Source organism: Haemaphysalis longicornis, unplaced genomic scaffold (assembly GCF_048455015.1).
Source record: "Haemaphysalis longicornis isolate Haplotype H1 unplaced genomic scaffold, Haemaphysalis longicornis Haplotype H1 scaffold_5, whole genome shotgun sequence".
Classification (NCBI taxonomy): domain Eukaryota; kingdom Metazoa; phylum Arthropoda; class Arachnida; order Ixodida; family Ixodidae; genus Haemaphysalis; species Haemaphysalis longicornis.
In genome coordinates, this window is record NW_027526385.1 from 155,311,469 (window position 1) to 155,379,628 (window position 68,160).

Here is a 68,160-nt window from a genome sequence, read left to right on the forward strand (position 1 = left end):
ACCTCCATTCAGTGTCGATCACTTTCAATCGCATGAACCATGAATTGGATGTCTGTGTTTGCGCGTGCATGTGTGTTATGTGTGAGTGATTATAAATAGAGCTATCGTCACACGCGGTGTTTTTGCATAGTAATGTGATAAGGTGAACGCGCATCGTTTTTATGGCGTTCGAGATAAGGTTGCGAGCTACTCCGAAATACCTTGTTGGCATTTACCCTGCACTTTCACAGCCCATACCGATGCCGTATTTTGTTTGTTTGATTGTGCGACTAAAAGGCATGCATATGATGTCCCAAACAGAAAGTGCAACCTCTTCCAAAACTTATCATCATGACGACTTGAGACTTCAGCTTGAATGAAAGAACACAGGACGTTAGAGTAAAACACAGACACAACGCCTACTATCAGTTGAGTGTACTACCAAAAAAGGGCACATATATACATGACACATTGCCATCTTTGCACACCTGCAATGAGTTTACTTTGCACATATATACATGAAGCAATGTTTTATGTATATATGGGCCCTTTTTGGGCCCTTCTATTCCTGGTCATTCGGGAATAGAAGGAAATATAATATCTGATGCAGCCGCCAGCGCTGGCCACTCTCTGCGTAACACGACACAGCGTCCTTTCTCTCGAGAGGATGGTTGTGCCCTTATCCATCGAACTGGTTGGAGAGAGCAAATGTTGAAGTGGCAGCACCCTCGCAGCGCATATCCACCTCTACATGGAATTGACCCTTTCTGTAAATTCTGTGTTCCACCCGACCTAAGCAAAGCGTCTGAAGGTGTACTGCATCGTTTTCGTCTCAACGTGGCTTACACCCGAAGCTTCAAGTTGGGAGGATGGGAGGATTCACCACTGTGCCCCACGTGCGCTGTGCTCGAGACTACCGAGCACTTGTTGTGTATATGCCCGCGATTTTCCGCAGCGCGAGTTATAGCAGCGAGCTGCCTGTCTCGTGTTCGACCTGGAGCAAGCCTTCAGTTGTGCCACTTTATTGGACCCTGGGACAACAACAATGACTCATATTTAGGGACAAAAATTCTTCTGCGTTTTTTGCGAGATTCAGGACTAGACAAAACTCTGTAATTCTTCCATTATGCGCATGGCTACGTCTGTACGCGCTTGCGTCGTCACGTACGCTTTGACTCCTTTTAGATGCGGAGCATCTTATAGTCTGGGCATGTCCCGCGTCGGCGTCCGCACTCACAGTGCGCATGCGCAACTCTCCTCCTTCCCTCTTTCCCACAGCTGCGCGATACTCCCACCACTTCTTCTCTCGTACCAGCTGCGTGCACTTCGCATTCGCTTCTCCCGCGTTCTCGCTTCTGTTATCGGGGCGCATGCTCGGCGCTTGCGCATCTCTCCTCCTCTCGTCTCCTCTCCTTCAACCTTGAATGTAAATCGGGTAGTGCGCTGCGCGCGTTCAGTTCAGCGCTTGCTGCGGTTGACTCTACTTCACTCCGTTCTTCCGATGAAGTGTGATGGAAGCAACAGTCCCGTCAGTTCGTGGGTTGGCGCGAGCAAGCGTCAGCACCTCCGCTTCTACTCAGCGTTCCCTTCGGGAAGATGCGACTAATTTTTTTTCTTGTTAGGCGCTCTGCGCTTCCTGGGCTCCATTCGCTCAATTTTTTTTCTTTTACTTAACATTATTTCGTGTTTTTTTCTTGCACTTCATTGCGTGTCATTTTTATTTAACTTTTGTTTTCTCTCTATTGCTTTTTTCCCGATCTCTCACATTCACTTCACTGCATTGTAATCATCCCCATCTGGCGTAGCAAGCACTGCAGCTAGCAGAGCTGACCTCTCCAGCCCACATTAAAGAGTTCTCTCTCTCTCTCTCTCTCTCTCTCTCTCTCTCTCTCTCTCTCTCTCTCTCTCCCTCTCTCAGCAGCAAGGGTGTTCATGTGCGGTTTCAATGGATTTTATACCATGTTGGCGTCAAGCGCAATGAGACCGCTGATCAGATGGCACGGAATGCGCTGCACTTTGCATCGGCTGTTAAAATTTCCGCCAACCACTTGAATGAATTCAGGCAAACAGTCGTCGAACATTTCAAGTCCTTATGAAATCCCTATCACCAGCCTTGCGTCACAAGGGGAATTACTAGATCGGAGGCAACATTGCTATACCGCATCCGAACGGGCTCAGCGAAGACTACTGCATGGCTATTCAAGGTGAGCCTCGTGCGATCGCCTCTGCGTTCGTCGTGTGCAGTGACAGGGGATGTACACCACTACGTAATGTGTTGTCCAGAGCATGATGTCGAGCGGACTGCAATGCTCTCAGCGATTCGAAAGCTGGCAGCCCCACACAGCACTGTGGACCATATCGCCTCTCCAAGGGGACATTAGATGCTCTGCAGAGACGTGTCGCGCCTTCTACTAAGCTTCTTTCAGGAGACGGAACTGGGAAACTCGTGGTGAAAGGACACTACCATTGACTAATTAGGAGGAGCTTGGGCGGAGCAATTGCTGGCATATCCAGCCAGGCTAACCTCGCCTGATCCCACACAAGTACCACCACCACCATAAGTTCCGAACTGTTTTCCTTTTCTTCTTCCTCTTATTCGTTGTTACTACGTACATCTTTCTTTCATTTCTACTTGTTACTACGCACATCCCCTTTCTTTTCCTTTTTACCCTCACTGTGTCCCCCCCCCCCGTTTGAAGTTGCAACCCCCACCGTTTGTGGGGACAACCTCTCCAGCGTTCATCAGAACTCTTTCTCTCTCTCTCATTGGGAACGTCTGTGACCAGCCGAGGAGCATGTTGGTATTACTTTTTTGAATATTATATTTCTGAGATTAACGTTAAAGGAGTACTGACACGAAATTTTTGTGTTACGCTTTTTTCTCTGCTATGCGTGCCTACCAGCCCACTAATCACAGAATGACACATTAGACGGTCGAGCGCAGCGCTAACATTCATTTACAGCGTCGCTTATTCGCGTCAGTTTCGGTTTCGACAAAACGAATGCCGAGCGGCCGCCATGACAGGGGGTATCACGTGACGTAACCATTCTTGCCGCACTGCAGTCGCTCTGGACGCGCGTGCGCGAGCGCACGCGCGCTACCAGACCGGCCGAGGTCTCCACCATCCCCACGCTCTCGGGCAGCATGAGTTAAGTCCCGAAACCATGACGTGTACACACCGTGTAGCAGCGCGCGCCAACCACAGCCAGCGCTTCGGTTTCTTCACGGGAGCCCCGACGTCGGCAGTTTGGGGCAAGTAGCAGATGATGTCATGTCGGCCCGCTCTGGGCTTTCTCGTGCGGGTGGGGATTACAATGGATTTAAAACAGTGTGTCCAGCCGAAAAAAATACCGGTTCGGTTACGTTTCTGGTTCAGGCAAAATCATTTTGTTCCGGTTCAGTTCCAGTTCGACAAAATCACGTACCGAACCGGTTCGCGGACCGGTTCGGGAGCTTGAACCAGTTCGCGAACCGGTTCGATTAGTTGAATTGTCATTGAAATTAGAAAAGAACATTTAGTAGTTCAAAACGACAGTAAAATCAAATTACAAACAAAAATTCAAAATGCTGCTGTTCCCCAAAGGCAGTGGCGCAATTGCAAAGCAAACTTTAAACAATTACGAGATATTAGAAAAAAACAGATGAAGTGGCGACAATTTGCCACCTACACTTTATGTTGTCCAGCGACTATTCATGAAGCCATCGCCAAGAGATATGACGGTGGGATATATTTTCTGCCCTTTCCGCCCTTCCCTTTGTTGTTGAAATCGCAATCGTCGCTATGGAATCGCCCATCACGCTAACTAGTGTCACTAGATAAGATACAGATCACCGCCACTGAGGCACGCAAGCGAGCAACGGTTGCCATTTTGGTTTTTTTCAGTGTTGCCAGTTTGCCGCTTCCGCGGCCTCACCGCTAACTTTGACGAGGTAATTTCTTTCTAAACAACACTGCCGAAGACGCAGCAACAAGGCATCTTTGGACGCACTTCGGCTGCTGAAATACTGCGAAGCGGGTTATCTGTTATTAGCGTTCAAAACGATGCAAGTAGCGCGCAGCCGCAGAGCAGGGAGGTCAGGCTGAGACTACCACAGTTGACCGACAGAAAACGCATAAACAACAAAATTGCGCCCACCTCCCCGCGAGGGGAACCCTGTGGAGATGCGACGCATCGCGGGGTTCACTTGGTGTTTCCGTTGGTTGATTCTCTAATTGCGTGAAACATGTGAGGAACGCGTGTGATTATGTTTTATGATTATGATTATTGTTATGTTTTATTGGCCAATCTTGGTCAATCTCTCTAAGTGGTATGCTTGAGGCTTCGCTGTCGCAACGACCTTTTCTCCATCATTGTTGCTGTAAGTGGGAGCTTCTTTTATTTTATTGCAAGTGTTAATCATTGCCCCATCATGCGTTGTATCAGTAGCTTCTTGACGTAGTTTGAATGAGTATAGGTTATTAGGCGCGTTCGTAGCATTTGATTCTGTCTCGGTTTTGTGGCGCAGTGGGAAGAGCACCATGTACCTCGCGTTCCACCCACAGGGTCGTGGGATCGAAACCGGGCGCCGCTAGCTATTATTTTTTTTATGGTGTAGGGGGAGGGGTGTGGGCGGACAACGCCGTGTGGAGGGACAAGGCGAGTGAATGAGATTCAGTCGCATCTAAAATGGCGGTGCCCATGAACGGTAGGAGTCTAAACGAATGTCACGTGATGCGAATTGATCAATGAATACGCCGGCGGCACGGAACAATAGGAGAAAAGAGTGCCAATACTCTTTAACCTTATCTAGTGGCACTAACGCTAACCTTGAAGCCTTAAATTTAGGCCTGCGTACTGGCGCGTTCAAATACCAGCGCTTGATACCAATGGCGCACATTTTTTATATTTGTAACAAAACAGAAAAAAACCTACAACGGGCGTGTAAATACTACCAATGAATTAGAATATTTAGTCACCTTGAGCAATTTGTTAGCTGTCACTTTATCGAATGTGTTAGTCGCACTTTTGTTAAAAGTAAGTTTTAGTTAACGCTCAGTCACTGCAATATTGCTCTGACCACTGCAATTCCCTTTGCGATAGCTATACCGGATGTGTGCATTACAATAAGTGTGTCATCGTACCGCCTGCCCCCCGTCCGTCATTAGGTGTGCTACATTGCGGAAATCTTATAACAGATTATGCTGTTACAAAATGAAAGCAAAATTTGACGCGCGGTGCACAGATGGGAGTTTTTTGGGTAGACGCTCTTTAATTCGTCCACAGCAGTACTCCCCTCCGGAACGAGTAGCAGTAGAAGTAATGTAGCGAGTTGGGCAGTCGGTACAAGTGAACCTTCGAAAAAAAGCAGATCTGAAGGCGACAAAACTGCAGAAAAAGCAGAAAAGATGATCGCTGGGCGAATGGGACAGTGTGAGGTACCGGCCTGCCTTTCTGCACGTGTCATCTGCTTTATTACTGTTTCTGCTTCCAAGACAAGGTCAATGTCTGCAGTTTCTTGCCAAGGGATTAGGTCCGCACCTGAACAGTTTTCCCTGAAATATCTGTTGTTATTTGTATCTGTAAAAAAAGGAACTTGTCCACTGTACCGTCCTCAAAAACTGACCCCGGAACTCACTTCCTTCGCATTGATGACACGTTCGGTTGTGAAAGGGAGGGCAAAGTATTGGCAATATCCACGTATTGGTGCTTTTTTTTACTTATACAGTTTTACTTACTTTTTGCGCAATATTTTAGAACAACGTGATTCGCCTTTTCTTTTTTGTTGTTTTCCGCGTAAACACATCTTTAAACAAAACTGGCGCATTTGATGACCCGGGCTTTATCTCTGCTCCGAGGCGCAGCTTATGTTGCAGGCCGGCAGACTTATTTTAACCAGCTGGTGATATTAAATGTGGATCAAAATCTAGATACACGGACATTCTCGATTTCCATCTACTTCTGAAAAATGGTCGTGGGAAGGGAGATCGAGGCCACTTGTGGTCAGCAGCAAACGGCTTAGCCACTGAGCAGCTCATGCGGTCACACTTGTCAAGTATTAGCAATTTGCAGGTGTCGGACCTTTTAAACAAATTACTAAATGCAAAAAGTTTGCACACATCGGATGTGGGCTTTCGCTGTTGCGCAGTGGAGCACTCCTGCAGCCTGACTGCTCCTATAAAGTCGCAGCTAGGGAAGGGCGAAGTCGTTTTATATCCCCTGCAAGCTGCCGAGAATGACATTTCGTTCGGTCAGCTTGCACTACCCTCGCGCTTCCAGCAGCAACAGATCATTGCTACATTGGCGCTCATTCATTTCCCCTGTTGCTACATAGAACGTGGTAGTGTTCAATTGTCTGGAGGGGAAAGTGCGCTGGCGGGTTAAGCTGATGGCACGTGAAAGATAAAAAGGCCTGAATTGCATTTACAGTGCAATATCAACAACGGAGGGTCGAACTGTTTCGGCATGAACCTTTAACCGTTATTTCTTTTTTGGGTTCAGTTCCGGTTCGGGTTCAGCGTGCTCAAAAAATAACAGTTCGGGCTCGGGTTCAGTTCCGGCGAAAATACTGGTTCAGTTAGGTTCCGGTTCGACACCCTGATTTAAAATATGTTACGCCGAATGGTTGCTGTTGAAAATTGGTAGGAGATATCTCCTGATAAAAAGTAAGCATTTTACATAGTTATCTAAGTATTGAAATATCGTGCTAGTACTCCTTTAATAATTTTTTTTCTTTTTTTTTCTCAAACCAACGCAGCTGACTAATCGGTCAATTAACCGAATAAAGCCTGCCGAAGCTGACACCATGCACATCAGAAAATACCGATTGTTTTTTTCTTTCAAAGCAATGCACCAAGGTCATGCGGCTTTGACCAATACGATAATTCATTTTACAGTTCAGATGAAGCTAAACAAAAACAAACACCGGAAGTTTATGTAGGGTGCCCTCTGAATACTGAAGTCTTCGTTAATGTTTTGATACGAAATTTCTTTCCTTACTTTCCCTCAGCTTTTTATGTTCTCCCTTCTTTTGCATCCTGGATTCCGCCCCTCTTGAAATTAAATTCTGCGAACGCTTTTGGTCTCATTTATCTATCTACTGTCGTACTACGTCACGACCGGAATAAAAAGAAACCGGAAGTCGCATTGCGTTTCCAAATACATCAGACGGTGTCGCTGAAATAGTACAGTACCCAACATACATCTTGGGACTACTATACTCTGATAGTTGTATTAAGCCCTAAACATTCTACAAAAATGGAATGTTTAGGTATATTAAATGTAAGCGCAGCGACCAACAGGATCTATACAATTACCCGCCGCGGTGGCTCAGTGGCTAAGGCGTTGCGCTGCTGAGCACGAGGTCGCGGGTTCGATTCCCGGCCGCGGCGGCCGCTTTTCTGATGGAGGCGAAAAGCAAAAACGCCCGTGTGTACGAGATTTCGGCGCACGATAAAGATCCCCAGGTGGTCAAAATTAATCCGGAGCCCTCCACTACGGCGCGCCTCATCGCCTGCGTTGCGTCGGCGCGTTAACCTCTACAATCAATCCAATCAGGATCTATAGAATTCGCATCAGAAAACGAAAAAAAAGGTGATGGAGGTGCTGGGTATCGATCCCAGTACCTCTCGCATGCTAAGCGAGCGCTCTACCATCTGAGCTACACCCCCACGGTAAGAAGACGTCGTAGAATCCCGTTAGGTGCGTACAACGCCGCAAAGGAAACTAGAGCACACGAGGGCGCCGAAGAAACCGGCTCTCACCGCGGACTCACCGCTGTGAATTCTAATGCTGGCGCAGGGCTTGCAAAAAGCATCAACGGAGAATGTTGCGGAATGTGGCGCTTAAAACATGGTGTTGTTTCTGGGCTACCTATTTAAAACGAAAATTTCAGTCGTATGTCCACCTGCAAGTCGACTGAGCCACCTGATGAAAAGTAAAAAAAAAAAAAAAAACGCTTCAACAAGGAGTATATATAGGTGATACCTTTGCAGACTATAAAAGTCTGTGGCATGCGGCCGCTCATGTGTGCAATGTTCAACAATATAAAACACTGGACACATTGAGCAAACCTTTGGAACATTATTTACAGGCTGAATTTTAAAAATTAAAATGGGCTGATGACTGTCATTACCCGCGGTCAATAAAAATGAGTGCGTTAAAGTGGCGTAGAAACGAAGAGAGATTAACTAAATACAAAATCAAATCAAAATCAAATCAAAATCAAATCAGTTTATTCCAACACAAAATGCTGAGAACCGTGAAAAAAAAAACCCTCAGAAAGGGCTTTACAGGGTCCATGGCCCCTATACAAAGCAGATGCAACTGGAACAGACATATTAAATTTACAATCGTGCAACACCTGCATGGTTGATTAGCAGTCATGGTACATCATAAAATTCACACATTCACACATCATAAAATTCCCACACATAGTACATCATAAAATCCACATACATAAAACGGATGATACATGAACAGTCTTATATACATGGTACATTGTTCAAATGAAATAGCAACTGTTAACGTAGCATTTGTTCACTGTAATTCGTTCGGTTCTTTGGTATTTGCCAACGGTTAAATCGGCGAATATTTCGTGGGTGGAGTTTAAGCTTCAGTGGGAAATACTGCATAGTACATTGTTATTTCTTTATACATTGGTTTGGTAGCGTTTGAGCAGCAAGGATTTATAGAAATGGGTCACTGGTAATAACTTCTGATCTTCAAAAAAGGAGGCTGTGTGACTATCGTATGCAGCGTTCATGATGACGCGAAGTGCCTTTTTTTGTACTTTGCAAAGTTTAGCAATATTCGCCCGAGTTGTGGTGCCCCATACCAAGTGACAATACTGCAAATGCGATAAAAACATGGCCCGATAGAGTAAGAGCTTCACACTTTTGGGCAGGGAAAGCCTAAGTTTAGAAAAACACCAGTAATGCGACAAAGGTTTGATAACAAGTGGTCAACATGAGCATTCCACGACATGTGTTGCTAAAACACTACTCCAAGACACATCACCGTAGGTACAAAAAATGAAATGTCGTCCTGAGCCAAGGTGAGGCCCCTAGACAAGCGGTACAGCGCAGGTTCTCAACTCGGAACACGGACATTGGTCAATTTAAAGCTGTAAGTTGAGCAATGTCCGTGTAAGCGACTGTGCGCGACTGGTCTAGACCAGTCGCGCAGAAGACGCTGTAGTTATCGACTGAACTGGGCAAAAAACCACCGCAGTTTTATATTCGAACCTACCCGCAGCAACGGCCACGGACACGCTTGCCATCGACCACGCCACCATAAGCCACCAATGAGAGCCCTACTTGATTATCATAACGGACTCGCTTCCAGCCTTCCGCTATAAAAGCCGGACTCGTACCTCCCCGAGCCGTCTAGATGTGTCTCATGTATATATATGATCTGTCAGACGACGTCGCGAACGGCACGAAAAGAAATCAAAAGTCGCATCTGCGTTTCCACATCCGCCAGGCTGTGTCGCTGGAATAATACAGTACCCAACAAACATCTTGGAGCCACTATCTGTCAACCAGTGACTCAAACACGGATAGTTGTATTGAGACCTAACATTCGGCAGAAATGGAATGTTTGGACATGTGAAATGTAAGATACTCGTATCTAATGCGCATCGAATAACAGGAGCAATACAATTCGTATCCGCAATTTCGAACGCTCACACAATCCGAGTGTAGCAGAATACGGAATCATCGCCTCCTGCATTTTAGGTGCGAAGCCCTTTAAGGACTGGGGCTGTCCTCGTCTCCTGTCGTCGTCGTCGTTTCATGAAGTCACGGTACTAAAACACCGGTACACTTGTCTTCCAACGCCTCGCGCTAGAACGCTTCGTCCTTCAAAGACACGAGACTTTTAAAGCAAAGCTGCATACCTCTACCCCCCAACGGTTTCATCTCCGAGGGCAAAAACGCCAAGGCGCCAAGAATACACTTATACACTCCATACTTCGCCCCTCCCCAGGTTTTATGTTAGTAGAGATGGCCCGGATACTTAAACGCAGAAAGTTGGGTCTGCCTATGTGTCTGTCTATCTGTAACTCGATTCCGCCACCCGGCCAAAGCGAAACAGAAACTGCGAGAAAGCGCAGCTAAATCTAAACGTCAAAGTCCGGTGTCAATGTTCATACTTGCCAACATTGCCGCACAAGAACAAGATATTGCACAAACATATGGCAGAAAATCAATACATAAGTTATATTTTCAGTGTTCCTTTATTAAAATAATAACGGATGCTCGGTTTTTGCGATATCTGCATCAACTGCAGAAAAACATTTACTCCGTCGCTTGCTGTTGTCCGCGCTACTAAAGCTTATGACGGCATTTTGAGAAATCAAATGGCAACAGTAACGAAATGCTCCACGATAGGTTTAACGTTCCGCTTGGAATGCTCGTGGAGTAGGGCAACGTGGTTCTATAAACGTTGGAGTAGGGTGCCTTGGTTCCCGCGCGTCTCCACCGCACGACACCGCTGGCGTCGAGGCACGCGACCTGGAGCAGTGGAACGCGGTAAATTTAAAATGACTAGAGCAAGCAACCTCTAGGTATTATCTTGGCAGGAACGAGACGGGAGAGGAACAGCATCAGAGGGGAGCGGGAAAGAGAAAAGAAGCATTTACTCGGCAGGGGCGTCTGTCGACTATCGTATTTAGTCGACATGTGCACCGAAAGGAGCAGATACGCGGCCATTTTTTTCAATGCCAAACGCATCGTCCCGATCACAACGGGAGTGAAGGGGATGCCTGCTTCGAGCACATGCCGTAAGCTGAGGCCACAAGCGCCGCGGTGGAGCACGATATTCCTACGTCGCCGCTCACTTTCTACCAAGCGTCACCCCAAGATAAACCGGTCACGTGACTAAAGCACTGGGAAGGCTAGCAAATCTGGGCGAGCAGCAGGAGTAGCAGGAAAGGGCTCGGTTGGCCGCTTGGCGCTGATGCATTCAGCATTAAAAAAAACAGTATGCGATACTAAATTCACACTTTCATCAGCACTATTTGGAACAAAAAAGTCAAGACTAAACTAAAAAATAAAAAGATGGAGGTGCTGGGTATCGATCCCAGTACCTCTCGCATGCTAAGCGAGCGCTCTACCATCTGAGCTACACCCCCACGGTAACACAGCGTTGTAGGATCCCGTTAGGTGCGTGCAGCGCCACGACGGAAACCAGAGCACGCGAGAGTGCCGAAGAAACCGGCTCCCACCGCGGACTCATCGCTCTGCATTCTAATGCTGGTGCAGGGCTTGCAAAGAAGCTGCAGAGAATTTCGCGAAATGAAATGCTTTAAACACGGTAGTGTTTCTTGGAATGCCTAAAACACGGAAAGTTTAGTTTTCTGTCTGTCTGCCACTCGACTGAGCCGCCAGGCCAAAAGTTTAAATGAATTCTTGAAAAACTATATAAGAGCGATACCCTTCCAGACTGCAAAAGCTTGTCGCATGCAACGTTCGTGTCTAGATTGTTCAGCAAAATAAAAGACTGGAAATATTGAGCAAAACTGAAGTACATTGCTCAGAGTAGCAGCACCTTTTAAATTAAATCTGGCTTATGACTGGAATTTGTGGGAGCGAATTAAAATGAACGTGCTAAAAGCGGTGTCGAAGAGGAGAAGACAGGGTGAGGCTCCCCGACAAATGGTACGCGCAGACCCTCACACTCGGTGCATGGACATCGCACAATCTAAATACCAGTCGCGCAAATAACCTCGTAGTCTTCCACTAAACTGGGCAAATAGCAACGAAGGCATCGTATAAGAACCTACCCGTAGCAGTGGCCGCCGAAACACTTGCCATCGCCCACGCGACCACAACTGAGCAGCAACAGCCCCACTTGACTACCATAACGGACTCCCTACAAGCCTGCTATCCAGGGGCGGATCCAGGTTTTTAAATGCGAATGCATTTATTAGCCGGGGGTTGTCTTGCTCCGTTGGCCGGCGTGCGGCTGCATTCCTCCAGCGCGAGCGCACGTGAGCGCGCGCCTCGTAGTTCTGCCTTCGTCGTCGTCGTCGTCGTAATTGCGAATGCATTTCTTAGTCGGGGGTTCACACAATGCAACGTGAGCATTACGCCTCTCCCTGGCGGTGACGTCACTGCAGTTGCTTCCACGTCATCATCATCGGTTGGAGAAGAAGAAGAAGACAAGTCTGCGAAGCGAAGAGCGCGTAATGCCGAACGCGTTACGCGCTCGGGAACATCAAGAAGGAGTCTAATCGTTTGAACGCGCTTCGGGTTCTTTGGAACGAGTTTGGAAGAGGAGGTGATGAGAACGGTGACGCCATCATCGCGGTCTGTGACGACAACCCTCATCTGGCACCGTTCAGGTCGTACCTGGTGTGTGCCTCGTGCCGCGAGTCTCTGGTCAACGGGCGCGTTCCTTCGATGAGCGTGAGTTTCGGCTACCGGTACCCTCCTCGTCCGGCGCACCTTCCCATTACTGCTTGCCGACTGGTGCCTTGATAGCGATGGAAGACGCCATTACTCGCAACACACACATCGGTGCACCCAATGCATTCGCATTTCTGCACGATTCCCTTCGGAGAGGTGCGAGGGAATTTTTTCTGAGGGGGCGGTCAGCTTCTATCAGTGATGATGATCATGAGGAGGAGGGAAAGGAAGACTAGGAGTAGTAGCCCTGTTTATTCAGCGATATTTCAGAAAAGCAAAAATTTACTAAAAAGAAAAATTCACCAACTAGACCTTTTCAATGGCTCGTGTGGTCGTCTCCTTTGGGGTATAAATTCAAAAATTAAGGAAGCGGTCAGGACATCCGGCCCCCCTCTGGATCCGCCGATGCTGACATCTATAACAAGTCGGCCTTTCACTCCCCCCGTGCCCTGACTTCACGGGACTCTCCGTACAGCTCCAGCCTCCCGAATTACCCAAACACAAAAAAAGATATACCTTACACCTCACCACGCTTTTGCCAACCATCGAGCGTACGTCTACCCGCGACTGCGAACAGGGACATTCTAGAATTAAGCCATCCTGTCGCGCATCGCTCCAACCTTCTTCCCCTACAACTGCCCACAGTGCGAGACCTCGATTTCTGCTTTCCACCTGGGGTACTACACTGTGGCCACCACCCTCACCCACTCCCCTCCACATCCTGAGCAGTGGGGGACGGCGCTGGCCAGCTCGGCGCCGGAGAGCCAACTCGCTCTGGGTCAACGTGCGGGGATGTAGCGCAGGCCCGCGGCCTCATGAACCCAGGAGGCTGACCCCAATACCCCCCCTCCCCCTTCCACACAAACACACACACACTCACGTAGACACACACTTGCGCGCTCCTGAGAGCGGCGGAGAGATACATATGTTGCCTTCTCGTTGTGCCGACAGCCCTCTTGTCCATACCAGTCATCATCATCAAGCTGGTTATGTCCATTACAGGGTGAAGGCCTCTTTTATACAGGGGGAGAAAGAGAGCAAACGTGTTTTTACGAAAAGCAAAGGACATGAGTCGTCAGGCCAAGACCCTTTGAGCTCTCCCATCTTCAACCACCAGCAGGCGCTGATCATTGAAGTCGGAGTTAGCCAGGGCTCTGTCTTGAAGCTCGTAAGAAGGCGACGGATGGCGCGAATGTTGTGGGGCATTGTCTCAGCCTCCTACCGCAAGAAAGAGCGTCGCGCCAGCTTCGCGGAAGCGGCATATCGTGGAATATATGGTTGGGTGCAATATTTACATGATTAATTCATATTTACGTTCGACTGCTCTAAACCTGCACTGTTTTACTCCCTTATTTACCACCGAATTTCATTTATCTCATCCCTCCATCGAGTTATCCATCCTCTCCTACTTCTGCTTCCACCTCTCCTCGGCGATTCTGTGACCGCGGGGGTCCGACGGTTGCCCGTTCTCTTCATTGCATGCCCACACTCTACCAGAGCAGGGTATAATAAATCTACGTTCAAAACTCAGTCGGCACGCCAACAAATCAATACGCTCTATCTCGATCCACATGCAATGCGAGAGCGAACATTAGAGCGTGAAACAGAAAACCCTTGCGGAAACCGGTTGCAATCTACCGAGCCACCTTCGGTACCCTTGCGTGCTTCGCCTTCTGACGCTGCGTGCAGTCCACACCTGGTGGGGCTCCCATTGTAACCTCTAATTGCACGGTGGTGTATCTCAGATGGTAGAGCTCTCGCTTAGCATGCGAGAGCTACTGTGATCGATACCCAGCACCTCCCATGGGTACTTTTTCCTTTTATTTTTTCGTCTTGCCCACGTTCCAAGCTCTTATTAATGTTTTCTATGCTCGCAAAACACTCCGATGTTGTTTCAGTCACTGTTCCGAATAAAGCGTACTGTGCGATATTGTAGTGTGAGCTACACTGGCCGAAGCTGAGCAGTTTCGCGTGGCTCCTGGAGAGCCTTGCTGCGCATGCGCGAGGAGCAGTGACGCGTCTCACGGCGCACAGCTGGCGTGCCCGGAGCCGGCCGGAGGCGGCCGGAGCCGCCGCCGCTGCCGTCTTGACTGGATTGGATTAGATTGGATTGAAAATCGTTTTAGCAGCAGTAAGCATGATAATCAGCTAATCTGAGGCAACAAGCAAGGAAAGCTAAAAATAAGCAGCTGAACCTTAGCTCACGCTACGTATCTCCTGGCATAGCCGAGCTAAGCCACTGCTAATTTTTTACGCCATTCGTAGAAGAGCTCACGAGGCTCAGGAACGACTGTGCTCCATCCCCATGACGGGCTTACCCACGTTCTCGTGAGCATGCTAAATTTTAAAGCATAAGAAGCCGGAACGTCGTGTAGCTCGTCCCCAACGATGCTAGTTCTTACCAGCACGGGAAAGGAGATCCCGAAATCTGAAACCTCCTAGCAGGGGAGTGACCGTGACCTCTGGTAATGCTGCGAACGGCGTTCGCGTGACTGAAGTGATTTTCTGGGTAACTTTACCGTGACGTCTCGTCGTTTGAGGGCTGCTGCGTTCGTTGCCTGCTTTGGTTCGTCTTTGTTCTCGATGCGGTTTGCTTACGTCCAGTCGCTGCTTCACGTTTGCGCCCATCCGAAATTTTTTGTGCGTTATATTTACCATAGGGCAGTTCTTCAAACTGTGTTTGTATTCGTCTAAGAGTTGGGTCGTCGCTTCGGAGCAGAGCGGACGTGTCTGCGCGCTCGTCCGCTTCATCGTGGCTTTGGATGGACCACGCCGGTCGTCGGCTTGTGCTCTGCTGGTGCGGACTGTCGAGTGCAAGCTACCGCTCACTAGTACTACCCTGTCGGTCTCTGTCATGTGCAGCGATCTCCCAAGAGGTCGGAACTGCCGCCGACCACACTCCTCTCCACAGCCAGCTCGCGTCTATGCTTCACCGTCCCCGTCGAGGCTCCTCGCCTCCTAGACGCAGCATGCCGATAGACAGCTGTGTTCGATGTGGGCTCTGTGCGACGAGGTCGACCACAATGGAAGCACTCTCCCCTATTCTCTTTTCATCTTTCTAACATTTACTTTTCTCTGTCCTATCCTGTAATATTTCACTATGTTCCCACCCCTGCACCGGTTTGAGTGAATGCAGAGGGACTCCAAGATGAGTTCAATAATTTCGTGAGTGTATTTCTTCCAGACTTCTTTTACCCGAACCGCTATCACCCCCACCGCATGCGTCGAGGTGCGGTATTTGACCGATTGTTTTGTTGTTAGCACTACCTGCAGCAAACACCTGCTTCGTTCCTGCTTCGGCTTGTGCTTGTGGGAAGCTTCCATGCAAAGTGTGCGAGTTGTAATGGATGTAATGGATGAACACTTGATGATCACTGGATGGATGAACTTGTAATGAATGAACACTGATCGAAGCATACCGACTGCCAAGAGCAAAATAAAAAAAAAAAGTTACTAATTTTTTTCTTTAGTGGATTGTCGTTTTGGAAGACATGTCGTGGCTCCTCATAAAGCATTACAATTGTTGCTTTCGGATATCTTGCAAGCGGAGGTTTAAATAAGTCATTGATTTATTCATTGTAGGGTTTAACGCGCCGACGCAACGCACGCGATGAGGTGCGCAGTAGTGGAGGGTTCCGGATTAATTTTGATCACCTGGGGATCCTTAACGTGCGCCGAAATCTCGTACACACGGGCGTTTTTGCTTTTCGCCTCCATCAGATAAGTGGCCGCCGCGGCCGGGAATCGAACCCGCGGAGGTATAGGTCACATCTCGTAGTGTTTCATAGTGATCGGAAAACAAAATTTCACCACCCATAGCAGATTTACTCTAACAAATGTAGCAAATTGCATCCCTAAACATTTTTTTTCTCAAGACAACTCAAAAAGAAAATAAATTACGTTGCGAGTCACGGCCCATGAAATAAATTGCTTCTGCAATATGTCCACTTCTACAGAAAGACCGGATTAATCGGATGGGAGCATAATCGGATATACCGAAGCCCCGAGTAAAGTGAAACACCAGCGCTAGGGCCTGGGGGATAAAAGGTCCCCTTATACGGCAGCATGTTAACAGAAACAAGAAGCTGTTGCAATGAACTGATGGCGACAGTCGAAGGGGGGAGTAAAAACGACATGAGCCTTTAAAAAAGCAAACTTAAAGGAATCCTAGACTAGGTATGCCTTTCACGGGGTGAGGACCATAACATCAGCCTCTGCTCGACGGATAAAAAATATTTATTCTCTCTCTCTCTCTTAGTGCCAAACAGCTTCTCACCACAGATTAGCAGTCGTTAACATTGGGTACTACAATAAACAAACAGGATTAGTAATGCCGAGAGTGATCTTCAGAGATTCTTTCGCACATTAAAGGGTCGAAGCGTTACCACCCTTGGCCGTGAAAGCGAAAGAGCGCCAATCCTATACTTCGCGCCTAATTTATGAGTAACTAGTGGCAGAAATTGTGTCTATTACCCTAAAAATGACCCTCGTGAAGCTAAAAGCTTCCTATAATTGAGTCATAATAAGTGCCTGAAGAATTAGGCGGGCACTCTTTTGTCAGAAATGTTTGAGTGCCGGGAGTTTTTTTATTTTGAAATATTTTGTTTGTCGCTTGCTGCGATACACTGGCAGGGGAGAAAAGTGAAACAGCGCAGCTTCTGCACTCATTGTACGCCAAACTCTACAGCACGGCTGATATACACTTTATTCATACATTCTCTAATCCACAAATCGATACAACTGCTTACTAGGATGTTCGCTGAGAACGATACGAAAAAAAATGACGAAAGCCCCATTAAGTTTTTTTCCGAGTTTTTCCGAGTAAGTTTTTTTGCTGCGTTCACACTGAACATTTGCTTTAATTACATACAGCAGGAACATGATCAGAGAAAGTTGGTGGAAGATACTTAAGAAAAAATAGCGCAACACACGGGGCGGGCGAACACAAGCACTACGGAAGGACGCTATGTGTTGTTTCGTTCTGTCTTTTGAACTATTTTTTTTCTTAAATAGCTACATGCTCAATAAAATTATGAGAACACTGCAGCGTTTAAACCAAAAGAGTAAAAGAAACCCAGACACGCGCTCTGGCTACCTATCAACTGAGCAATCTTTATTGCTCTGCTCCAGGCAATATCAAACGTTGGTTACATACAGAGTGTCGTTCCCAAAGGTCACTCACCGTATTCGATTTGTTTCTCTTACTCTTTGGTCATGCAGGGCTATTGATCACAGCAGGTCTACACTGAATGAGGGCCTCTGTGTTTTCTTTTCCGTTACCTTATTCTCTATCTTTGTACCTACATACGCACACACATAAACGCCACAAAACAGCTGCTTTTGACCCTAGCTCCTTCACAAGGCCGAACCAAGAGAAGTTTTCAACATTAAATACTAAAGACGGATTTTAAAATGAATTACCTTAATCGAGTTCAGCCCCAATACAACTGTTTTGTTTTTTTATTTTTACTAAACAAGCAACACAGGTTACAAGAAAATAAAAAAAGAACACGAAAGCATATTGCGTATCCGCATGTTCCAAAGTGTATCACAGCATTGTTCACACTCGCACGCTTAGTTTAGCAGCTACGACGTGCTTACTGTTGATGCAGGCTTGAATATTTATAGTTCATGCCATAATCTGGTGGAACAGAACATCCGAACATACTGAATGTCAATGCCCTGAATCAATTTGTTTGAGATAACAGGAGCTAATTGATTTGGATTCGGAACTTCTAATATTTGTGGAGTACGAGTCTAGAAACGAATGAAATAAACGTTTAATTTAGAGACATTATTAAAGACAACAACAAATTAAAGGAAATAATAAATTTACACGAGGGCCTCTGGGACAAAAACAAACAATGGAGGTGCTGGGTATCGATCCCAGTACCTCTCGCATGCTAAGCGAGCGCTCTACCATCTGAGCTACACCCCCACGGTAAGACGGAGCAGCCGAATCCCGTTAGGTGCGTACACCGCTCTAGTGGAAACTAGATCACGCGAGAGTAGCCGAAGCAAACCGGCTCCCGCCGCGGTATCTCCGTTGTGCATTTTAATGTTCGGGCTCGGCTCGCAGGTCAACCACCCAGCGCCGTTTGGAACGTTGGTGTTTTTTTTTACGTTAAATTTAAGCATGATTCTGAATAAGGGAATTTAGTAAGGGTGCATCTAGAAGTCATGAATGAAATGTGAAATAGGTTTCAATTTCTATTATTCGTAAATTCCCTAAAGGGCCCCTGGAAGCCTTGTTCTGAGGCAAACAAAGGGAAATATTGCACTCAATAAATGATGGTGAGAAAAAAAGCGAGTATTTACAACTATTTGAAGTAATACAACGCGCGCGACAAGTGTAGCGTTTATAACGTAGGCTGCCAATAGGTTGTCAGCCCTTTGTCAACCTATTCGTACCTTTCGACACTTTAGGGGGACGAATTGGGTTGGGTAGTTTTACATACCTTGGGGTGTAGACCGTCTGCCTTTACTGTTACGGTGACCTTTAAAGCCCCCAGGTTGTGTTCGGTTGCCCCACCTTTATCCTGAAATTGCTTTTCATGTGGTTGCATTGCCCTATGGTTATAGGGAACATGTATTCAGCCTATATGGAACCGCTGCCATGTCGGCACGGCAGGCGGTGGGCGCGTAGTTAAAATGTGACGTTCATAAAAACAAAAGTCAGAAGCCATTTTACTTTCCGAAGGTGGATCACCAGCGAAGTTATCCAGCATAGGGCATCCGAAAGACGCACAATTTAGGGGAAAGGAGTGAAGAAGTTTTATTGCTTTTGAACTTTGAAGGCAGCCGTCTAAGAAATACACGAACGCACTTTTATTTTGACTCTCACTGGCCTGAAAAACGGTGCCTTGTGACAACTAATCCACTCAAAATACATATCCAAGTGACGAGACGTAGAGGCTTGAGATTTATGTCATGTTGTTATTTCATAAAGGGTGCCTATTGTTAACTAATCTACTCAAAATTCATAACCAAGTGATGAGACGTTTAAGCTTCAGGTCCAAATGATGTTTTCAACGGCTTTCAGCGTTGGTATGACCACATACACCGGGGCGTTCGTTTTGCAGTGCAGGGCAAACGGTTAAAGAAAGGCTAAAATGTTAATCTGGCTATGACCTAGTTTGCTGTATTTTTCAAAACAAGCAACGCCCTCTATAAGATTCGCGAAAATTGAATGTAGACGAGAGCGCACATTTGCGTTTCCGCGACCACAGGAATGTTTTTGGCTAATGCTCGCATGCTCGATTTAGGGACTACGACGTGTTTGCAGTCGAAGCAATATCGCGTACTAGTAGTCCGCCGAATATTTGGCTAAACAGAATATATTAGAACTCGCCCGGTTTGAAGGTCCAGAATGTAATGCGTAAGAAGTGCCCAGAGATATTTGATTTGCATTCGCAACAGCAAATATTTGCGCAGCGCAGTAATACAACCACTATCGCTGTAATGTCAAGGAGAAACGAAATGCGACCGCGCCGATATAACGAGAACCCACAGTGAGCACAATTTCATTTTATGCAAGTCAGACTGCGGCATAACTCAGCAGCACGCGAAATCTGTACACATGACTTTCCAAATACACCCCAACCGAGTGAGTATGTATAATCCACATTAACCAAATTCTTCGATTTCGCGTGTTCTGGTTCATATATTGTGTTCGCTCATCATTTGTCCATTACTGCTCATTCTATTGAAAGCCACTTGGACAAAAAAGATATGGAGGTGCTGGGTATCGATCCCAGTACCTCTCGCATGCTAAGCGAGCGCTCTACCATCTGAGCTACACCCCCACGGTAGGAAACTGCACTGCGATCCCGTTAGGTGCGTGCAATGCCGCGACAGAAACTAGATCAGGCGAGAGTAACCGAAGAAAACCGGCTCCCTCTATGGAATCAACGTTGTGCATTTCAATGTTCGGGCTAGGCTTGCAGGTCAACTGCCCAGTGCTGCATGGAATGTAGATGTTTTTCAACGTTAAATTTGAACACGAATCTGAATAAGAGCTTTTTGTAGGGATTCATCTAAGGTCATAAATAAAATCTGAACATCGTTTCAATTTTTATAATTAGTAGATTCCCTAAATTAGTAGATTCCCCCGAAGCATTGTCCTCGGGCAAATAAAAAAAAGATATTCCACTCAATAAATCATGGTGAGAAAAAAATCAAGTATTTATAACAACTATTCGAAGTAATGTAGCCGACGCGGTAAGAGTAGCGTTGACTAGGTCCCTTTGGCAACGTTTTTGACACTGTAGGGGGGCAAATTTTAATGGGTAACTGGACTACCTAGGGATGTAGACCCGCTACGTTTACCGTTACAATGGCCAACAAAGCCCGCAAGTTGAGTTCGGTTGCCCCACCTTCTTCGTGTTTTTTTTTTTCGGACGGCTTTATTTCCTTTATGTGACAGCGAACCTGTATTGAGCCTATATGAAACCGCCGGCACGTCGGCGTGGCAGGCAGTGGGCTCATAACAACAAAAGTCAGAAGCCACTCTCTTCTGTGAAAGTGGAACACCAGTGGAGACATTCAGCATTGGGCGTACGGAGACGCACAATTTAGGGGAAAGGCTTGAACAATTTTAATTTCGAGCTTCGATTGCAGTCGTCTAAGAAAGTAGTGGAAACACTTATAGGAGCAAAAGGAAAAAGGAAGAGGACAGTGGTGAAGCGTCTCTGGTCCAGGTCCCTAGTCCATCGAGTTGCCGGGCCGACTCGGTGGTCCGAGAAACCGTGATGCTTTGGCTGGCCGGGTCCGGGCTGGCCAGCTCAGTCTCCCACTGCTCCGGGGTGGGGAATGGGGGTGGGTTAGGAGACCGGAAACAGGAGGATACGAGGTAGAATGTGGGGAGGAGTGGGTTGTCGCAGTGTTGGCATCGACGGGGGTAGACAGTGGGTGCGATCTGGTGAAGGATGGCGTGAGTGTATACGGTACCGGTCTGAAGGGGACGATAGATGATGGCTTGGTGGTTGGTTAGGAAGGAGTGGAGGGGGGTAGACGCGTCTGGTAAGGATGCAATATAGAATGTCGTTGTACGTATTATCGAGGGAGAGTTTGAGGTCGTTGGTGTTCGTGCGGGTTGCTGGGATCACTTGGCCATTGGTGGAGAATGCCCGGGAGCGCAGAGCTCGGGTTGCGCCGTGGGCCACTTCATTCCCTGGCAGGCCGGAGTGCCCGGAAGTCCAGATGATCGTAATGGTGGTCTCGTCGGGTAGACGTCAGAGGAGAGGAATGGCCTGAGGGGAGCGGAGGGGGGGGGGGGGGGGGGCGGGCTAGACCCGCCTGGTAGAGGCGGCCCGCCTGCTGCGAGTCGGACACTACAGTGATGTGGGGAAGCTTGGTGTGGTTGGTGGCTGCGAAGGCAATCGCCAGACCTCTTGCCGTCTGTATTTCGTTGTCGTGCGTGGTGGCGGCCGTGGAGATTCAGCTGGCGTGATTGACGGTGACCAAAGTTGTGCGTCGAGTGCAGGAGTCATAGGCAACGTCAGTGTAACGGACCTGGGGGCCACCCACTAGCTTGTTCATGAAAGAGCGGACCCGCGCTTCCCGACGGCCTCGGTTGAAGGCGGGATGCATGTGGGGTGGTATGGGGGAAAGGTGGATGCGGTGCTTGATGGCAGTTGGGAGACATTGTGGCCGGTCTTCATTTGGCGGCGTAGGGTACACTCTAAACGTTTTTACACATAGGAAGCGTCAAACACGCTACTTGGCACCGTAAACTTCGTTTTCAGCACCACGTGACTCAAAATACGCGTGGTTTTCTTCCATGTAAGCGTGAAGCGGGTCGGGAAAACGTACATCCGCTTTCTTTTACGCGTGATGCAAGACTGCATGCGTGTAAACCGGAAAAATCACGCTAAGAAACATCTCCTGCGAGGCATCGCGCCTGTCCTAATCACGCATATACATACCATGATACACAACCACAAAGGAGCCGTCGGGTGCGCTGGTGCCTGTTACTGCGACTTTCACCTCTTTTCTTTTATTGTTTCACGCTAAAGGATTCAAAGGTGGCGCTCGCTTCAGCGATTTGGCGGGAAAACGGAGTTAGAGCCGTTGGAGGCATCGGCTGAAGAAGGTGCTTTGTGCGTCGTGTCTTCCTGCCTTGCAAGTGTGTACTATGCTGAGTGCTCGCTTTCTTGTGGCAAAAAATGGCGAAGAAGGAACAACTTGATGAGTAATTAGACATATATATACTGGCCCGCGGGGAGTGCCGCGTGGTAGGTGCGGAAACACATATTGTCGACAGCGGGAAATTCTCGTGCGTCACAAAGCCGTTCCTACGAACTCCATTTTTTCAGCCGGACGGCGTTCTTACAGTGGGAAGTCTGCTGTCATGCACGATCCCTTCCAATATCCAAATAAGCAAATAATTATTTTCTAATGTATTTGCTCATAACATGCTGTAGAACCATCTTCCGAGTAACGACGTTTTTAGTGCATTGTGTATATCTTCCTATTTACCTTGGAACTTCGCATTAGTTAGTATCAGGCGTAGTTCTCTTTGTAGCTTCTGTTTGATGCGGATAATGCGGTCGACCGGGAAAGATGACAAGAAAGAAGGAAAGAGTGTGTTTCTCGTTGTCGTGGCTGCGATACGTTTCTCTCGTTCGCTGCCCGGTTTCTGTCGGTTTCGGCGTCTATCGCTCGGCATCTTTGGCTCATTGGCGTTTAACTTCGCGGCCGCGCTCGCGTTTCGCGTTGGTGGCCGTTGTCGGGCGAGGAAAGGTGGAGAGAAACGACTTTATTGGGCCCAAATGAGAAGACTGTTTGTAGATGCAGAGCATCTCATTCACTCGCCTTGTCCCTCCGGCGTCGTCGTCGTCGGCGTTGTCCGCCCCTCCCCCATTCTCCTCACCGCGCCAGCTGCGCTCTCCACCGTTCACCCCCTCTCCTCTCCGATAGCGAACACTCTCTCGCGAGGGGCATTGGATTGGATTGGATTGGCTTGCATTGGCTTGGATTGGATTTGGATTGGATTGGATTGGATTGGATTAAAGTGGATTGTGTTGGACTGTGTTGCGTCATAGCCGCGGCAGATGCGCTGGGGCCGGCGCATGTGCAGTACTCTCTCTTCCGCGGTTTCCTCTCCTTCGGGCGCGCTGCGCATATAACCGGTGTACCGTTCTCCGGCGAAACAACATCCACGCTTGGCTCAAACACCTAGAGTCCACGCCGCTTTACAAGTACGCCAACGTCGTCATCGACTGGGACCGGCTTACGCAGTCCCCTCAGCGTTATGCGCGCTATAAAACGCGGTCCCTTCGCCGCTTCGCCTATGCGTCGCATCTACACAGGGGTTCCCGCGAGGGGAGGTGGGAGTTTTTTCTGTCTTCTTTCTTGCAAGGGCTCGCCCAAGCCCATGGGAGTCAGCGGCCTCCCTTGCTATTCGGGCTACCATCGGTGAAAGAGCCGCCTGCGCAATTCGTCCTCCACAGGACACTTCGAAGACCACGAAAACGTTTGTAACCCCAAATTTACAGTCGACGCGCACATTAGCATGCTTTGAAAATCGTGTCCTATACTAAACAACCTCTTCATCTTCCTCTCCGCCTTGTTGGGTAGCAACGAACGCGTTGAACGTTTTGACCTCTTCGGCCAATCTTTGGTTGGCCTATCCCTAGAAGGATCCTGCCACAATCATCATCATTCTGCCGTGTACGGCCGGGACAGGGCCCGAGCAAGAGTAGCTTTGCCCCTAAAAGCCTTGGTGCTGTGTGTGTGTTTTACAAAGAGGACGTTACGCATCCGACTGCTTTCAGGCAGTTGCTAGGATTCGTTCGGGTAGTAGTTACACGTGATGGCATCGACGAAATTCCATGGCCGCTAAAAATGCTACACGTCTGTTGATGAATCTACACTTCGCCTGAGTTAAGTTAATAGCAGTGTTCGCGTGCTGCTTTAAAGTGGCATCAAGAGTTCTTCTGGGGCATGTTTTATAGTTCCTGTCTTTCTCGTATTTCTCTATTTGGAATTGAAAGTTATAGGGAATAAAAAGTTTCACTCAAATTTGAAATTTGTTTAAATTTCTTGTTCTGTGTAGTTTCAAAGCCTTGATTCAGAATCTCAACCATCGCAGCAATCATCACCAGACTTCCTCGCTTAATTTTCTTCACAGACGTATGGGTATAAGTGCCTAAAGAATGTACATCACAGGGTTAATTGTACGGGATTCGCCAAGTGCACTAGTTCAAGATGCTTTATGAACGTTTGCTTTGCACTGCCTTCAACAGCTCTTGGGTTTATCAAGTTCTAAACCCCCTTATTCCGCTAACACTTTAAGTTTGGGGCCGTGTGGAACGAAACATTAGCTCCGCAATCACAACGTGAAGCTTGTCGATCCGTGAATGGAAACCTTCATAATGGTTAGTGACGGTGAAAAACAGGATTTGTCCTTTCCTTACGCGGCATTCTCCAGCTGTGTGTAAGACGCCTCTCTGACCATCAGAAATCATTTAAAAAGAAAGCTGAAAGAAGGTAATGTTTGTTTTGACGTATTTATGTGATTGGAGGGTGCTCCAAGCTACGCAGACCATAATTATAGCACAGCGACTATTGTCTTCTTTAGTATTGCCAGAGTCCTTCAATGCTTTACTGGTCACGAAACTGCTCCGTAACTCAATGGGAGAGCTTCATATGCTGCGTTTGGCCGCCGCGCGGTGGCGCCACCCTCTCACTGAGGTCACTCCTCGGGCGGCGTTGCGCTGGCCCGAACGACGGAGCCGCGGCGAGTTGTGTTTGTTTTGTGCGGGAAAACAAATGTAACGTGCATCTCGCGCTCTTGTGATGCGACTTAAGTAGTGCAACGACGATGCCTAACATGTGTTGCGTCCCGGGATGTCGTTCCTTGTACAACGATACCACAGAAAATGTTTCCTTGTTCTGTTGACCGAGCGACGGGGAGCTGCGAGAGAAATGGAGGCGCGCCATCCCAAGGAAAGAAACGGGAGATTTCAGCTTCGATTATAAGTGTGTGACAGTGCGTGGAAATGCACTGTGTGTGAGAATGGAATAAGCAATGTACCCTTTTGAGAGCATTGTGGACCTAGAATTGTACAAGGCTAACTTAAAGCCGGTTTTTTGTCATATCAGTCAGGTTTTAGCGGTGCTTCATTACCTGTTTGCAAACTTGTATTACCTTGCGCTCAGGCTCGCGTGTAAAAAAAGCTTTGGGACGTCCTTGTGCTTTTACTTTTCATATTTCCGCGAATTATCCCATAGGGTTCGTCTTGTAACCGCGCGTGGCCGTTTCCGGTTTCTTATCTGGCGTTTCAACCGGAGCGCCCGTTTGCTTTTTTTGTCGTACGTCCCGTCGGGCAATATTGTTTGATATGAAAAGGGTGCCACCTTGTCGCCAATTTGATTTTTTGTTTCTTCGACAATGTTCTCGATCCCATTTCCATGGATCTGAAATTAATAACGTTCCGAGAGTAATGCATGCATAGCAAACACCGCGCAACTCACTTTATTGACGTTCATCTGTGCACGTCAGACTGCGGACTGCTTCTTCGATGTTTGTGTTTCATTCTAGTCTTCTGTAGAACAGGAGCTCGCTAGCTCGCAGCGTTCAGAAAAGCTTTGCGTCGTTCTTGGCTACGTGGCAATATTCTGTTTCCTCCGTGTGCTCCACATCGCACCGCGAAAAAATAAATTTTTGTACGCTGGACCACGCTCTTTTGTCTCCCTTCGTAACATTGAATTTTTGTTGCGCGTGATAAAATCAGTTTTATTGTCCTTTTTTCGCTTCCTGTTTTTGCAAATTGCAAAGCGTGGAAGCGGAAACACACATGGTGCAACAAATATCTCTTCGTGTTTTGATCCTTCGCGTTCCTGCAGGGTTTTAGATGTTCTCAGGTATGTACCCACTCAGTGAAACGACAATACTATTGGGCTATCTCTTTTAGTGTTCTGTGCATTCCAGAGCAATCAACCGATTCATTAAGCGTATATGAACGACGCGTACTTGGTTTCTTTCAGTTTTTTTATTGTATTATCGATCGGCCCGCAGCAGTCCGTGACTACGCAGCTACCGTATGTGTGGTATTTACAACATTTGCTTTAAGAAAAGAAGAAATAGAGATTTAAAAATCCGAAAACACAACGGCGCAGCGCTTGTGCCAGAGCACGCAGAAGCCGTTGCCGTTCGCGACCGAAGCCTACGGTAATTTACTACGAAAAATAAAACCCCATTGAAGGCAGCTGATGACTTGACTATTCATTGCTAACTACTACGAAAAAAACACACTTAATCAGCGCACAGACACCAAAAGCAGCGAGCGTTTGCACGCCAAGAGCAGGCCAATACATACATACCAATACGCCGCGAAAGCGGCGGCTGGATGACCTTTGTGCGGCGGTGGCGCCTGCAGTGGCGCGCGCGGTCCCTATATGAAACGAGCGCCGAAGTTTCGTGACCAGTAAAGCATTGAAGGACTCTGGTATTGCTTACTAATCGATTTCTGACGGTCAGAGAGGTGCCTTATACACAGCTGGAAAATACCGCATAAGGTAAGGACAAATCATTGATGTCAAGCGTGAGCAGTTAGCGTGATAATTCGCCACGCCTAAAATAAGCGTGCAAAACATAACGTGTACTCACGCTTCGCAAGCGTCACGCATCGCGCGAGTCATGCTTGGGAAGCGTCATTTTTCAGCATGAAGGCTCATCACGCTTGCAACAAGCGTGCAAAAAATCATCGACACTCACGCTTGCTGTGCGTGAAAAAATTTTGAGTGAGCCGAGCATGCGGAGAACGGCATGGCCAGTACGCATAGAACAGAGGCGTTAAAGTTGGGAGTTTGTCTGAGCCTCCATCAGCTCTGCAAGGACGTTTTGTGGGCCCAGTTTGAGCAGTTTGTCCGTGGAGGTGTAAATGGGGAAGCCACACACTCTTTTATTTTGGCTCTTATTGACATTGAAAATGGTGCCTTTGACAACTAATCTACTCAATACGCATATCCAAGTGGCGAGACGTAGAAGCTTGAGGTATACGTCATGTTGTGATATCCAGAATGGTGCCTATTATTAACTAATCTACTTGAAATGCATAACAAAGTGATGAGGCGTTTAAGCGTCAGGTCCGAATGATGTTTTGACCGACTTGCGGCATTGGTAATGACCGCGTGTTTATAGTACACACACCGGGACGTTCTTCTTCCCACGCCTTGCGCTACAAATACATGTGCTGCCTCGGTAGATTTTTCTCTAAGACTTAGCAAAATACACGGAATCCTAGCGAAATAAACTTCGCGTTAGAAAAAAAAAACGCCATCAAAAACCGAAATGAGCAAAAAACATCTTTTCCGTGATTTATTGCAAAGAAGGTGAAATAAAAGCTGGAATTAAAACCAGATAGGCTATGGCCTAGTGTTTTTCTGTATTTTTCAAAACAAGCAACGCCCTCCGCAGGCTTCGCGAAAATTGAGTGTAAGCGAGAGCGCATATTTCCGTTTCCGCAGTCTCAGGAATGTGCCTGGTTGATACTCGCACGCCCTATATCGGGTACACGACGTGTTTGCATCCGACGCAAGCTTCCGCATTAGTAGTGCGGTCAAATGTTGGACTAAACCGAGTATTCGAGCTATTTTCAATTTAAAAGCATACGCATGTACTGCGTTTGAAATGCCCAGAGTTACTTGATTTGCATTCGAAAGTGCGAATATTTGCGCCGTGCGAGTATACAACAACAATTTGTGCAGTCATGGACAGATAAAATGCAAACGCGCAAATGTGAACGGGACACACAAAGAGCGCCATTCTGTGGGCAACTGAAGTGTGTCTGTCTGGCTTTATGCAAGTCCAATTGTCGTATCTTTCCATAGCAGTAGCAAAGCCTGTAAACGTGACTTCCCAAATATACCCAAACCGCCATTCTGTGATCTACGTGAACGAAATGCAATTTTACGTGTTCCGGTCCATAGATTCGCGATTGCTATTCATTTGTCCATGACGGCACATACTCTTGAAATCTGCATGGACAAAAAAAAAAGTGGAAAGACATGGAGGTGCTGGGTATCGACCCCAGTACCTCTCGCATGCTAAGCGAGCGCTCTACTATCTGAGCTACACCCCCACGGTGGAACGGTGGAGTCGGGTCCCGTTAGGTGCGTATAATGCCGCGACAGAAATTGGATCACGCGACAGGGCCAAAGAAACCGGCTCCCAAGTTGGATTCACCGCTGTGCATTCTAATGCGGACTCACGGCTTTCAGATCAACCGCCCTGCGCTCATCGGAATGTGATGTTTTTCGGCGTTAAATTTAAGCAAGACTCAATAAGGGCCTTATGGAAGAATTGGGCTGAAGCTTATGATTAAACATTTCCAACTGATAATTTACGACTCACAGATATCCTAATGGTCCCCAGAAGCAATGTTCTCGGTCAAATAAAGAGCAATGTTGCCCACGGTGAAAAAATAAATAACAATTTGTCATATTTTAGAGGTTCATGATGCTTTGCGTGCTTTCTGATTTTTCATGTGCAGCTTTCCCGCTCATGGCAGTCCTTTCAACAGTGATTGCTCTGTAGTTGTTCAGCGAAATGTAAACTTCTTTTACACAGCTAATGTTTAGAGTGCAAACTTGCTTTGTGCACAGTTTCAAGTCGCGCACGTTGTGCGACTAGGTTCCTGAGCCATGGAAACTATCCCGTAGAAATGCTTGGGGAGTAATATTTGACAGCGAATTAGACAAATAATATTTAGACTCCAGGAAAGTTCTTTGAGTGTTTGTATCTTCACGTTGACATCTAACTTTATGCCAAATATCACTTTCTTCAAGTGGTTTTGCTAGGTTCCTGAGAGGTCGGAATTTTGAGCGAGAAAGCTGCGTATGTAAAACGGTGAGCACTCCGGAGTGCATCGACAGATACAAGGCGGAGGAAACTTTCAACCTCTCAATCTCCCTGCCGCTTTCCGACCGTACCCCCTTAATCCAAGTAGCGGTACACGGAGGCCAGCTTCATGAGGTTGAATTTGTACCGAAAGGGCTGTCGGAAATTCTCGGGTACACAGCGATGAGCAAGCATGGCATTTGCTGCTGAGCCCAATCACGCAGGTTGTTTTACCGGTCGCGGCGGCCGCTTTCCTGGTGGAGGAGGCGAAAAGCGAAAACGCCCGTGTGTTGAAAATTTTGGCGCACGTTAAAGATGCCCAGGTGGTCAAAATTAATCCGGAGCCCTCCGCTTCGGCGCACCTCACAGCCTAGATGCAGCTTCGGCGCGTAAAACAATCAATCAAATCAACAAATCAAGCATGGGAGGGGAGAGGTGAGCTGTGCGGAGTGTGGTGATTGGCTCCACCTGGTGGCGCTACACGGATGAATTTCGATGTACACCGAAGAGAGGCTGTAGCGTCTGCGCTAATAAAAGTTAGCGGGCGGGACCTATGTTGTCAGTGTGTGCCTACACCCCCAACAGTGGTTTTTGTGTCTTCACTGCAATGCGCTATGTTCGCGGGACAGGTCAACACAACTTTCGATGAGGATGGGATACCACGCAGGGTGTGGTCTGACCAGTAAAATCTGCTAGATAGGCAGTGCCCGTTGTTCCGATTGCTGAAACAAGACGGGCAGCTGCACATATGTTGTGATTTCCGGATAACAGTCAATTACGTAGCCCTAATAGAGACGTATCTCGTGCCGCACACCGATGATTTGCTCATAAAACTCGAAGGAGGAGTAAATTTGACAAAGCAAGATCGGAAGGAGGCCTGCCAGCAGATGGAGCTGGAAGAGGAATCCCAGGAATTCGTCACCAACGACACCCAAAGGGAAGCAATACACGAGACTGCCCTTTAGGGTCACATCAGCGCCGGCAATATTCCAATGAGAGGTGTAAAACCTGAGGGGCCTCGATCATGTCGCAATATACTTCGATGACATATCAGACGTTGGGAAAACGTCTGCAAGGTACTAGAGCGACTACAAGAAGTGGGCCTGAAGCTGAAGCTCGCGAAATTCTAGTTTCTGTCACCCGAGGTCGAGTAGTTGTATCACGTAATAAGTGCTGCCGGACTACCTCCAAATCCAGCTGAAAGAAGTTGAGAAAACGCCGAACCGTAACATGTACAAGAACTTCAAAGCTATCTGGGCTCGGTGAATTTCTACAGGAAGATCCTCCCGATGCTTTCAGAGGTCCTGCAACCATTGAACCGCTTACCGACTGCTGGGACCAAGTTTCGCTGGACTGCAGTCGAACACTATTCCTTCATTCACAGCAAAAAAAAATTCTGACATCCGTCCGTGTCCTGGCACATTACGACCCTCCCAGGCCAACGGTGTTGGTCACTGATATTTCCCCTCATGGCCTGGGGGTGGCTCTGGCACAGCGAGAGGCTTCGGGAGAAGAGCGGCAGATAGCTTTCGTGACACGAAGCCTCACCGCCGCAGAAAAATAACTACAGTCAGCTGGATAGAGAGGCACTTCTCGTGTTTGGGATCACTATGTTTAGGCAGTATCTGCGGGGACGAGGTTGGGTTCCGGAAACACGCGGACACAACTCAATGGGTTAGTGTGATCGCCATCAGCGGGAAGTACAATTGCGTACATGCGAGTCATGCTTGCGAACTACGGCCTCCCAGATATGGTGGTATCGGACAATGGCCTCATGTTGAAGAAGAACCACGTGAAGCGGGTGGTGGTGCCGCCCTATCATCGTGCCTCTAACGGTGCTGCAGAGAGGGATGTTCAAACGATGAATGTAAAACTACAGAAAGTTGGCACAGGGGACCTGCACGCACAAATCGCAAGGATACTGTCAGCATATCGGTCGACGCCCCACGAAGTAACCGTGTGCTGCCCGTCCGAGCTGCTAATGAGACGGTAGCTCAGGACAACGTTGGGTCTGCTTCGGCCGGACCTACGAACGACGGTCCTCCAGAAACAACTCGCTCAGAAGTGTGATCGTTATCAAAGAGCTAAGACGAGGGAGCAAGCACAACCAGGAGACAGGGTGTTCGCCAAGAACTTCCGTCTGACTAAGAGTTGGATGCCCGCCATTGTCACCAGGCAACATAATTCCCAGTGCAGCTGCAGTTGGACGATGGGCGCCAATGAACTCACCACCTGGATCAGGTATGGCAACCTCAGCCGATAGCAGGCCGGCCAAGCGTCCACGGCCCTGGCAGCTCCCCTGAATGCCTAGCGCTACAAGTATCACTGTCGTCAATGACCGGAGACGCAGCTGGCGGTGTCTATCCAAACATGGTACAAAGTTCGGCTAACCAAGTGCTTCTTTCCAGCGAGCCCTTCCCACGGGAGGCCAGGGACATGGCTCACAGCGCACCGAGTGCCCCTTGCTTCTACCCACCCGTCGGCTTCGCCGGAACACCAGGGAACGCCGTCCTGTGCTTTGGATGGGATTGTAAACACGTTTATTCCATTTTGTCGCTCTTGAGGTATTCTCCTTGAACTCTAACTCTTCGGTGTCCTCCCATAACTAACTTTGGTTGAACTGTTGTGTTGAAGGGAAGGAAGTGTGGTATCTGAAAAGAGTTGAGCCTGCGCTTGTGAAGTGTTCATGTGTTGCTGTCCCCGTTAATTTGCGCGCAGTTTGTTTTTTGAGAGGTAGTAACTGACTCCACCATGCGGCGCTGGACGGATAAACATCCATGCACACCCAAGAGAGGAAGCAGCGAGCAAGCTAATAAGTTGCTTTTCGTTGCCTGGTGTGTCACTTAGCAATGATTACTCACCCCAATATATTTTATAATTGATTGCCATCCACTCGTACTATATGTTGCTTGTTTAGTTGCTTTTATTTATTGTTTGTTGGTATTCATCGAGGTTCCCGTTACAGTTTTTAACTTTAGGACCCTCGTTTGTATAATAATATTACTGTACAACTTTTTGGAATGACTAATAAACTGAAGATGAAACAGAAAATGGAAAGGTAGCGCGCGTGACCTGTGTGGTCAGTGTGCCTACGTCCCCGACAGTGGCTGCTGTCCTCACGGCCGCGCGCTATATTCGCGGGACCGGTAACTTATGTGTGTGTGTATGTATGTATGTATGTATGTATGTATGTATATATGTATGTATGTATGTATGTATGTATGTGTGTATGTATGTATGTATGTATGTATGTATGTATGTATGTATGTATGTATGTATGTGTGTATGTATGTATGTATGTATGTATGTACGTGTGTGTGTGTATGTAGGCCGCGGCGGCCGCTTTTCCGATGGAGGCGAAAAGCAAAAACGCCCGTGTGTACGAGATTTCGGCGCACGTTAAAGATCCCCAGGTGGTCAAAATTAATCCGGAGCCCTCCACTACGGCGCGCCTCATCGCCTGCGTTGCGTCGGCGCGTTAAACCCCCACAATCAATCAATCAATGTGTGTATGTATGTATGAATGCATCCATGCATGCATGTATGTATGTATGTATGTATGTATGTATGTATGTATGTATGTATGTATGTATGTATGTATGTATGTATGTATGTCCATGCATGTATGTATGTATGCATGTATGTATGTATGCATGTATCCATGTATGTATGAATGTATGCGTGTATGCATGCATGCATGCATGCATTTATGTATGTATGTATGTATGTATGTATGTATGTATGTATGTATGTATGTATGTATGCATGAATGTGTTCATGGCACAAGGGCATCCAGGCCAAAGAGCGCGATGTCAGAGTGTGTGATCTTTCACTCAGTAAAATACAATTTGAAGGAACGTGAGAAGGCCAAAAATAAATCATCGGTATGGGGTGTAAAAGACCCTCAGCCTAAAATGTTGTCAAAAATGTAAAGCTCTTGGCGCATACAATGTTGGAATTACGCGCGGTAGGTAATAAGTTTTAAAAATCCGATATCTTAAATGTAAGTTAAAAGGTGATTCATGGTAAACGTAGGTTCATCTGCTAAAAATAGCGAGGGGTATAGGGGTATGGCATATCTATAAACCTCGGGAAAGTGACGGCGTTTAGCATCTTCAAGTCCTGAGCATTCAATTAAGATATGGAGAACAGAGCCATCCTCCACATATGTTGCATACTGGTATTTCGGTGCTTTTTAATAAGTAAGAATGAGTATCGTACGTGTGAGCAATTCTGAGTCTGCACATCGATTATTCAGTAAATCTGTTTCATTTTTCTGTAGTATATCGACCCAACTTTGGTTTAATCAATGTAATTTCTCAAGAATTTGCTCGTCCCATTCTCGTTGTCATTGTTGCGGGAGTTTTCTTCATAGACGTGGCTTCATGTGCTGGTATGGGACCTGCGAAATGTCTATGTAACTTCGGAGTGCAGCCTTACCATCCAATCTATCAGCAATTTTATTCGCCAGAATGTCACCACGACATCGTTGTCCATGAAGAGCTTAAAAAGAATAGCCGCCTATGCGCGCAAGTTGAATTCGTTAGTACCACAGAAACGCCCACTGCGGGAGGCAGTTCAGCACAGTAAATAAAAATTGCACCCAGTTCCAAGCATCCATGTCTGACACAGCCCTGGGCAACGCTCTTTTGTCGAAGTGTCGCAGGAGGGAACTTCATGACGCCTGACCGTATTCCCAGGACTTCCTGAAAAGGGCGGTGGCAGCCATGTCGAAGGTTTAGCAACTGACCATTGGTGTAGCTTGTTAGTAGTTTGGGCAAAACTGTTCGGCTCCTGCTCTGTTGTAATAAATTGCAAATGCAGGTAAGTGATTCCAGTATGGTGCCACTAATTTCTGTATCCCCCCCTATCCCCCCTGCCGGTCAGATCTCCCAAATGCCATTCCGGCAAACTTGGCAGGTGCTACTACTCACTACAAAAGGTTTCTCTGTGTTTTCGGTTATTTTCTTGATAGATTCAATTTAGAGCACAAGTTTCTGCCCCGGCATCTGGGCTCTTACAATACTTCTGTAAAAGTCACTCTTCAAAACGTTTTCCTCCTCATGCGGTGAAGGATGTGTAAGGTCCCCGTAACAGCTAGGAGCCTCACGCAACGCGCTTGTCCTGAGACTGGCCTATACTTTCACGGCTTTTGCACTTATACGTTCCTCCGAACAAGCGAACCGGAAGACTAAGTTCATGCATGCTTCTCTTCCACATTTTCAGTGTCTATACGGCCATTCACAACTTGGCGCATAAACACTGAATACAATGATGCTGTGCTCCATAAAGTCGTGCCTCATAGCCCAGACGAACGTGGACAAACTTAAATGTCGGATTAAACTTAAATATAACTATTGCCTCTCCTGTTATACTAGTGGTCTTAGTGATCCAGAACAAGAGAGGCGATGGGAGAATTCACAGGCTGCAGCGAGGATAAGCAGCCGAAACGGACGAGCAAAGGCAGCGCAGCGTTAGCTGATGCTTTTGAACAGAGGTCATTGTTTAAAACCTCTGTTCAGTGTCCACCTTACCCTTTCGCCGAAATCAGAAACGCGCCGACGGTACTAAATGAAGGAAAAGTAGTGCTGAAGCATTACTGGCACTACAATTATATTGCTCGCGTTCAGGTTTCTTTCTCTCTCCCTCTCTTTTTATACCATGATGAAGATAGTTATTTTATATTGCCGCCGCTATTCAGAAATACAGAGTTAAGGACAATTTTAATTCGAATCGATTACGTACGATTGCTAAAGAAAGAAACTAAATTCGAGTATCCAAAAGAATACCGAATATTATTTGCCTGAATATTTGTTTCTTTTCTGACACAACCAGTACTCTACACAAGTATAGACACTGCCATATCCTAGGAGGGGTCGAAAGGCATGCGGCCGCTTCCGAAATTTGGTGTGCTTGATGAGGCGCGAATACAGAAACGCTAACACCCTGTACCTCATGAAATACACACACACACACACACACACACATATATATATAAATATATATATATATATATATATATATATATATATATATATATATATATATATATATATATATATATATATATATATATATATATATATATATATATATATATATATATATATATATACATATTTATATATTGTTACGAAAAGACGACGAAGAGGACAATGCAGCGTGGTTTGTGATCCCAGCCTACGACGACGAAGAAGATCGGTGGGGGCGCGCTGCCTGCGCGGGCTCAGGCTTTGCAGCCATGTAAATAAGCTGTAAATACATCGTTCGACTGTCTCATCGTTCATGTCATCTCTACTGCCGCCACGTAACATTTTTGGTGGGGTGTGCGGGTCGGTTCATCGCTACCCTGGTCATCGATTCGCAGCGTCTCGGCGCAAGCGCACCCGTCGAGGGTAAGCGGGCCGCGCCGGACAGCCCCAGCCCTTACGCGACCTGAACTCGACCGCGTCCCCCGCCCCGCGTCCCCAGCCTGTGACCAGCCCATCCAGACCTGCCGTGACCAGACGAGACGAGGCGTGACCAACGCAAGATGCCGTTTCCCCAGCCCAGTAGTCCGACGTGGTTCTGGCTACCTCAGACGTTTCGTCGGTGCCTTGACGAGATCGTGTCGCGGGACCAGGCATCACCGACGACATCATCATCCTATGTGGTGGCAAAGACTTCACTGTACATTGTCATCTCATCTTTCGTCCTCACCACATAACCTACTGCCGCGGCGTCAACCGGGGCGGTCGTTTTCAACCGGGGGGCCATGTTACGAAAAATTCCCCGCATTTCCCCGAGGGGAAGAATGGGAAAGTGCGAATGCACGAGTTGAATTTGCGCGGTTCGGTAATGTTCGCGAAAGTGAGATCCCACACACACACACCCACAACTACAAAGAAAGAAAGATGCATTTATTCACAGACACCTATTTGTGTTGTCGTTGTACTTGATTGCTAGAGCGGATCTCAGCTTTGAAATTTCGTGTCAGTACTCCTTTAAGCAGGTGCATTAGCCCTTCTCACGCCCGATTCTTGGCCAATCCCCCACGTGGGTATGTGCCATGTCAGCGGCCAGGCAGCGCGCGCCCATCTCCCCCCGTTGCCAAGGAAGACGAGGAGATTCCTGGCCAATCCCCCACGTGGGTATGTGCCATGTCAGCGGCCAGGCTGCGCGCGCCCATCTCCACGTGCGCGGACATCGCCGCTGGACGCAGGTTCAGGGTCGCTTAAGAAGTGCATTCGCACTTAAAAGACGACGAAGAGGACAATGCAGCGTGGTTTGTGATCCCAGCCTACGACGACGAAAAGGATCGGTGGGGGCGCGCTGCCTTCGCGGGCTCAGGGTTTGCAGCCATGTAAATAAGCTGTAAATACATCGTTCGACTGTCTCATCGTTCATGTCATCTCTACTGCCGCCACGTAACAATAGATATATGTATGATATATGCATATATATATATATATATATATATATATATATATATATATATATATATATATATATATATATATATATATATATATATATATATATATATATATATAGAGAGAGAGAGAGAGAGAGAGAGAGAGAGAGAGAGAGAGGATAAGAGGGCCTGATGTGGGCCTCGCCCCATTGAAGGCATCCCTAGTCCGGGTTGGCTTGACTTCGGCTGGCATGCCGTGCTGATGTCACAAGTGTTAGCTGGATATCCGGGTCTGGGCTGGCCAGGGAAGAGCGATTTTTTTCTTTCGCAAGCAATGCGCCAAGCTCATTCGGCTTTGATCAATACGATGACCCAGTTTACGTTCAGTTGAAGACAAACAAAAACGAAGAAAATAACCGGAAGTTTACGAAGAGTACCTTCCTGAATACCCAACTCTTAGTTGTTGTTTCCATACTGAATTCATTTTTTCACTTTCTATCTGCTCTTAATGTCTTCCCTTTTCTGTTTCATTAATTCCGCTACTCCTGAAATTAGATTCTCCGTACACTTTAGATGTCAAGTATATATACGTACTGCCGTACGACGTCGCAAATGGCCCAAAAGGAAACCATAAATCGCATCTGCGTTTAAACATTCGCCAGACTGTGTCGCTGGAATGATACAGTACCCAGCACACACCTTGGGGCGGCTATATGTTGCCCGTTGATGCAAACTCGGATACTTGTATTATGCTCTAACATTCGGTAAAAGTGTAATGTTCAGGTATATTAAAGGAGTACTGACACGAAATTTCTCGCTTTCAGTTTTTATGCTGTAAAGAATACCTATTGGCCCAGTAATTACGAAAATCGAACCGAAAGCCGTCAGCCGCCAACACAGAATTAATTATTGCACGTTTATTGCAACCAATTTCAAATTTGGTCGCTGCGCGGCGGGAAAATGGCCGTTCGAAGGCCAGCCTGCAAGCGGGCCAGCCTTACGTCACGGTCTCACTCGTGACGTCGGGGACGTTTTTCTTTCCTCCATGCGTTCGCCGCATCGTCTGCTACCATTTCACATGGTCCGCACTCGCCCGCGCAGTCGACATAGCGTCTGAATCGTCAGACTCGGATGAGCCACTGCCACCCGACAGACAGAACAACTTTATTTGGCCAGGCGATTAGGCCGGCGATGTCTTCGCCGTCGTCCGTTTTTAATATCACTGCGGCTCGAACCGGCGCAGACCGTGATAGCAACAGCTTGTCGCCACTCTTCTAATCAATCTGATCGCGAAAAAGAAGCTTCACATGCGAGAAAGTAGATGTTAGTGTGTTGAAAATTGTGCTAGGAGTTGTTATCAGCGCTGAATGTAAAAGTGGCGTTCAGATATTTGCCGCGATGGTAAGCCTACGCTGACCGGCAGCGGAGGTTCGGCGCTCCGACCCAGCACTGCCGGCACCACGGTGGGGCGAGCGGCCGAAAGATGGCGCCACCTGCGCGCTAGAATCAAAACAGGCCGCGGCAGATGTCTTGGTCACCGATCGCTGAAACGGAAATTATTGCCAAAATAAAGCTTCATATGCGAAAAAGGGGATGATAGTATGGTGAAAAGTTGTGTAAGGGATGGTCATTCGCAGTTGTACAGATACCAGCGATCAAATAGTCGCCACGATACTAAGCCTTAAGTTCCCAACACCCAAGGTGACCCGTGCAACCCCGAGCCCGCTGGCTTGGGCGACAGTTCTTGCGGCCGCCGGCGCGCACGAACTCAGTCCACGTTTAGCGCTGCATGTCGTCGCGTGGAAAATAGTGCATCTTGGCGTCGTCGTCGATTTGCTCGGACAGGCTTCCACGAGCAGTACTTCGCATACCGCGAGCTTGCCATAGCACAACTTGGGCGAGCTCGGCGACGCGCACCGCCGCGTCGCCGCGGTGCCCGTCGACATCGCGCACCGCGCGGTGCCGGCACCAGTGCCGAACATCATGCGCCGGCAACGAACTGAAGAGCAAAGACGTCTAACACGCAACGTTTACAAGCATTGCTCACACAGCTACGCCCACGTCCCCTGCCCAAACGAATACCACCGACAACAGCAGCGCAGGATATCGTTTCCGGTTCTGAAAACGACTATATGACGTCACCCTGAACCGGCCAGACACGCAGGCCAATGTTTCGTCACGCCGAAAGCGATTGCGCTAGTGCTGCCGATTTGTGGAAGCTCGCGGCCGGGACAATCAAAATCGATTTTAGATGTGATTCCGGCCTCGGATCGCTGCAAAAATTTCTGTGAGGCATCTGTACAAACTACTGAAGCCAATTATATCATTTTTTCAGGTTTCAAAATTTGGTGTCAGTACTCCTTTAAATATAAGAGCATCGAATAACATGATCTATACAAGTCCCATAAGAAATTTCGAAAGGTCGCACACTCAAAGTGTAGCCTATATGGTGTAGCAGAATACTCAATGCGCACTTTCTTAAGAGCGGTTGGACAAAAAGAAATTAAGAAGAAAAAAGAAAATGGAGGTGCTGGGTATCGATCCCAGTACCTCTCGCATGCTAAGCGAGCGCTCTACCATCTGAGCTACACCCCCACGGTAAGACAACGCAGCCGGATCCCGTTAGGTGCGTACAACGCCGCGACGGAAACTAGAGCACGCGAGAGTGCCGAAGAAACCGGCTCCCACCGCGGACTGGCCGCTGTGAATTCTAATGCCGGTGCGGGGCTTGCAACAAGCAGCAGCGGAGAATTTTGCGGAATGCGGAGCTTTGAACATGATGTTGTTTCTGGGCTACCTATGTAAAACTAAAATTTGAGTCGTATGTTCGCCTAACAGTCGACTGGGCCGCCTAATCGAAAGGTTAAAGAACGCTTCCTCAAGGAATATATATGGGTGATACCTTTCCAGACTAAAAAAGCCTGTGGCATGCAGCGTTCATGTCTAGAAATTTGAACAACCGAAAATACTGGGCATATTGAGCAAACCTTCGGTACATTACTGAGACTAGCAGCATTTTCAAAATTAGAGTGGGCTGATGAATGGAATATGATGAGCAAATAAAAACCAGCGTGTTAAAACGGTTCCCAAAAGAAGCGGAACTAACTAAACACTAAACAAAAACACATCGGACCGAGGCCAGGGCGAGGCTCCTAAGACAAACGGTACAGCGCATACTCTCACACTTTGTGCACGGACATTGCTGAGTCTACAGAGCAGTCGTGCACAAATCCTCGTAGTCCTCGACTCAACTAGGCAAATAAACCCCGCCGCTTCCTGTGGAACCGATCTGTAGCAGCGACCCCGAAAGGCTTGCCATCACCCACGCTACCGCAACTGTGCAGCAACCGCCCTAGTTGACTATCATAACGGACTTGCTACAAGCCCGCCCCCTATAACAAGCCAGCCTCGCACCTCCCCGAGCCGTCCAGATCCTGCACAACCTCCCCGAAACCATCCAGAGAGAGATAGAGAGAGCGAGAGAGAGAGAGAGAGAATGAGAGAGAGTGAGAGAGAGAGAGAGAGAGAGACAGACAGACAGACAGACAGACAGACAGACAGTGGGAGAGAATGAAAGAGACAAAGGGAACTAGAGGGAGAGAGACCCACTGCTGCCGAAAATGGGGTTTTGGTCGTCCGGGAATGCGCTTCAACCGATACTTCGCAGGAGTCAGGGCCCCGCACGTGGGCAATGTGTGCCGCGCAAGGCGAGGCCAGAGGATCGGACGAAGATCCGGTGGAGGAGCGGACCAGCTCTCCCTTGAGTATGAATGTGGGGTGGTAAAATGTGTGGGTGATGATTTCTAATATCTGGATCCCAAGCCCCACCGGCCTTGCATGCAGGAAATGAGGTGCGGCCCACGCGGCCCGCTAACTTCTCACCCGGGATAGCAAAGCCCGGTCGAAACGAACAAGTCTCTCCCGCCTCGCAGGCCCTGACTCCACTCGACCCAACGTACATCTACATCCTCCCGAATTACTCAAACACAAAAAAGGATATACCTCACACGCCACCACGCTTTTGGCAACCATCGCGCGGTTGTCTACCGGCGACTGATAACAACTACCACACCTTCTTACAACCAAATACAGCAACGCACCATAACTGCTAGCGTGCGGAAGTCATCACCTATTGAAGCAGAAGAAGCGGTAATCGCTCTAGCTGTCATTTCAGGTCAGCAGGATGCACGAATGAACATTGTTTCTGACTCCCAAAACGCCTTCAGGCAGTGGGCGAGAGGGCGCATCGGCAAAACAGCCCACAGATTAGCAATCGGCTACAAATCAAATAATCCAATCAAAATCATATGGGCCCCTGGCCATGAAGCTCTAGAGGGCAATCAACAGGCTCACGCCTGGGCTCGCGCCTCCCTTCCCCGAGCTGACATGAATGAATGAATTTATTGTCAAGAAAAAGGAAAGGAAAGACCACCAGCAGGCGTAAATTGTCACACCTAGGGGTGGACACCGCAACGCCTGCTCAAGAAGAGTTTCCTGTTCCTGTTATGCCCACATATTCAGAAATTCTAAGCTACTACAAAGCAACCCGAATTGAATTCCCACATCCTCATCCCAAGTTGCAAGGACAGGATCAAACAGCACTCCGCTCAATCCAAACGAACACCTTCCCTCACCTCTCCCGTCTACACAAACTGTACCCAACCCAATACCCGAAGCTGTGCCCCAAGTGCAACCAAGTAGCCACCATCTACCATACGGCAGCAGGGTGCCACAAAATTCACAAAACCCTCTAACAGAGGAGCAAGTGAGGCACTGTGTAGCGCCGACTACGACGAGCAGTGCCGAACGATCGCCAGAGCAGCCACCGGCGCCCTGGAGACTGGAGCCCTGGACTAGGGGCACCCACCACGTCCAACTACCCAACACACATAATAAAGTTATTTCTCTCTCTCTTGTACCACGTCGCTCCAACCTTCTTCCCCTACAATGGCTGCCCACAGTGCGACACGCAACTTTCAGCTGACAACGTAGTATAATACTCCTGTCATGACCACCCTCCCCTGATCCTCTCCACATGCCCTGAGCAGTGGGGGACGGTGCTGACCAGCTCGGTCCCGGAGCGCCAACTCGCTCTTGTGCAACCAGCCGGGTATGTAGCGCAGGCTCGCGACCTCCTGGATACAGGGGGCTTACCCCAACCCCTTCCTTACCACTTAAGCTCAACGCACCCTCTTACACACATACACACGCACACGCAGAGGCACGCACGCACACACACATGCCCGCGCGTGCGTGCTCAGAGAGAAGGAGAAAGGTGTAACCGTGCGCCCTTATATCTCTTTTTAAGTGCAGAGCACTACTTTAGGCGCTCGCCTTGTCATCAGATCCAAGTAGAGGGCGTTCCGTTGTAGCGCTGTCGTCGCAGCGTACCCCAGAGGCAAGGTAAATATAACTGGTAGCGAAGCTTCCATAGAAGCCCATACGTTCAGAAAATGGCGGCTCTTAAGCTGCTCATGGGGCTTAGCGCCATCTGTGTGAGGAGGGAACACTTCCGGCGGAACAAAAAATAAGCAGGATGTGACGCAAGATCCGGTCAGAAAGTGACGTCATTTTGGTGGCATTAGCGGGAAAATTTGACTTCAAAATAGCCTTAGCAGGACTCTGATCGCTGAGGGCTCATGTCATTGCCATCTGACGCAAGTTGGCAAGCCCTTGGCATGCGTGCTTCAAGTCAACGCCAGCTTATACTCGTGACTAGAGAAACGCACTTTAGCATACTGTCGTATGATTCGCCTCGGTGTTTATAAAAGCATCTTGCATCTTCTCTGAACCTTTGTTCTGTATTCATGCCTTCCACTGCTGTATAAAAGCAATCAGTTGTTTATTTTGATTGCAGCGGGTGGCAAACGTACACCCCCCCCCCCCCCCCCCCCCTTTGACCGGAATTTTTTTCTGCCTTGGGATACAGAGCCCAAAATGACACTTGACCACTCTCCCGGCCCCCCTTTTATATAAAAAACGTACCCACTCCTTACCCCGAATACCAATTTCTACCAACGCCACTGCTAAGTTTAATTGCGTCGCACATACGCAGGTAGGCGTGCGTGCCTTAAGTATAGATCAAGGTTATATAATGCTTGCTCAGTTTGTGTACTTCTGTTCTAAGAGTAGAAATAACGCAAAGTCATGCTATAACCAAGACATTTGAATTTTATTGCAGGATGAACATAAAACAAATTTACCACACTGCACAAAATGAGCACGTATACAATAAGTACAAAATGTTCGTGGGCACTACATGCATTATGATTTTCCTTACGCGCCGAAAAATTTACTTTACCCGTAACACATAGCATTATGAGCAATGAAAGCGTCAACAGCAGAACTACTTCGAAACAAGAGAAAAGAACTAGGCACTGCATCTTGACGTAGAAAACCGGGCCGCAGGAATGCCGATTCACGAAAGTGCAGCGAGCACACTGCAGCTGTCCCGGCGTCTTATCAAGTAGACAAGGGTTTCTACAGAAGTTCACTCAGCATTCACACCTGCAATTTCCTGGTTGCATTATTAGGCAAGTGTCGCAACAGATAAGTAAAAAGAGGAAAAATGGATCAATGCAAACGAAAGCGACGGCAGTATGTAAAAGCACATAGCAGGAAAGATCTGGCAGCAGCGCAGCACGGAGCAGCACAACACAGTACTGCGATGGAAATAATGCTTGCGCATACAAGTGCGGGAAGCAACGAGCACTACAAGCGTTGTAATGCAATAGACAAGACACTGAGATAGACAATTAAAGCGACTCGTTTAAATTCGAGTGGTACTACGCCGAGAAGTCCTAGAGTAATTCACACAACTTGCTCTGAGCCAGCCTGAGGTGAAATCAAGAGATAACTGTGACATTACAAAGCTTTAGACCCATTTTTTTTTCGAAGCACCACCACGTCCCCTTACACAACCCCCATGCACATATTAACAGTACAATAGTTTCGCGTTACCCGTGGAAATGAGAGGAAAATGGTGCAGTAAAACGCCAGGTGTACGGGAGTTGCTGTTGCAACTTGTACAGCACATCGTTTCCGTAGGTACCGGCGAAAGCACTCCGCTCTAACCGTTGGCAGCATCGTCCCGTAGTTCACCGTGCCTGCCGGGCACGCACGGTACTACACGTGTTCACCGACGATACAACGCACCTCGCAACTCCACGCACAGCAAAAATTAAGTGCACACCAAATTAACAAGGAAAAACGAATGCAAATGCGCACCACCAAAACACGCGAGGGGCGTTTCCTAGCAGACGAACTTTAGGAGCGCCTTTCCAATCACTACAAGGACTGCATCACAAAGCAATGACATGTGCCATTCTTCAGAGGGCGCTACAAAAAAGGTTTTTGAGAATGAACGGCATTGTCATAAATTATTTATACACTGTGCCTAAATAAATTTGATTCAGAAATAAATATAGTTCGTAAAATATAATTGTTGTTTTGTTGTTGAACAAAACTTGGTTTTTTGTTACTAGTGTTTGTTCCCTCCTCACCTAGTCGCGCTTCAATCGCCACTCCCATAAGCCCCCATGCTGATGTCGCTGGCAATAGGTTCTGAACCGCTTTTTGCCCGAACCTTCGCTACCATTTATATTTACCTTGCCAGAGGCTTCGAAAGCCAAGCGGCTTATATAGTCATAAGCGTTCGAAACTCGTGAACCGATGGCGCTTGTCCTACACCTCCCCGTTGTTTAGCGAAAAGAAAACTATGGGAGCATTTGAGGCAAAATATACGTAAGTAACCGGCAGCGCCCGCGTTCATTTAGTTAGGAACGCTCGTTGGGTTGGTTTTTACGATAGTAGCAAAAAAAGCAGCCGCACAAGAAAAAAATGGCGCGTTCGAAATGACGCAGAACAGCTACACCCGCAAGAAGAAAACGGCGCGTTCGAAATGCCGCAAAAAGGCTCCAGCCGCGCAAGAAAAACATTACGCGTTCGAAATGACGCAAAATAGCTCCAGCATACGAAATTAAAGCAAGCACAAAAAGAACAGAACTCCGGCTGGCGCAATTTCCGGCAGGGGCGCGCGAGCACTGCGAAGGCGGGAAATTTGAATTGCATGGTGTGGTAACAGTGATCAGATTACGGCGATACAGCGCATTATGGTGAATCACTGCTCTGCACTTCCGACAGCTTTCCTATTGAGTGGAACGGCTTCATTTTTTTTCTTTTGCAAGCCCGCACGTTAAGTAATATGTAGCCTGCAAGCCTTTTTCGTGCTTCGTTACGTTTGATGCCGTTTTACGTTCACCGTTATTTCTCGATCCTCCTCCTCGACTCAGTCTTGATTGAGGTGCCCTCAACAGGTAAGGCAGTTATCGGCTGAGTCCACTTTCCTTTTTCTTTCAATAAAGCATCTCTCTTGTCTGCACTAGTCATCATTAGGCTGGTAATGTTCATTGCACGACGAAGACCTCTCCCACAGAGAGAGGGAGAGAGAGAGAGTAAACGTGTTTATTACGAAAAGAGATGGGGAGGAGACGTCATTACAAGATCACTTGAGCTCTTCCAGCCTCAACAGCCCTCAACACCAGCTGGCGCTGATCTTTGAAGTCGGAGCGGGTCAGAGCTCTCTCCGAAAGCTCCTAAGAAGAAAGCGAGGCATTGGAGCGTGGTTCCAGAGCCTTCCCATTTAAAAGAGCATCGCAGGGACTTCGCAGAAGCGGCATAGCGGGGAATATACGGTGGGGTGCCATACACAGCATTTACTTTCGACTGCTCATATCTTGCACGGTTCGAATTCATTCTTTTCAATTAATTTTTTTTATCTCATCCCCATGTCCAGTTATCCGACTTCTCGTACTTCCATAGTCACATCTCTATGTAGTGATTCTGTGATACTGCTTGTCCACCGGTTCTCAGTTATGTGCATTGCATGCCCGCACTTTATCAGGCGATGGTACACTATATCTACAGGAGAAACTATGGCTGCAAGCCAAGAAATTCCTACGCACAATCTCGATGCACGTGCAAGGTGACGGCGAACATTACAGCGTGAAACGGAAAACCGGTGCGGAAACCGGTCGCCCTAAACCACGCCACCTCGGCTACTCTCGGGTGCTCCACATTCCAAGGCTGCGTGCAGTCCACACCTGATGAGCCGGCCATTGTCGTCTCTGAAAGCGCGGGGGTGTAGCTCAGATGGTAGAGCGCTCGCTTAGCATGCGAGAGGTACTGGGATCGATACCCAGCACCTCCACTTCTCTTTTTGTCCATTTTCTGTTTTTGCTTACGTTCTCAGCCTGTATTAACGTTTTTCGATGCTTTAAAAACACTTTGTTATCGTATGAGCCCCTGTTCCAAATAAAGCGTGTATTGCTATATTTATTCCATTCATGAGAATAGCTCATGAAGCCCAATAACGACTGTTTTCGGTCCCCATTGCGGGCGGATCTGCGTTCCCGGACAACATGCCAATTTTAAAGCACGAAAACCGAAACATGGCGCAACTCCTCCTCAACCATACAACTCCTCACCAGCACGCGAAACGTGATCACTGAATCACAAAAATTCTAACGTCGGAGTGACGGTAATCTCTGGTGTAGCTGCGAACAGCGTTCACCTGACTTCAATGGTTTTCTAGGCAACTTTACCGTGTCGCCTTACCGATTGGGGGCTGCTGAATTTGTTGCCTGCTTTGATTATTTGTTCGGCTCGTTCTCGATGTGGTTTGCTTACGTCCAGTCAATGCTATAGTTGCCACACTGCGATGCTTTAAACTGTATTCTCATCCGTCGAGGAGTTCGGCCGTCGCTTCGGAGAGCAGAGTGGACGCGTCTGCGCGCTCGTGCGGTTTGTCGGGGCTTCGAAACGGTAGTCCGCCGTCCACGCGGGTAGCCGCGCAGGACATAGATTGTCTCCAGATTGCGCTGGGCTGGTTCGGTCCACCTATAGCGCGAGCTACCGCTAACAAGCAGCAGCCCCTCAGCCTTTGTCATGTCCAGCGAGCTCTCAAGTTGTCAAAACTGCCGCAGACTTCGCTTCTCTTCACAGCAAGCTCGCGTCTATGCTCCACCGTTCCCGTCGAGGCTTCACGTCTCCCGGGCGCAGCATGACGACAGCTTGCAGTGTTCGAGGTGGGCTGTGTGCGACGACGTCCACCACAATGGATGCACTCTGCCCTATTCTCTTCGCACCTTTCTAATATTTACTTCTCTCTATCCAATCCTATAATTGTCCACTATATTCCCACCCCTGCACGGGGTTGAATGCAGGTGAACTCCCAGATTAGTTCAATAATACTCCCGGTATTCTTCATTCCCCCTTCATTTACCCGAGCCGCTACCACCACCATCGCATCGGTCGAGTTGAGGTGTTGGACCGGTTATTTTGTTGCTCCCACTGCCTGCTGCAGTCGCATGCCTCGGAAGATGGCATATGAAGAGGCGCAATCAGCGCTGCTTGGCGTTACGAATTCGCCCTGCGTCGGCTTTTGCATCTGGGAAGCTTCCGGGCACAGTGCGGCAGTTAACTGTAATGAATGGACATTAAGCCATACCGGCTGGCAACAGCAAAAAAAAAAGTCATCACTTATTCTTGTTTTTTGGGGATTAATTGTCTGTGAGGAAAGCATGTCGTGGCTCCGCAAAAGCATTGCAATTACTGCGTTGGGCATCTCTGCAAGCAGAGGTGTAGGCCACGTTTGGTAATGCCGCGCAGTGCTCGGAAATTGAAATTACACTACATAAATCAGATTTTAATTAAAAAGCGTAGTAAATACCGCCCCTAATTATTTTTCTCGAAACCTCTCAAAAAGTCATTAAATTACGTTGTGAGTCCCGGACCATGAAAATAATTGCCTGCGCAATATCACTACTTCTGGAAAATAATCGCATCACTCTTGTATTAACATTAAAGTTTGTCGCGTGGAGAAGACTGTTGGGAAGTCCTAGATGTAAATCTAGGCATTTTTGTGGAAGGAGCGTCTGCCAAGAAGGGCCGCACCGGCCAGCGCACATGAACTTAAGTTGAGTGTACACGTTCAATACCTTTTTTACAGCATAGCCGTTTAAAGGGACCATGCAGACAAAATACAAGTTTGTTTTATTCGAAAGATTTCGTATTTTAAAGTGCCTCCGGCGTTTGTCCGACTGCAAACGAAGCCGTATCCACTGAGAAATTAATCAATTTATGTTAAAAGTTTCATTCTCCCGCCAAATCATGTGTTTTCGTGACGTCTGCCCTGATGCCATGAGGGCGGGTATTAAAACGAACTTTCAGTGCGTCGTTGGGCTTTGCAGCCTTGCTCACCGTCAGTCCTCCCAGATGGAGCTATCATAGTGAGCCGGGAACCTTTGTCCGCCGTTGCTTTGTTTTTGACCGCATTTGCCCCTGGCTTGTTTTTGTTACGGTAGAAAGTAACCGCTTCGTGAAACATGGGGTATGCTCAATAAACAGGCTCACATAAGACAACGTCGCTTACGCGAATCGGCGAGTGTCGTGTAAGACAACTCCAAAGCAGCGGGCTGCTGTGCAGCTAAAGAAAAGCATCTTAGAACGGAGAGCAAGTGGGCTGGTTGGTACATGTCTAAAAATGTAAGAAATCTGTCTTCTCTACGTCCTCTACTCTACGTCCTGTCCTTTGCGCTGCTTCTTACATTTTAAAAAAAGCATAGTGCACCCAGTACCAACAGCAGAGCGCGTCGGTACTTCCAGGTTTACGTGTATTTTCGTAAATTTCATTGTTTACCCCATTATTCTTACCGCTGTACAGTGAATATTCATTACATTTAAGCGCAAATAGTTCTTTCGGCAAGCTTATAAGCCCTGCCTAATTTGCCTTTTCTTTTGCCGGCCTCAGCCAATCGCACAGCTGGGCATATGACATCATTGGTTCTGTTGCGGGAAATGAGCTAGTGTGTCGCATGGCCATTCCTTTCTTCCTAATTATATAGCTTATTTGAGCGAAGTGTGCGTTAAAAGTGGTGTCAGTATGGTTATAACGAGGCAATCTTTCGACTGAACCAAACTTGGGTTTTGTGTGCATGACCCCTATAAGCTTTTAGTTCCGCGTCCTATGTCATGATCACTGGCTAATCATTAGCGCCACCTTCAGCGCCATTACGCTGACGCAGCTCCAGGCCCAAGCGAGGAGGTCTGGGACGTGCTCGGTGCCTCTTTTGTTCCCGCCCCCCGTGTGGTCAGTCGTGTTCTACAATGTGCAAATAAACGCTTTCTTTTGAAGAAGTCCATTTCGCCTCGCCATGCCTCTTCAACGCCCCAGCCTTCACGCCCAGCCCTCTGAGTGAAAGCCTGCGGACAAGACGATCCGGGCCTGCCAGTCAAGGAGAGCATTCAGCGGCAAGTTCGGAAATCCATGTGAGATCCAACAGGCGAATTGGAAGAGGGGCTGCCAGCTCTCCAGCCTTACAACACTAGTGCAAGTTGCGTCATTTTCCCCCCTTGGGTATCACTAAAACTTCCGCCATCTCCACGAAGTGAATGATTATGAGAGGGGCGAAGCAAAAATGCTTATCGGTAAAACCGCAAAACATTCGCCCGTACGTCATATAAAGACTCGACACGTCAAGCTTTACACCGCTCCGTTGACAAGCCCGTCGACGACGTCGATGTTTGTGGTGGTTATGTAGGGGTTGTTTTGAACGATGAGAATCTCCATGGGTAAGTTGCCGAACTCGGTGTGTGACATTTTAGCCACCTTGGCCGTCGCCTTCTGCAGAGCGCCTTGTGTCGTGTATCCCCGGTACGTGTCTTCAGCTCGCAGGCGACGAACGACAACCTCTTCTTCTTCCTCTCCTCCTTGTTGGGTAGCAACGAACGAGTTGAACGTTTTGTCCTCTTCGGCCAATCTTTGGTTGGCCAATCCCTAGGGATATCCTACAACAATCATCATTAATGTGCCGTGCCGTATACAGCAGCAACTAGGGACGGGACAGGGCCCGAGCAAGAGGAGCTTCGCCCCTAAAAATTAAAACCGCTCCACTTAGACTGAAATCCGCCGGAAGTGCAGAGCAGTGATTAATCCCCCAGAGTGGTTGTAGTGCCGTTATGCGCTTATTACTACCGCCGCTCCCGCGCTTCACCTTGATGTCTCACTCATCTCTTGATGAATTGTGGAGTGGGTTTGCTCAAAGCCAATCACATTTCCCGCCCTCGTAGTGCTGGCGCGCTCTCTGCCTGGAACAGCACGAGTGGGAGTTCTGTGTTTTTAAGTACCGAACACTTAATGTCCGCGCCTTGTCGTCGTACCTCGCTCGCTGGACCCAAGTAGAGCCACACGGAGTTCCGTCGTCGCGGCGTACCCCAGAGGCTTCTGAAGCCAAGCTGTTTATATAGTCATAAGCGTTCGAAACTCGTGAACCGCTGGCGCTTGTCATATATCTCCCCGTGGTTTAGTGCAGAGGCAACTGTTGGCCCATTTGAGGCCAAATGTACGTAATTAACCGGCAGCGCCCGCGTTCAGTTAAGAACGCTGGTTGGGTTGGCTTTTGGGGTAATAAGTGAAAAAAAGTGGCAGTGCAACGACGGCACATGCGGGAGGAAAAGCAAGCGGAAAAAGAACAGAATTCCCACTGGTGCAGTTTCCGGAAGGGGGCGCGCGAGCACTGGGCAGGCGGGAAATTTGAATTGCATTAGGAGGCAGCAGGAAGCGGATAATGGCGCTACAGCCCATTCTGGCGAATCACTGCTCTGCACTTCCGACAGCTTTCGCATTGAGTGGAACGGCTTTAATTTTGTTGTGTTCTTGCTTTCATCTCGCACGCGCCAGCGCCCTACTGCGCAGTTTGGAACGCGTCGTTTTTGGCGGCCACCTTTTTTGGCTTACTACTGAAAAACTAGCCCAACTGGTGCGCCTAACTAAATGTACGTAGGGGTTGCCGGATATTAACACAGGTTTTGCCTGAAATGTGCCTCCAGTTTTCTTTTCGCTAAACAACGGGGATATGTATGACAAGCGCCAGCGGTTCAGGAGTTTTGAACGGTTATGACTGGAGACCGGAACTTTAAGCACAAAAAATCCAGGTTTTAGGCGTCTATAATAGGCACGGAAAAGTGCAATTCAGGGTTTTTTAGGCCCGAAATACGTCATTCAGACACATTTAGGCTCAACTCGTATTTACTGCAGCAACGTATTTTACGACAAATTTTTAACGTGCAGTAAAAACAGCGGGTAACTCCTGTGCTGTGGTAAAGTAATTTTATTTTCTTCGGGGAAATTAGCCACACAAGAGTTACTTTTTTCAACAGATTTATGTGAAATTCAGGGTAATTCCACAACAAAAGAAAAGCTTAAAAACCATAACAAGTCAGGACCATCTCAATGATTTGCGGCTTGAAGTGGTGCCTCATTTCGGCCGATAATTGTGCGCGAAAAAAAAAAAGACACACTGAATGTTTACTTAAGTTGGAGGAGCGTGCTTGTACCTCGGGACGCTCCATGGCCTGATTCCATATGGAATATCAGAATGTTTGGTGCTCAGAACCTTCGGCAGTTCTTTTAGCTTAGGGAATCGAGGATTTTTTTGTCAGACAGAAATGACAGATTTTCACACAGAAATGGCTCTATCAGCAACTAGCACTTTCGGGGTGGTGGCTGATCTGTCCTGGACCTTCAAAATAAGCTTACAATTCTTATTCAGATTGGCCCCCAAGCTCTAAGACTCGGAAATGCTTTCTGCTAAGAGTGTGAAATAAGCCCAAGAATGTGCGAAGTCACGTTCAAGTGTAGCGCGGTGTAAATAATTTCGTCTGCGACGCTTTTGTCGTCTGCATTGTTAGTACCAACGGTGAATGTGTTTGCAGTATTGTGCTGCTGAGCCCAAAGACGCGGATTGGATTCCCGGCCGTGACGGCCGCTTTTCTGATGGAGGCGAAAAGCGAAAACGCCCGCGTGTTCGATATTCCGGCACACGTTAAAGATCCTCAGGTGGTCAAACATATTCCGGAGCCCTCCACTACGGCGCGCCTCATCGCCTGCGAAGCGTCGGCGCGTTAAACCTCATAATCCACCAATCAGTGAATTTGTAGTCGTTTTTCGCCCTTAGCCGAGTTTTTTTAAGGGTTAAAACGGGCTCTGGTGGAAGAGACACAATCGATAACTGAAGCTTGAAGACACAACGGAAGACCGAAGAAAGACCTTAAATGCAGCGATCTATTTGTTGACAGAGCAGAAAGACCTTCTCAGCTCTTCACAACTCCGATGAGTCCCATAGATAATAGAGGAAAATGCGATAATTTCGTACAAATTACTGAGCAATTCTGTTCTGCAGAAGCAGCTGACTAGGAAAGCGGCGGGGAATAACACTATTCAGGAACTACGCACAATACAGCGATTATCAATATTAGACAGCACGCAACGTTCTTTGTAACTAATTCCTTCATAGCAAGGTTTCCAAATGCCCTTGAAGCTTACTCGGCGTGCAAATAAATTTGTTTGAGATACAGTAGCCGACCGCTATTCGTACCTGGAGGGGAACGAAAAATTGTCTGAATAAAAGAGCAGTCCGAAAAATTCGCGAGTGGTAAAAACGAACTTTCTTTCATTTAAATAGAACTGAAGAAGTCGCGAATGGTTCAGCACAAACCTGATGATGATGATGCTGCTTATAAGTCAGCGTACCCTGGTGCCTAAAAAAGTGCTGTATTAAAACAACTTTCCACGAATGACCCATTTCCGGCTTTCGAGATTGCTTCCGCCGCAGACTACATGAAAAATGATGACCTCCAAGATCAAAGTTTGTTACGCCGGCGGCAGTCAAGCCAATTCCCCATCCAATTTGAAGCTCGCCAGGTGGCTTAGGATTCTAAATGACGTAATCCTTGACTGGCACGGTGGCTCTGTCGCAGAAAAATGTGTCCCAGAAAGCGCAATTTTGGCTTTATTTTGTCCCAAATACCCGTTGTTTATCTGCATTACTCCTATTGGACAACCGGCGGTACCTCGGGAAAGTCCGGAATATCCACCAAGTTCGAATTTTTGAAGTCCAAAAAAAACCGTCTGCTTACAATAATTTTTTCCACCAATTCAATGTGTTTAAAATTCACAACAAGCCCTCCGCAACTTCGCAAGAGGACGCATCAACCCCCAAGCCGCCCGCATTGTAGAGCGAACAGCAATCTCGCCAGGCCTACGCAAGGAACTAAGATGGATCCCCGCCCATGCGGGAAATTGTTCACCGTATGCACCGAACCACAATGAGACGGCCCACAGGGAAGCGCGCGCTCTCACCCACCGCGCCCCCACCGCAAGTGCCCGTCCGGAGTGGGAATGGTGGACGGCGGCTGAAGACTCACCGAGTGGATACGGAGAAATCCTCAAGAACATAAGGGCTGCTCGCCAGCTATACCCCTCACCCCACAAATCTCTAAGCAGGGAAGAAGCCGTACACCTACGACGCCTCCAAACTGCGTCGGTCCTCACACCGGCGCTCCTCCATCACATGTACCCCGACGATTATCCGAGCGCACAGTGCGACATCTGCAAACAAAGTACGGCCAATCGCTGGCACATCCTATGGGACTGTGCAGCCATACAAGACGGCGTCAGCTTCACAGAATACCCCGCAGATCTCCAAATCGCCATCACCTCAACCAACAAGTCGGATCAAGAGTGGGCCATCCAGCAGGTTCTCAAGGCGCTCGAAAGGCACGGACTCCGCAAAGGGGTTCCTGTCGAGTAGGGCTGCCCAAGAGGATGCAACGCACGGCCACGTTGAGGTCGGCCCGTCAACCGGGCTTTACTTACTGCAGGATTTACACAATAAAGTCCTTTCCATCCATCCAAAACAACAGCAGCTAATTGTTCTGCATTGAGATCTTCGAACATTTGCGCAGAACGAGTTTATAAATGAATGAAATAAACGTTTCTTCAAAGGCAATATTAAAGAAAATAATAACATAAACGCAATAATAATTTTACATGAGGGCCTCTCGGACAAAAACGAACAGTGGAGGTGCTGGGTATCGATCCCAGTACCTCTCGCATGCTAAGCGAGCGCTCTACCATCTGAGCTACACCCCCACGGTGGGACGCAGCACTGCGATCCCATTAGGTGCCTGCAATGCCGCGACATAAACTAGATCACGCGAGAGTAGCCGAAGGAAACCGGCTCCCACCGTGGACTCCGCATTGTGCATTTTAATGTTCGGGCTCGGCTTGTAGGTCCTCCGCCCAGCGCTGCGGGGAAAGTTGATGTTTTTCGACATTAAATTTAAGCACGACTCTGAATAAGGGCCTTTTGTGAGGATTCATCTAGACGTGTAAATAAAAAACGAAAATCGTTTCAATTTTTATACTTCGTAAATTCCCCAAAGGGCGCCTGGAAGCCTTGTTCTTGGGCAAAAAAAAAAGAAATACTGCACACAATAAATGATGGTAAGAAAAAAGCGAGTATTTACAACAACTATTCGAAGTAACATAACCCACGCGACAAATGTAGCATTTATTAGGTAAACTGCCAATATTGGCCACCTATTTGTACTTTTTCGACACTTCAGGGGTACAAATTTGGTTGGGTAATCGGACTACCTTGGGGTGTACGCCACCGGAACACAACTTGCAGGCCTATAAAGCCTGCAAGTTGTGTTCCGTTGCCTCACCTTTTCCCTGAAATTCTATTCCATGCGGTTGCATTATTCTGATTTGACAGGGAACCTGTGTTGAGCCTATATGGAACCGTCTGCACGTCGGCACGGCAGTAGGTGGGCGTGCGGTTAAAATGTGACGCTCATAAAAACAATAGTAAGAACTCTGTGAAGGTGGATCACCAGCGAAGTTATTCAGCATAGGGCATCCGGGAGACGCACAATTTACGGGAAAGGAGGGAAGAACTTTTAGCTATTTTACACTTTGAAGGCATTAGTCTAAAAAAAAACACGCACACACTTTTATTCTGACTCTCACTGACTGTGAAAGTTGCCCCTTTTGACAGCTAATCCACTCAAAATGCATATACAAGTGACGAGATGTAGAGGCTTGAGGTATAGGCTATGTTGTCATCTCAAAATGGTGCCTATCATTAACTAATCCACTCAAGATGCATAACCAAGTGATGAGGCGTTTAAGCGTCAGGTCGAATGATGTTTTGAATGGCTTGCGGCATTGGTAATGACCGCGTGTTTATAGCGCACACATCGGGGCGTTCGTTTTCCAACCCCTCGCGCTGCAGAACACCTAGCTTAGCAAAGACATGTACTGCCCGGGGCACAATTCTCTAAAACGAGAGGCCGTCGTTTTGAAACGACGCGGTAGCGCTCTGCAAATGCATGTGTTCTCGGGTTGGGGCGCCGATTTGAGGGCCGGAGGAAGAGCAGAAACCCTTTGGTGGCACCCAACCCGAGGCACCCCAACCCGAAAACATTGGCGCCCCAACCCGAGAATTGGCGCCCCAACCCGAGAACACATGCATTTGCAGAGCGCTACCGCGTCATTTCGAAACGACGGCCTTTCGTTTTAGAGATTAGGGTCCCTGTATGCAGGTAATGGTAACATTTTAGGGGCGAAGCACCTTAGGACCTCACTTTGTCCGGGGCTTGGCGTCCGTGAACACAGTGTCGACATGCCCGAAAAGCATTGAACTGGATTTGATTGGATCGGATTTAGATTTGATTGGATTGGATTGGATTAAATTGAATTGTATGGGATTGGATCGGATTGAAGTTGTATATACTGTACACACGCGTTGTCACTCATTTACATGTGCGAGTAGGCAATGCCACGAGTGATTTACGGTAAGAACGATCCCCAGTGCTTCGCCCACTCGTCATGATTCACTTCGTGGACATGCGTGAACTTTTTATTGAGCAACCAAGAGAGGGGGCAAGGGATGTGGTCAGCCTCCTGTGTTCAGGAGACCGCGGGCCTGCGCCAAATCCAGCGCTCGTTGCACCAGGGCGAGTTGATGCTCCGGCGCCCAGCTGGTCAGCCCACACGCCCACTGCTCAAGGGAAGGGGAGTGTATGGAGGGGGGGTGGTGGGGACGTGAATGCACAAGGTGGTAGGTTGTGAGAGGGGCGTCACATTTGCGGGAAGTTGTGGGGAAAAATGGACGGAGGTATGTTGGAGAGGATATTATGAGCTGCAGAGGGTTTCTGTTTGTAGAAACCGATATATGTGAGCTTCGTGGTTCGAAAGACTGTTCTTCTGCTGTGTGTAGTGCGCGAGGACGGAGCTGTTGGTAGAATCCAGCAGAGGTAGGACTTGATGGTCATAGAGTAGGCGCCCAGCGGTGTCGGCCCTTGCGAATGGGACTTCCCGGGTCAGGAGATCGCGGGCTGCGGCATGGGCCGCCTCATTCCCTGCAAGGCCAGCGTGCCCTAGGGTACCGATAATCGAAACTTCAATGTCCTCGGGAAGTTGTTGCGACACGGGGAGGGCCTGGGGTGATGCAAGGCCAGCTTGATACAGATGACAGGCTTTTTGGGAGTCCGTAATGATGGTCAAGTATGGTTGATGCTGGTGTGGGCTAGGTAGATTTTTTTAGCAGATAGAATAGGCGGAATCCTAACGATATAAGCTCCGCTCCAGAAAAAAATCCCTTCAAATAGCGAAGCGAGCAGTATACATCTTTTCCCTGATTTTTTGTAAAGAAGGGTAACTTTTGTAAAAAAGGGTAACTAAAGGCTGCTATCCTGGCCATGACCTAATTGTCTGCCTTTTTCAAAACAAGCTACAATTGTGGTACAAGCTTTGCGAAAAAATGAACATAAGCAAGAGTGCACTTTTACGCTTCCGCGTCCACAAGAATATGCCTGGTTGATGCTCGCACGCTCGACTTCGCAGCAACGACATGTTAGCAGTCGATGTATGCTTGCGTATTAGTATTTCGCCCAAATATTGGAAGAAACCGAATATCCGAACTTGTCGAGTTTCAAGGTTCCGAATCTACTGCTTAACAAATGCCCAGATATATTTGATTTGCATTCGAAACTGCAAATATTTGAGCAGTACGAATATACGACAATTTATGCACAGTCTTGAACAAATGAAATGCGAACGCGCAATCGTGAGTGTGAACACAAAGAGCACAATGTCCTGCTACGCAAGTCCAATTGTCGCATCACTCCATAGCAGCAGTACAAGACTGTGAATGTGACTTTCTAAATATGTATACCCCACCCCATCATTACGTGATCTACACGAAAGCAATTCTCCAATTTTGCAAGTTGTGGTTCATACATTCGTGTTCCATTTTCATTCGTTCATGACTGTAGATGTGTAGATGACGTGTTTTTTTTTTTCGAAATGGGCCAGATCCGCCTAACGCAAACTTGAGAATCAAGCGGAAGTTTGTTACCGGAACTAAATGAACGCCTTCAGAGCTATTATATGGTTTATTTTACATGTGAGCTAGGGGAATTTTATGGCCACAAGTAATTAAAAATTATGCCGTGTATATCAGCAGTATTGGGGTGATAAGTTTGGATTTGGCTCATACTGAATTGAAACACTCAGGCTGATGCTGCATTCTTAAGAAAGCTTTATTTAAAGTGACTTCCAAGCATTGTGCGATTGAATTTTGCTGGAAAAGGCATTAAAATATGGAACAGGGCCTCAAGAACAGTAGAACCATACAGAGAGAGCACCTGAGTCCTCTTGGCACCATTAGCTGCTCTTTTCGAATTCTTCCTCGGGATAATTATCTCGGGCACGACTGAAGGCACTCACGAAGTAAGCAAGCTCGTCATTCCTTTTCCATGAATTTCCAAACAGCTTCACAAGAAGGCTGCTCATATCTTATTCTTAACCTTCTTGAAGTGGTCATGTTATTTCGTAGGAACGGGGGAGACGAAATGAGATCATTGTTTCACATCTCTGTTTCATTTCGTTAACTTTTTTGCGTTCCTTTAGTCGTTGACATCTGGGTACAGATCTTTCGCTAATCTCCTAATTGCCCTCTGAATTCATAATAACCCAGCTCCGAAACGCAATAAGAAAAAACGTTCGAAAACACCCACGAAATATTTTGAACACTCAAGCCAAAAGCAAACTCCCATTGCGCAAATGCATTTGGCTCAGTTTGATCCGTGAAACAGCAGGACCTGCCTCATGTTTTTATACGAATTACGATCTTTGTACACGTTTTTAGGACGTTATCTCAACTATTTTCCAGCCAACCCTTTTTTTTAGGGTAAAGTCGGCGAGTTTTTCTTGTCACTGTAGCTATATCCGACTCAGTTTCGGTTTTCGGATCCGGCTTATTTCGAAAAAAAAAAAACGCCGTATATACGCTCTTGAAAGTCGCCTGGACAACAAAAGGGGAAAAGGATGGAGGTGCTGGGTATCGATCCCAGTACCTCTCGCATGCTAAGCGAGCGCTCTACCATCTGAGCTACACCCCCACGGTCGAACGGAGCAGCCGAATCCCGTTAGGTGCGCACAACGCCGCAACGGAAACTGGATCGAGCGAAAGTGCCGAAGAAACCGGCTCCCACGGTGGATTCACCGCTGTGCATTCGAATGCGGGTGCAGGGATTGCAGCTCAACTGCCCAGAGCTCATTGGAACGTGGTGTTCTTCGAAGTTAAATTTAAGCGCGACTTTGAATACGCACTTTATGGAAGAATTGGGCTATAGGTTACAATTAAAATTTTCCATCGGATAATTTATAATTCAAAGATCCCCCAGAAGAATGCTCTCCGTCAAATAAAGAGGAATGTAGCCCACGCTGAAAAAACGAAATAATCAATTTGTCATTTTTTAGAGTGTCACAATCAATGCGTGGCGTGCTTTCTGATTTTCCAAAACGGTGAGCACGGCCTCCGCGATCGGCTGCCGGCGACGGCGCGCCGCCGGCAGCCGATCGCGGAGGCCGTGCGCTGAGCAATGGGGTGTGCGCATGGAGAGATACGAGGCGTAACAGACTTTCAACCTCTCAATCTTTCCGTCGCTTACCGACCGTGCCCCCTTAATCCAAGTAGTATGCGGAGGCCAGCTTTGTCAGGCTGAATGTGTGCATAATGGGCTGAGAGAGAGAGAGAGAGAGAGAGAGAGAGAGAGAGAGAGAGAGAGAGAGAGAGAGAGAGAACTTTTTAATGTGGGCTGGAGAGGTCAGCTCTGCCAGCGGCAGTGCTTGCTACGCCAGATGGGGGTGATTACAATGTAGTAAAGTGAATGTGAGAGATCGGGAAGGCAACAATAGAGAGTGTGAATTTGGGCAGGTATATGGAGATGATCAAGCATGGGATGGGAGAGGTGCGAAAGGTGATATGAGCTGTGTGGAGGTACGAGAATAGCGATAGAGGTAAATTCGTGCAGGTGAAAGGACTCGAGGCCAGGGGGGTTTGATTTTCGTGAAAGGGCCCGTTTTTTGGAGCGTGATGACCACTATAATAGGGGGTAGGGTACAGGTGAGGGCTTCTAGGGTTGCTTGTTTGGAGGTGAAGCCTGTGCACTCCCATTGCCGGAGGTGGCACGTTTTGTAGATCCGCGTCCAGGTCATGGGAGTCCGAAAGGGGGATGGTGATTCTGGGGACAGAGGGATGCGGACAATATGGAAGGTAAGAATTCCTTCATTCACGTATGGAGTTCCGTGTGGAGAGCAGCCGTAAAACTTTCATTGCTGCTTGTGTGGTTAAAACTGTTTGTTGAGATGAATGTACTCCTGTCGTTGTTCTTCAAGGGCTTGTGTTAGCTGGGAGGTATGGGGGTCTGATTGGGTAAGGGGGGGCGAGGGGTGCTTGCGTGTGGTAAATGTTGGTTGGGGAGGGAGTTCGGGGGGAGGGGGTTTAGCGGTGTGGTAGGGGGATTGGAGTGGGTTGGGCGTATTGGGACTGGCGGCATAGTGCGTTTTTTTGTCGGAGCGGGGTCGCCTCTGCTAAAAGGGGTTTGATTTGCTTCACGGGCCTTGAATACAAAACAGATGTTAACTTCATTAACAGACTCATTTTTTATTCATTTACCCTAAAGGCCCTTACGGGCGTTACACTCATGGGCCCTATCTCGTTTTTAATATATATGAATGACATTAACCGCAATATATGTTCTACTATTCGATTATTTGTGGTTGACTGCGTTATTTATAGGCAAATTACAAACCTCCAAGATTCCTTATCCTTGCAAGCATACCGACAAAATAGAGTAGGGGTCGGCAGATGGAAATAAATGTACCCAAAACTAACGCCATATCGTTTACTTAAACTAGCATGTCAGAGCCCCGTCACTAATATGGCACACCGCGGACGTACAACGGTTAACAAACCAAAATAGCCAGTCTTTGGTGTCACTGCGGCACAACCAGTTAAAGTCGTAGGGGCACGACACCGCCACAAGAAAACGATTGTCGCTCCTAAATTCCTTAGAAAGTTTGCAGTAACCAACCTGAAATGTCAGGAGCGGCGTCAACATACTGCTGAATGCGGCGTCGTGCCCCGGACTTTTGGCGGCTTTCCGGAGTTTAAGTAGGCTCGTGGAATCCGGGGAGGCTGACGTCACGGAGCTCGGAAGCCAAGCCTACGTTAAAAGACTAACAGTATGCCTACATTAAAAGACTCATTACTATGCCACCGCCAAAGAAACATGACTTCGCGGTTGTAATAGGGCCCCCTGTTCCTTTTGATCGTGTCACTTGAATGCTAGCATGCAGCTAACACACTGATAAAAGTGGATGTAGGGCTGTCCCATGTTACGTCACTCCTGCCTGTATTGTATCACTGCATAGCGAAATTTGAAAGTGTTTCACTATTTCTCGAATTTATAACAGCCCTGCTGTGTAAGCTTGAGCTTGGTCCGGTGGCGTGAGCAAGAAAAATACCAAAAAGAAAAACTGAGCCGCCTGCAAAGGGTGCACCACCGCAGATAGAGTAATATAACAGTGAAGCGGACTTTCGCGCATGCTCAAGTGTCAGCACATGGGGGATATGCGTATCGCAAACCTTACTATACAATTATTAAGGTGATAGCCTTTCTTGGAATATCAAACGCAAGAGAAAACTAGCGCAGCTTGCATTAGTGGCGCAAGGCTGGAGAAACAGCGGAGCCGGGGGTGTCGACCTATCTTGTTCCCCCCTAGGATCCACTGTCAGCGTGGCCAACCGACCTCTAAGGCCTTGTAAGATCCGCTAAACTTGGCCTCACCCCTCAACCCTTAGCCTAGCCTAGCAAGAACATCGCAAAACCTAGCAAAACTTAGGAAAACTGGAAGAAGCTGGGTCGATTCGCAGCTTTGCCATTTCTCCAGCCTTGCACCGCTAGTGCAAGCTGCGCCAATTTTAGATGCAAAGCATCTCTTAGTCGAGGCTCCGTCGTTCGGGCTCTGGCGTCCACTCCTCTCCTCCTCTCCACAACAGCTGTGATAACACCGCTCTCTCTCCCCCCCTCTCTCCACACCACCTGTGTGGGCTCCTCCTCTCTCCCCTCCTCTTCTCCGCTCCTCCTCTCCACTTCAGATAACCAGGTCCGCGCCGCTGCTCCCTTCAGTTGCTGCTTTCTGTCGAGACAACGCTGCGCCGTCCGATGAACCGACAATGGACGCCAACGATTCTGGCAGTGAACTGGCTGTCAGTAATTTCAAGATCGAATCGTTAATACGACAGCCGTTTTGACGCTGCACTTTACCGACCATAAAGCCGTTATAATCAAGGCGAAACATCACCTACTACTTGATAAAGAAGAAATTTAACACGCTGCTACACGTGTCTTAATTTACTCTAACAACCAAATAACACGCTACTACTCACAACCAAATAAATTACACCATCTTCCCACGTGGGAACCCTGAGGAACGTTGGTGGAACTCCGTACAAACTCCTTGCAAAGCCGCGCAAACTCGTGCAAACTCGAGATGCTTTGCATCTGCTCAGGGTTCCCACGTGGGAAGATGGTGTAATTTTTTTTTCGGTTGTTCGTCCATTGGTGTTAGCGATTGCTCTGCTTGATTCTATACATAGACAATTGTACTGTGATATACCTTCTGTGACATATTTTCTGACGTTATGATGCTTCTGACACAGCGTGTAGGGGCTGATTACCTCTGTCAGCTAGGCTGTCTGTGCCTATATTCCCAGTCTCATCTCGCTTGGAAATATATAAAAACAATAAAACCACTTCAGTTGCTCGAATGTAGCTGAGTGAGTTAGCAAAGGCTAGTTCTTTCTCATTAAACAAAGTTGTATTTTGTTTTCCTGGCCAATTTAAGGACTGCCACGTTTTATGCGGGTCTGTGATGGGGTTACCGAGAGAGCGTCCCCGGAAGCTCACCTGATACGTAGTTTCGGTGCAGGCGGGCCCTGCTGTGGAGGTGAGGGGTTGGCTGAAGGTCTTTGATGAGTGGAAGGGGATGGTGGGTGTAGTGAAAGTAGGGTGCGATTCCCCACCACGGATGCATGACGGCTTGCTTGGGTGCTGTTCGGTGGGGTTAATATTGCCGCAAGTGGAGCAGCGGGCACTGCGTGGCAAGTTTAAGCCAACACCTTTCCTGTGTCCTGTTGAAGCAGGCCTTCGGACGTCCTAGGATTTGCCCGGGAGTGGTGTCTGGACGTTTGGCGTCGTCAATTTTCAGCGCCGGGTTGCAGTCCAAAAGGTTGCGTAGGATCGCGTCCGGGGCGTCAGAAGGCGGTACCTCAGTTCACGCCGATGATGGTGTAGGCGGGGGGCGGTAAATTGTTACCCAGGAGGTTGTTGGCGTCTTGATAGCACAGGGAAAAGATAGCAACGAAGAGATGGGTCCTTTTTACCTAAAGGCGTGGAGAGGGGGGGGGGGGGTTGCTGAATATAACGAATTTTGAGTGATGGTGTATTCGGAGTTGGCCTTGCGGCGTAGGGAGTACTTGCGGTTGTTGTATTAGGTCGGCTAGGTGCTCTACGGCTATCGTGTGGAGCACCAGGCCTCCTCCTAGGGGGGAAGTATGATCATGACAGCTTCATCGGGAAAGGGGTTGGCTAGTTGAGGCAAAGAGCGGGGGGGGGGGGGGGGGCGTTCAGGCGTGTCGTCGCTCGCCGCTACAAGGCGGCGCAGTGTCACTAGCGATGGTGAGGCTTTGTGTGATGGGGAGTTACAGGCCGGGAATTGGGGGGAAGGGTGCGCGTCATGATGTGGTATTAGAAGAGCGCTCCAGACACCGCCCAGGATCGTTCAGGGAGCGTTAGGCTTAGTGTGCGGCGAAAAGTGGTCCCGCAAGATATGAATGTATCTTGAATACGGGTGGTCCACGCTCACCTTGAGTGGTATCCAGTGCCCGCGAATGTGCATAGGAAGATCGTGGTGCGTGTTGTCTTGTCCCGACTTCCTTAACACCACCATCCCCCCCTGCCCCCACTTAGGACCAGTCGCCATCTTTATGTCTATAAAGGTTCTTCATTCTTTCATTTGGACGGCTGGCGCACTGCGGTATTTTCGTAGCACAGGGAGAAGAGGGCAAGGTGACGAGTTTAAGCGTAGCGGAGCCGCGTCCGACCCGGGATGTCAATACACTATGTTTCTTATTTTGGTATTTGGTTTCCTGTGAGCTCCGAATAGGCTGTGTTCTGTACCAGTTTCTCGGCGTAGCTTCAAGTAATCTTTAGTCTGCGCACTCGATGTCGGCAGTTTCTATCTCTGGCAGCCGGGCCCCGAGTGAGGTTTGATTCAGAAAGTCGCGACTAGTGTAATTTGTAGAGTACCTTATGAAAATTGTTATGGTTGACACCTGCACTGCTTGCAGTAAAACTTCGTTGCTTTTCTGAACAAAAGCGTTTTCCCAAACCTAACATCTACTCCCAACGTGCCATTATGCCTAAGAATTAGTTTCCACCAGGCCTTGGGGTTTTAGGTTTAGACTTTGAGCCAACAGGCAGGGCTTTTTTCTGATACTTCTAAACCTTACTTCGTATCATCTTAAATAAGCAGTCCTGAATTTCATCAATATTTTCTCACATTTAGGTTTGTTCGGTCAGTTACTAAATTCAATCTTAAACACCCAGAAGCAGTGAAACCAAACTATTTCTGCTAGACAAGTATTTTTAGTAATTCCTTCAATTCAATCTCGTTCTCGCTTATTCAGTCCCCAAAGCACGGCACCGGCGCAAGATGCAGTCTGAAACGGTGTCAGCACTCGATTTCCAGCACTTTTATACATGAGCTAAATGCGTTTGAGGCGGTCCCATCCATTTGCCTACCTCCTCCTGCCTCTCATTAGTATTCAAGACAAACAGGTGCACCGAAGTACCCCCTCCCCCCTGAGACATTACTGCACAATCAAAAATCAGTGTATTTCGTCAGTGAAAACTGAGGGTTCATTAGCCACTAAGTTAAGAGGTGACAATAATGACCGTCATGTGTCAGAAATTTGCCGTTTCTCGCATTTTGCAGATGCCACAGACTGCCTTGGGGACACACGAGAGGCAGGAACTTGTAAATACAGTGTTTGCACCGTGCAAGCTGCCATGAGCAGACGATTCAAGACGACATTCGTTTTTTTTCCCTATTTATTTCTACGGAGCAAAAAAACAGTTCAGCGCCACTTGCGTGGCATCAACCCCTCCAGTTTCTGAACCTCGAGGTCCTGTTTTGCGGTCTTTGGCGCCACCCTCGACGGTTGTTGGTTGGCTTCCTTTTAAGGGGTCGCCACCGGTACCGCCAGTTCGGGACGCAGAAACCCAGCAAATTCCTGCAAAATCCTAGACGGCAGAAGCACCCACTTCTACAGTCTTGTAAGCAGTACCTGGGCGGGGGTCTCCCACATTTCCTTTCGCCGCAGTTGCTTCCCACACACTGCCTAAACACTTCGTGACGCAGGAGGCAGGCTGCACGGAAAATGGGCAAAGATGGGTCAGTGTTATAAGCACCAGAAACAAGGGTATGTGAGTTAGACATTCCTTAAAGCAGTGGTTCTCCAATGGGGGTCCGCAGAACCCTGGTAGTCCGCGAAGCCTTCCCGAAAACTCTCTTCCCCATTAATTTCTCTTTTTCCCAAACTCTGCTGCCAATACAAAAATGTGGCTTCGCTGCAAGACAGGTATGTTTTTTTTTCCTCCACGTAGCACATCTTTTAACATAGGTTTTGTGAACAACATGCCAGCTACGCAAAAAAGCCAGACACATAAAACGCAGGGTCCTATAATTTCAGCTGTAAGAACAAATCATTTGAGACCAGCTTCAAAATGCGGACACTACGTCTGGGTGGCTCTAGCTTCAGGCGTAAATTGTTTGAGATTATGACACGGATAAACATGGTTTATCGTAGCCACCCCCCCCCCCATTACTTTTGCAAGCCCGAAACGGGTCCCCAGAACACTCGTTGGAACCACTGCCTCAAAGGTTGTTATTTTGCGTCCTTGGAATTCTATTCCAACCAAACTCAATTTGCTCCTTTGTATGAAGATTACCACAACAAACTCAGCTTGTGTCTTTGAAAAATAGCGCATAAAATAGACACAGGACAGACGGATGATAGACAGGACGAGCGCTCGTCCTATCTATTCTTTATCTGTCTTGTGTCTTTTTTGTGCGCTCTTTTTCAAAGAATCGGGAATTCACCCAGCAGCATATTTAATTAAGCCTATTTTACCCTCGTATACGTTGTTACACGAGCAATCGTACTTGGGGCCTGTTTCTGATTAACCTAACTTATATCGTAAATTACGGACACCACCCAAGTTGTGACAGTTTCTCTAAGGGAAAGTTATGCTATGATGATAAGCTGCTCCTAAATTTTAACCTTCACAATATTTATACGTACCGCAGCCGTCGGTAACGAAACTTACGCCTATATTTATACGTTACACCAACAAGATATAGTTAATTGTTACAGCATAACGTTCTATATCTAGCCGTAATTGAAGCAAAAAAGTGCCAATATCTAGGTGCCGCCGTTAAGCAGAATTTAAGTTTGAATAAACGCTGATCTAACACATATGTGCCACAGTTTCATAAAACGTGGCCTCCCGAGGCATAAGCTGAATTATGTTCCCCCTATACAGTTTTCTTATCAACCAAAGAGCATGCATTAGTATCTGAGATGAATTTACAGAAATTAATTCCGATAAACTAGGGATGATCCCTCCCAAAATTATGTCCAAATCTCGTTGAGACAGACAACTGCCAAATTGTAACTTTTGTAGCTCGCTGCGTAGAAAATACGCCCTAATGCACTTTTCGTAACCGTTTTCTTATTGAATGTGTGCTGGTATAATTTTATAACTTTTTATGGTGATTCGGTTGAAGGTTGCACGCATTTACCTTCCAAGACATTTCGGTCACCAAATGTGGAAAAATTGAAGTTTTTGTTAAGGAATGGTTTGTATATTTTCACAAAACCAAGACGGGATTTGTTTGGAAAATGTTCGTCAAAGAAACTTTAATGGCGCATTGCTTAGGCGGTCAGCGTTCGTGTAACCTTGGGACCCTACAGTTTTTTTTTGGCAGGGAGCTCGAGTGTAACTTCTGTGGTTGTGTAGGTTTAATGCGACTACACTAGTCAACCACGGTGGTCGAAAATATGGCGTTCATGCACACAATATGGTCGACACGCTCCCACACAAAATTCTGACCATCCTTTAGTAAAAAAGTTATTTAATGGCTGAGAATGACGTCAGATTTCGCAGCAAAGCTCTATAAATAAAGCGACCACTTGACTTGAAAAGAAAATTGCGTCAATATTTGGGATTCGAGCCTGGGTCCTTGGCTTGCGAGGCGGACACGGAACTCTCGCACCACTACCGCATGGTGGTACCAGCTGGCAATGAATTACGCACCATACGTCATATACTTCTGGAATGCGTACACAAACCATCCCAACCACCCCTCTCTCCACGTCCCGTCCCTGAGCACATTGGGAGATGCTGTTGGCCAACTGTCGACTGAAGAAGCACACTCTCCCGGTGACACAGGCGGAGTCTGCTAAGTCAACACATGAATTCCCGGACTAGATTTCCACTCTAACGTTCTAGCTCATTAACATGTTCCCTCCCTCCCTCCCTCCCCCCTCTCTCTCTTTCTCCCTCCCCCCCTCCCCCTCTCTCTCTCTCTCTCTCTCTCTCTCTCTCTCTCTCTCTCTCTCTCTCTTCTCTCTCTCTCTCTCTCTCTCTCTCTCTCTCTCTCTCTCTCTCTCTCTCTCTCTCTCTCTCTCTCTCTCTCTCTCCGTGGGCTCAGCAGCACAACGCCGTAGCCACTGCGGCACCGCGGCTGGTATGCAAAACAAAAAAGAAGAAAGTTAAGAATGCAAAACGATTTGCAAGAAAGCGTGATGCCCTAGGCAGACGCTTTATATCTGCAGAATAAATCATCTTCTGTCAAGGTAACACATGTAACTGTTAGAGTAGTAGGAATGTAGATGATCGCTAGCTTCCTAACTAATAAGCAAGAATTGAAAAAATAAAACGCGTAACACGAAAAGCAATAAATGCTGAAAACGTTCCGATAATTGTCTACAAATTCAGCAGAATCCTTCCACACCAAGAAAGGAATGTGCAACATTAGATAAGCTGGTAAAATGTGTAAACAGAAGCGAAGCCATAAAGCCAGAGCCTGCAGCATTTTTTGACAAAATGGAGGGATAAATAACAAAACCGCTTTTCTCCGGTTACAACTAGGCTTGGCCATACATGTATAGCCTTAGCTACTCTGTCCCGCATGAAATCTCCCAATGGCCGCTACATATAGCCGTCGTGGCGATTCACTGTCTAAGGCATTGGGCTGCTGATCTCAAGGACGCAGGTTTGAACTTGGCAGCGATAGCTGTTTTTCTCATGGCGGATAAATTGAAATTGAAACAACAGGCTTTATTTTGATGAAATTTACATAATTTTGCGGGGTATTTGTCGGGTAAAAAATTTGCTCAAGGAAATTCTGCGGGCCCCAAAAAATCCACAAACAGAGGCAGGCAGCAGCAGAGTGGAGTAGGAACGAAGAAAAAAGAGACACAAACCTTTCCAGTAAAAAAATAAAAAAAGAAAGACAGTGGAGGGGTTAAAATTAAGCATCTATAAAAATATTCGGCACTAAAGACCCACAGAAAATGAAAACGCCGGTGTGTCCATATCTCGACGCACGTTAAAAATACCCAGGCGGTCAAAATTAATACGGAGCCCTCTGCTGCAGCGCCGTGGTGCTTCATGTGTAGCTCCGGTGCCTAAAACACTCAAAATTTTGAATTATTTTCTTTACGTACATGGTCGTCGCCACCGCCATTTACGCTGTGGATTTCGCCGTCGATTCCACAGTGGCTTCCGGTGGTTGGGGGACTGGTGTCGGTGGCCGTTGTTATGACGACGACGCCACAGGGATCCTCTCTGTCCCCTTCTCTCTTCTCGTCCGCTCGCAAGCAAGCACACTATGCATGTTAACAAAAGTAACAATAGGATGAAACGAGACGCTTTAGCCATTTTTTTAAACTAGCTTGAAATGCTTATTCCTCACATCTTCATAACGCTGTGCATAATATAGCACGCTTGGAAGAAAAAGCCTGCAGGTATAACGGCCATGTCTAAACTAAAGCCTCCATCCGTCTTTGTCGTTCTCCGGCCGTATGTATGCACGTAACTCTACTGTTTCGAGCAGCTGAGGGCAGCCTGCGGCTTTGCCGCTTTCAAGGCACTCCAGTTGTACGAAGGGGGGATTTATCTCTTTTCATTATTTTTTCCGCTTGTCAACCCTTTGCTGACCATGTGAA

The 68,160-nt window shown here is 47.7% G+C and overlaps 8 non-coding genes across 8 annotated transcripts; 1 reads left to right on the top strand and 7 right to left on the bottom strand.

The window, feature by feature from the left end:
• Positions 1–7,555: 7,555 nt before the first annotated feature.
• On the bottom strand, positions 7,556–7,628 carry Trnaa-agc (transfer RNA alanine (anticodon AGC)). The gene has a single exon. It is a non-coding gene; the product is annotated as a tRNA-Ala (tRNA).
• Positions 7,629–11,019: 3,391 nt separating this feature from the next.
• Positions 11,020–11,092, bottom strand: Trnaa-agc (transfer RNA alanine (anticodon AGC)). Its single transcript has one exon. It is a non-coding gene; the product is annotated as a tRNA-Ala (tRNA).
• A 7,141-nt stretch (positions 11,093–18,233) lies between these two features.
• Trnaa-agc (transfer RNA alanine (anticodon AGC)) lies at positions 18,234–18,306 on the bottom strand. Its single transcript has one exon. It is a non-coding gene; the product is annotated as a tRNA-Ala (tRNA).
• Positions 18,307–20,100: 1,794 nt separating this feature from the next.
• On the bottom strand, positions 20,101–20,173 carry Trnaa-agc (transfer RNA alanine (anticodon AGC)). Its single transcript has one exon. It is a non-coding gene; the product is annotated as a tRNA-Ala (tRNA).
• Positions 20,174–39,129: 18,956 nt separating this feature from the next.
• On the bottom strand, positions 39,130–39,202 carry Trnaa-agc (transfer RNA alanine (anticodon AGC)). Its single transcript has one exon. It is a non-coding gene; the product is annotated as a tRNA-Ala (tRNA).
• Positions 39,203–45,742: 6,540 nt separating this feature from the next.
• On the top strand, positions 45,743–45,815 carry Trnaa-agc (transfer RNA alanine (anticodon AGC)). The gene has a single exon. It is a non-coding gene; the product is annotated as a tRNA-Ala (tRNA).
• Positions 45,816–53,524: 7,709 nt separating this feature from the next.
• Positions 53,525–53,597, bottom strand: Trnaa-agc (transfer RNA alanine (anticodon AGC)). Its single transcript has one exon. It is a non-coding gene; the product is annotated as a tRNA-Ala (tRNA).
• A 4,246-nt stretch (positions 53,598–57,843) lies between these two features.
• On the bottom strand, positions 57,844–57,916 carry Trnaa-agc (transfer RNA alanine (anticodon AGC)). The gene has a single exon. It is a non-coding gene; the product is annotated as a tRNA-Ala (tRNA).
• Positions 57,917–68,160: the final 10,244 nt, after the last annotated feature.